This window comes from Petaurus breviceps, unplaced genomic scaffold (genome assembly GCF_028583685.1).
Source record: "Petaurus breviceps papuanus isolate PSGF00001 unplaced genomic scaffold, PetGlider_PUasm1.0 191, whole genome shotgun sequence".
Taxonomy (NCBI): domain Eukaryota; kingdom Metazoa; phylum Chordata; class Mammalia; order Diprotodontia; family Petauridae; genus Petaurus; species Petaurus breviceps.
This window is the reverse complement of record NW_027185811.1, coordinates 2471287-2543375: the sequence shown is the minus strand read 5'-3', so window position 1 is coordinate 2543375 and position 72089 is coordinate 2471287. Positions and strand designations below refer to the sequence as shown.

The following is a 72089-nucleotide window of genomic DNA, read 5'->3' as shown; positions in this document are numbered from 1 at the left end:
GTCACTTAGCCCCAATTGCCCTGCCTTCCCCCCCTCCAAAAAGCCAAAAAAGAAAAAGAGAGAATCTGGGGGGACCCTTGTTCATGGAGAAAGTTTCTATCCTGTCCTAATGTGGAAGTGGATTTCAACATGGGCAGGGGGTGGAGGGAGTTTGAGGGAGGGTAGGAAGTGATCTCCCCTAGAAGATTCTAGCTAGAATAAATCTCTTGGGGTTTGGGCCAGGAAGACAAACTATTTGTGGCACCTTGGGCAAGGTTGTAAAATAGTAGTCCCTCAAGCTTTCACTTATAAAGTGGCTTTATTTGTCACAAAACAAATACTATATGTCATAAAGTGAAATTTTCTGCTATCAAAAAATGGCCATTTATAAATATTAAAAAATATTCCTCCTTGTACCCCCACTGTGCTGTGTTCTTGGTGTCTGCTATATGATCTATCCTTCATTCTAAATCTGTCTCTAACAAAGTGAGCTTCAGGTCCTCACAGGAGATAACCAAGAGGCAGTTGGACAGTCTGGAACGTGGGACAGAAATCAAGGCTGATTGCAAATCTCTCCACCCCTGATCTCACACACAAACACACACACACACACACACACACACACACACACACACTGAACATTTCTACAAATGTTGATCGAGATCGTGAACTGAGGATTAAGTATAGAATCAAATCATACAGAAGACTGGAAATAGTAGGTGCTTCTGGAAACTCGGATGGAATCACTTTTCCTCCTCTCAGAAGAGGAGGAAGACTATGGATAGGGAATGAAACATACAGTGTCAAACATAGTCTATCCACCAGTTTGTTTTGCTTAGCTGTATTTGTTATGAGTTCTTTTGCAAAGTGGAGAACTTGCTGAGAAATGACAAGCAAGAGAAAAAAATTTAATTGCTGGCAAAATAACTTTACTTAAATGGTTATTACTGGGTGTGAATGCAATTATAGTTGGTAATAGAGAGGAGCAGAAGGGAGATAGGACTTCTTAATGCAAATGGGGAGGGAGAGAAGACTCCTCCTCTCTCAGCAAATGGTGGTCTTGACTTCCCTAGGTTCCTGCTCCTTTCTTCACTCCTGACTTTAAGGGGTCTTTCAGAAAGGATTAGTAGACAAATCCATAAACTGTTCTCTAAGGCTCACATCTCATCATTTCTATGGTGCCCATCGCCATGGCACCCTGCAACTGTAACACTGGCAGCCAAATCCTTCACTTGGAAAAGGGTGGGAGAAAATGAGTTACAAAAGGAGTTAAAGAACAGCCCAGGCACCTAGTACATATTTAAAATTGTAATCCTTATCATTACCAGCAGATAGCTCATAGGCTTTTAAGTGTAAATTTGTACACATCCAGAAATTACAGTGAAGTAAACAGTAACCTATCTTTCTCTTAGCAGTTAACAAAATGCTAATTTTCACAGGATTCAAGATTAGAAGATCCAAAAGGATGAATGATTTAACCAAACTCATTCTCTTCCATCTCTACAAATCCCAACCCCCAAAAGGCCAGAGTTTCCCTTCCATTTTACACTGGGAGTGCAGGAAGGGGACACAATGTGCGAACAGCTTCATAGAAGTCACATTTTCAGTGGTAGAGTCCCAGTATCACTTGTTCTTAGCTCAGGATTTTCCTAAGTGGAGCTCCTAGGGGTTGGACCAGAAGAAAAGGGAGGAGGAAGAGGATGGGAAATATGGAGGAGAGAAAAAGATAAGTTTAACTTTGTAGGAGAATCTGGAAGGTAAAAATCAGGCATACAAAAAATTCTTTAAATTTTTTAAAAAACATTTTTATTTAAAGCTTTGAGTTCCAAATTTTATCACTCTCCTTCCCCCTCCCTGAGATACTAAGCAATCAGATATAGGTTATACATGTGCAATTATGTAAAACATTTCCCCATTAGTCATTTTGTATGAGAAGACTCGAACAAAAGAAAAAAAAGAAAGTGAAAATAGTGTACTTCATTCTATACTAAAATAATATCAGGTCTTTCTCTGGAGGTGGATAATATGCTTCATTATTAGTCCTTTGAAATTGTCTTGGATCATTATATTGCTGAGAATAGAAGTCATTCACAGTTCTTCATCAAACAATGTTGCTGTTACTGTGTACAACATTCTCCTGGTTCTGTTCAATTTCACTATACATTAGTTCATGTAAGTCTTTCAAGGTTTTTCTGAAATCATCCTGCTTGTCATTTCTTATAGCACAATTCCATTACAATCATATACCACAACTTAATGCAAAAACATCTTAAAGGTAATTGGGGGTCTTAATTAATTAGTGTGGTAATTAATCCACATGAGGTCAAAATGATAGTTGTGAATTCCATACTGGTGTTTGGAAGAGTGTGGGAGATAACACTTAAACATCATTCACTTTCCTCCAGTTCCCAATGGGATCATTCAAAAGAAGTAATTTTTCCAGTGTTTTTTTTTTCAAAGCTTTCTAATTCCACTAAAAAAAGACAAGAGGTAACAGACAAACTACAACAGGATTTAGGCTAGACTCACTCATCCATTTCACCTGCTATAACTTTTAAGGAAGGATCTGTCATTGAGATAGGTAACCAAAGGTTATGCAGTCTTCTCTGGAGACCAAACTGTCTGCTTGAGCTCTGGGAGCACTATAGGTCTTTTAGGAAGCAGGAGATTGGATGAGATAACTCAAGGTCCCTTCTCATCTTAATGTTCCATAACTACTATTGAAGGAAAAGGACTGATTTAACAAGCATTCCTAGAAAGGTGGTGCCAGGCTCATAGAGGACTAAGCTTCCCAGATGTATAGGTCCTTTGTGTGCACTCCCTCCTTTCATCAGGGGAAGTTTTTAATTAATGGTGTGTAATCTGATATGCCCCCTCTCCCTGCTGAGTGTTGCCTTCAATCAGCAGAGCCATCTGCAATTGCAATTCATAACTCAACTGGTGAGGGGGAGGGAAAGGGATTGGATTTGGAACGGGTGCCATGGTGATTAATACAATTAGTTTTCTATGCTGATGATTTCTGTAGTACAGGCAAATGACTGCAGTTTCAGGGCTGAAAGGGATCACAGAGATCATCTTTCCCAACTCCTTTATTTTACATATGTGAGCAAACTAAGACCCAGAAAAATGAAACAATTTGGTCCACATATGGTTCCAGGCCTCAATTTTTTACCATTGCCAGGCATAGACCCAATTTTAGCCTTCTCTCTCTGGGTATAAAGTGACCGTGACTACAGCACAGAGGACATTAGAAAGGGAAAAATAGTAGATGTAGCCAAGGCCATGGTACTCTTGAAATGATGGGCCTCATCAGAGTCAAGTAAATGAAGCATCAAAGCATCAAAAGTAAGTTTTGCTTACTTTTTTTTTACAGTCATTATTTTATTTTTCCCCAGTCACATATAAAAATAATTTTTAACATGTTTTTAAAACTTTGAGTTCAAATTCTCTCCCTTCCCCCTCTTACTGAGGAGGCAAGCAGTTCGATATAGATTGTACATGTGTATGCATGTGTTTGCATGATTACATGTAAAATATTTCCATAATAGTCATGTTGTGAATGAAAACATAGACCAAAAAAACACAAGAGAAGTAAAGAAAATTTAAAAAGCACACCATCAATTCTTTCTTTGGGGATGGGTAGCATTTTTTCATTATATGTCCTTCGGAGTTGTCTTGGATCATTGTATTGCTGAGAATAGCTAAGTCATTCATAGCTGATCATCTATATTGCTGTTACTTTGTACACAGTACATTTCACTTTGCATCAGCTCATATAAGTCTTTCCAGGTTTTTCTGAGAGCATCCTGTTCATCATTTCTTATACCATTATTATTCGTATATATTCTTATTCCATCATAATCACATACCACAATTGGTTCAGTCATTCCCCAATGGATGGGCATCCCCTTAATTTCTAATTCTTTGCCTCGAGAAAAGAGCTGCTATAAATATTTGTGAACATATAGGTTCTTTTCCTTTTTGCTTTTTATCTCTTTTGGGATACAGAACTAGTGATGGTATTGTTGGGTCAAAGGGTATGCATGGTTTTGTAGCCCTTTGGGCATAGTTCCTAATTGCTCTAGAGAATGGTTTAATCAATTCACAACTCCACCAATGTAGCATTAATGCCTCAGTTTTTCCCATACCCTCTCCAACATTTGTTATTCACCTTTGTTGTCCTATTAGACAACCTAATAGGTATGAGGTAGTACCTCAGAATTGTTTTAAGTTGCATTTCTCTAATCAATAGTGAGTTAGAGTATTTTTTTCATATCTATATCTAAAGCTATCTAGCTTTCATTACTTCATCGGAAAACTTATCACATCTCTTTATCACTTATCAATTGGGAAATGGCTCTTATTTTTATAAATTTGACTCCATTTTTTAAATTTTTGAGAAATGAAGGCTTTATCAGAGAAACTTGCTTTAATTTTTTTTTCGGGGCAGTTACCTTAGAGTTAGGAGGACCTGAGTTCAATCTGACCTCAGACACTCAACATACTTACTAGCTCTGTCACCTTGGACAAGTCACTTAATCCCATTTACCTTGCTTTCCCCCCTCCAAAATTTTTTTTCACAGTTACTATGGCTAGCCTCATTTCCCTCCATCCTATCCCCCCCCCTTTATTCTATTTTCTTTCCTTTCACCCTGTCCCTCCTCAAAAGTATTTTGCTTATGACTGCCCCCTCCCCCAATCTGCCCTCCCTTCTATCACCTCCCCCACATTCTCATTCCCTTTCCCTCCTACTTTCCTGTAGGGTAAAATAGATTTCTATACCCAATTGAGTATGTATATTATTCCCTCTTTGAGCCAATTCTGACAAGAGTTAGGTTCACTCGCTCCCTCTCCCCTCCCACCTCATCCCCTCCACAGTAAAAGCTTTTTCTTACATCTTTTATGAGATAATTTACCCCTTTCTACCTCTTCCTTTCTCTTTCTCCCAGCACACTCCTTTCTCACCCCTTAATTTTATTTTTTAGATATCATCCCTTCTTATTCAACTCACACCTGTCTTCTGTCTAACTGCCCTAAGGATGAGAGAGTTCTTATGAGTTATAAGTATCATCTTCCCATGTAGGAATGTAAACAGTCTAACCTTATTAAGTCCCTTATGATTTCCCTTTCTTATTTACTTCTTATGTTTCTCTTGAGTCTTGTATTTGAAAGTCAAATTTTCTATCCAGCTCTGGTCTTTTCATTATGAATGTTGGAAAGTCCTCTATCTCGTTGAATATCTGTTTTTTTCCCCTCAAGGAAAATACTCAGTTTATTTTATTTTATTTTTTAATTAATGTTTGTTTCCTTTTAGTTTACAGGATTCAATTCCTTGAGTTTCACATTTTGTCCCCCTCCTTACCTTCCCCCCATGGCGGCATATAGTAAAGTATAGGATCTGTAAATACTTTCACATTATACATTAGTCAGGTTATAAAGACGGATTGTATCAGATGGAATGAAAAATGGTAAAGAGGACATAAAACCAAACAAGAAAAGGAAAAAGATCAGGTATTTTGCTTCCATTTGGATATAAACTCAGTTCTTTCTAGTTCTTTCTCTGGATACACACATTTCTCTCCATCATGAGTCTTTTGGGATTGACTTATATCACTGCATTGCTGAGAAGAGTCCAGTCTATCAAAGTTGGTCATCACACATACGTTGTGTCTATAATTGTGTACAAATTTCTCCTGGTTCTACTCTTCTCACTCAGTATCAGTTCGTATAAGCCTTTCCAGGTAAATATGAAGACCGTCTGCTCCTTGTTTCTTATAGCACAATAGTATTCCATAACATGCATGTACCACAACTTGTTCAGCCATTCTGAAAATACTCAGTTTTGCTGGGTAGGTGATTCTTGATTGTAATCCTAGCTCCTTTGTCCTCCAGAATTTCATATTCTAAGCCCTCCCGATCCTTTAATGTAGAAGTTGCTAAAGCTTGTGTTATACTGACTGTGGCTCCACAATAATTGAATTGTTTCTTTCTGGATGCTTGCAATATTTTCTCCTTGACCTTGGAACTCTGGAATTTGGCTATAATATCTGTGGCAGTTTTCATTTTTGGATCTCTTTCAGTTGGTGATTTTTTTTACTTTTAAAATTTTATTTCTATTTTTATTTCTAGAATATCAGGGCAATTTTTCTTGGTGATTTCTTGAGAGATGATGTCTAGGCTCTTTTTTTTTTTAGATTCTTTTTTATCATGGCTTTCAGGTAGTTCAATAATTTTAAAATGATCTTTCCTGAATCTATTTTCCAGGTCTGTTTTTTTTCCAATGAGATATTTCACATTGTCTTCTATTTTTTTTCATTCTTTTGGTTTTGTTTCATTGTTTCTTGATTTCTCATAAATCCATTAGCTTACACTTGCTCTATCCTAATTTTTAAAGGAATTTTTTTCTTCAATGGGTTTTTGAATCTCCTTTTCCATTTGGCCAATTTTTTTTTAAAGGCAATGAGTATTGACTTTCTGGACCGCTTTTGCCATTTGACCTAGTCTGTTTTTTAAGGTGTTATTTTCTTCAGTATTTGTGTGTGTGTGTGTGTGTGTGTGTGTGTGTCTCCTTTACCAAGTTGTTGACTCATTTTTTATGATTTTCTTGCATCACTCTCATTTCTCTTCCCAATTTTTCTTCTAATTCTCTTATTTAATTTTAAAAACCCTTTTAAAGTGCTTCCCTGACCTGAGACCAATTTTTATTTTTATTGGAGGCTTTGGATGTTTTTCCTTTGTTGTCTTCTGAGTGTGTGTTTTGATCTTCATGTAATCATAGTAACTTTCTAAAGTCAGAGGTTTTTTTTCCTGTTTATTTGCTCATCTCCCCAGTCTATTACTTGGCTTTTAACTCTTTATTAAAGTAGGGCTCTGTGAGGAGAATCATTGCTCCAGAATTAGATTGGAGCAAATGGAAGCTAATGACTTTATGAGAAATCAAGATGCTGTTAAACAGATCCAAACAAATGAAAGAATAGAAGGCAATGTGAAATATCTCTTGGGAAAAACCACTGACCTGCAAAATAGATCCAGGAGAGATAATTTAAAAATTATTGGGCTACCTGAAAGCCATGACCAAAGTAAGAACCTAGAAATCATCCTCCAGGAAGTTCTCAAAGAAAACTGCCCTAATGTTTTAGAACCAGAGGGCAAAATAGACATTGAAAGAATCCACCGATCACCTCCTGAAAAAGATCCCCAAAAGAAAACTCCTAGGAATATTATAGCCAGGTTCCGGAATTCCCAGATTAAGGAGAGAATATTACAAGCAGCCAGGAAGAAACAATTTGAATATCGTGGAAACACAATCAGGATAACCCAGGATCTGGCAGCTTCTACACTGAGGGACCAAAGGGCTTGGAATATGATATTCTGGAGGTCAAAGGAGTTAGGATTAAAACCAAGAGTCACCTACCCAGCAAAACTGAGTATCATGTTTCAGGGGAAAATACGGTCATTCAGTGGAATAGAGGACTTTCAAGCATTCTTGCTGAAAAAAACATAGTTGAATAGAAAATTTGACATTCAGATACAAGAAGCAAGAGAAGCATGAGAAGGTAAACAGGGAAAAGAAATCATAAGGAACTTATCAAAGTTGAACTATTAACATTCCTACATGGAAAAAAAATAATTGTAACTTATGAAACTTTTCTCAGTAGTTGAAGGGATTAAAAATATATGTCTATATATGAGGGTATATGGGCATATGAATACATATGTGAATGTGTGTATATATGTTTACAGGTATACATAGATAGAGGGCACAGGACCAATTTAACAGGAAGGGATGATACTTAAAAGGTGAAATTAAGAGGTGACAGGGGAATATAATGACAGGAGATTGGGAGAGACAGATTGGGGTAAACTATCTCATACAGAAGAGGCAAGGGAAAATGTTTACAATGGAGGGGAAGAATAAGAAGGCAAAAGGGAATGGGTCAACCTTATTCCCACTGAATTTGACTTGAGGAGGGAATGACATGCACACTAAATAGGGTATCTCACCCTCCAGGAGAGTAGGAGGGGAAGGAGATGAGAGAGGGGATGATGGAAGGGAGGGCAGGCTGGGGGGGAGGGAAGTTGGAAGCACCCACTTTTGAAAAGGGACAGGATCAAAGTAGAGAATAGAACAAGTGGGAGGTGGGATAGGAGGGAGGGAAATATAGTCAGTCTTTTACAATACATCTACTATGTTATTATTTTGCATTAGCCACACATGTACAACCTATACTGAACTGCTTATCTTCCCAGTAAGGGTGGGTGACAAGGAAGGAAGGGAATGAATCTGGAATTGAAAGCTTTAAAATCAAATATTCAAATATATATATCTATATATCTATACTATTATTAATACTATCTTACATGTAATTTGGAAATAAGATATACAGGCACTGGGGCATAGAGATCCACTAGAAAAGTCGAAAGGGGTATGGATGGGAGAAAATATGGGAGAGAACAGATTGGAGGAGGGGATATCCTGTGGGACTGCTATTTTTGGGGCGGTGGGTAGGGGAAAAATGGGGAGAAAATTTGTAACTCAAAATCTGGTGGAAACGAATGATGTAAATCAGAAGTTAATAAAGCATTAAAAGAAGGAAAAAAAACAAAACAAAGTGGGGCTCTGCTTACAGGGTGGAGGGTACACTCTCCCAAGCTCCAGGGGTTTTTCTGTAGCGATTTCTAGATTCTTCTAGGGACCTGTAACTTTTCAGTTTCTCCAAGGTAGGAGTATCTAAGGAGAGGGGATTACTACTCTCCTGGACTATGTTCTGGTCTGTGACTACAAGTATTCTTTTCTGCCCTCCACTGATGCCACAGGTTTTGCTATGCTGGTGCTGTTCTTCCTCCTGGGACTGCCACCCAGGACTTCGACCTGGACCTGGGTGTGGGCAAAGAAGCAGAGTCCTGCCTCAGAGACCCTTAGACTTATTAAGGGTGAACTGTTTACATTCCTACATGGGAAGATGGTATTTGTAACTCAAGACCTTTCTCATTTTTAGGGTAGTTGGAAGGAATTTTTATACACACACAGATTATATATATTATACATATACATACACATACATATAGACAGAAGCCACAGGGTGAGTTGAATGTGAAGGGATGATTTGTAAAAAATAAAATTAAGGGGTGAGAGGAATGTACTGGAAGGAGAAAGGGAGATGTAGAATGGGGTAAATTATCTCACATAAAAAAGGCAAGAAAAAGCTTTTATAGTGGAGGGGCAGAGGGGGGAGGTGAGAATGAGTGAACCTTACTTTCATCAGATTTGGCTTAAGGAAGGAAAAGCATAAACACTTATTTGGGTATGGAAATCTATCTTACTCTACAGGAAAGTAGGGGGGAAGGGGATAAGAGAGGGGAGGATAGAAGGAAGGGCAGATTGGGGGGGGGCTAATGAGAGGAGGCACAGGGTCAAAGGAGAGAATAGAATAAACGGAGTGCAGGATAAGATGGAGGGAAATGTTGTTTGTCTTTCACAGCATGACTATTATGGAGGTGTTTTGCATGACTACACATGTATAGCCTGTGTTGAAAACCTTCCCAATGGCAGTGGGTGGGGAGGGAGAAATGGAGAGAATTTGGAACTCCAAGTTTTAAAAATTAACGTTGAGGATTGTTTTCACATGTGACTAGGAAACAAGATACACAGGCAATGGGATATAGAAATCTATTTTACCCTACAGGAAAATAGAGGGGGATGGGGATAAGAGAAAGAGGTGGGGGAGATAGAAGGAAGGACAGATTGATGGAAGGAGTAATCAGAACACACACCATCCTAGGGTGTGGGGAGGGGAGAGATGGGGAGAAAATTTGGAACTCAAAATCTTGTAGAAGTGAATATTGAAAAATAAAAATATGTATTTTTTAAGAGGCCTCTGTAATCTCCTTCTGACCAGTTGTTTGACCCCCTTACTGCCTGCTGACTGAAAGCTCCCAAAGCCACTGCTTATTCAGTGGCTCCCAAGACCTGCTCCTAATTTGCTGTGGCTGGGGCTATGTTGGTGTGGCCTGCACTCCTCTCTCACACAGGTGTGACAGACCGTTCCTTGCTGACCTTCCAAGATGTCTTTGGCATCTGTGGGCTGAGACGTCTGGAAACTTCCACTGTACCCTGAGGCCTATTCCAGGTTTGCTGGGGCCCAGTCTATACTGGTTCAACCTGCTCTGGGCAGCACTCCACTCTCACACAGAGGCAACAGACCCTTCTTGATGACCTCCCAAGTTGTCTTGGGCTGGACATTTATTTCACTCCATCTTTTTGTGGGTTCAGCTACTCTAGAATTTGTTTAGAGTAATTTTTTAAAGGTACTTGGAAGGGTGTGAGAGAAAAGCTCAGGTGAGCCCCTGCCTTTACTCCGCCATCTTGGTTCTGCCTCCAGACAGCTTTAGTTTCAAAAGAAAATTGAGATTCAGAATGGCAGTGACAAAAAAGAAGCTAAGGTTTCCTGGAGGAGGTAAATCTGAAGGCAAGGAGATCCACAGTCTTGCTGCTAGAGTAAGCTATAATTCCTTATGATGATAATACAAAAGTGGTCCAGTTATCATTACTTTTTTTCTAATCCTCAATCTGCTTCAGGGCAGAGAAAGAGACAAGACACTCAAGACATATCTAAATAAGTGTATATTAGTTCAGGGATGATGTGACCACACATAGCCAGACAGGGTTTGGGAGAATTTCATTGAAAAGAAGACTGTCAGCAGAATTATGGAGAGAAGGAATGGAGTTGAGTTGGCTGACAAATCAGTGAGGCCTAGAGCCAAAAGAGCTTGACTAAAGCCAAAGACCAGGTTGGGAAAAGCCAAACAAACAAACAAAAACAAAACACACAACAAAAAAACAAACCCCCAAAACCCCAACAGTAGAATGGAGGTTTGGAAAACCGAAATTTCATAATTCATAATATGCTTTAAAATGTAATGTTGTCTGTTTTATTGTTTTTATTTATTTTGTCAAATGTTTTCCAATAACATTTTAATCTGGTTTGAGCTGCACTCAGGAGTGTTTCAGACTGCATATTTGCTACTTCTGTTCTAGAGGACCTTCCATCAACTTACATGATTTTAGGGCTATCAATAGACAACCCTAATTTTGGGAACACCTGGCCTGGCACAGCCAGCACTGGAAAAGAAAAATTAAAACAAAGATTACCACTCTCACCCCTCCCTCCTCGTCCCCAATCAAGCTCTCGGGAATGACAGAATATTGAGGGGACCTAAGACAATGAACCTTCTAAGCTGCAAACCCCTATCAGGAGGGATTCCAGGTCTTTTCGGTAGGTGATGACAACTCTGTTGTTCACAATGAATCTCTGGATGTAAGTCAGTGACTGAGAAGAAGCAGAATCAGGTATACCAGATGTATAACATGAATGACATTTCCTGCAGTCAGTGATCCTTATCACAGGCCAGGGTCATTTGTAGTACGGAGTGACATCATTACCCTCTTGCATTCAGCCTGTTCCCATTGCCAGAGTAGATACTGAGAATTGACCTGTGCCTCCCCTTACCCAAATATTATCCAGTCTACCAGCCAGGGGTCCTTATGGGAATGGGTGCACAGAAAAGGGTAGGATAGCAAATCTTTTCCCCTTTAGAAACCTATGCTGAAGGACTACAAACTACCTTTCTTTTTTTTTCCTTTAATTTATTTGTTTTCAATATTCACTTCCATAAGCTTTTGAGTTTTAAATTTTCTCTGCCTCTTTCCCCTTCCCCAAGATAGAATGCAATCTGATAAAGGCTCTACATATACATTCTTATTAAATGTATTTTCACATTAGTCATGTTGTAAAGAAGAATTAGAATGAATGGGAGAAATCACAAGAAAGAAAAAAAAAGAACAAATAGTTTGCTTCAATCTGCATTCAGGCTCCATAGTTCTTTCTCTGGATGTGGATAGCATTTTCCATCACTAGTCTTTTGGAGTTGTCTTAGATCTTTGCATTGCTGAGAAGTCTATCAAAGCCACACATTGTGGCTGTTACTATGTAATGTTCTTTTGTTTCTGCTCACTTCACTCAGCATCAGTCCCTGTAAGTCTTTTCAGGTTTTTCTGAAGTCTTCCTGCTCATCATTTTTTATACCACAATAGTATTCCATTACCTTCATATACCACAACTTGTTTAACCATTCTCCAAATGATGGACATCCCCTCAATTTCCAATTCTTGGTTACCACTAAAACAGGTGCTATAAATATTTTTGTACATGCCCCACCCCTTTCTTCTGAATGAGCTGGGGAAACAGTTTCATTTTCCATCTCATGTCAGAAAGCAAGCCACCTCCCAACACTGTTGCAGCACCCTTCGGTCCTCCAACCACTCCCTAGGAAGTTATCCAATGACCACACAGTTCACTATACTGGCAGCAATGTAGAAGGACTCCATCAGCTCCAGATTATGTTAAATAAAAGGTTCCATTGGGTCTACCTTTACCCATCCAAGTGCCCATTCCACTGGGTCTCTAATGTTCACTCTACTAGGGCCTTAGCACTTCTCTCCCTCCCCAAAGCTGGGTCAAGCACTGTCGTTACTGGGACCTGAACATAGCCTTCCTAGTCTGCTAAGAGTTAGCCTGACTCCTTCGAGTTTCTGATTCTTTGTAACTAAGCCACCAAGAAGCTATGTCAAGGGCCTGAGCCACAGTCCTCTGAGTCAATTAAGCCTTGAAAGCTGCTTCAATAATTTTTAAGAAAAAAATAACATGACATTCTGCCATAGGTCTCTTTCAGATCTGACAGTCTGACAGACCAGAACAAACAAACAAACAAACCCCTCATGCTGAAACTATTTGACTGAACTATAAAAATGTACCGGGCTGACTGGTCAGAGCTGTAAAGAGTGAGAGGAGGTGGGATTTGGGAGGACATGTTCTAATCCCTCAGATTCCACAGCTAGAGCAACTCTAGAGAGCCGAGGGAGACCAGGCCAAGTGAGTTGACCTCAATGAGCAGAAAGATGAGCTTAGGTTATAGTTCAGTTCTAGATCTTAGTAACAAGAAGGAAAAAGCCAGCGGCTAATCAAGATGAAGCAGTGACTAAGTCATGCTTGCCTTGGGCTGCAGGGGGTCAGCACAGTAGAGGCTTATAATCACTTCTCAGCAAGAGGCATCTGTGTTGAGGTGTAGCCACAGGCATTTATCAAAAGAACTTGGGGGAGGGGAAAGAATGAGGATTGGTAAGAGTGGGGAGTCCAGCAGCTTTAATTAACAGGCTGTAGTTAACAAGCAGAATAGGAAGGTAATGAAAAATCATGTTTTAGAGCTCCAATTGAATCAGGCAATGGGGAGAGAGACACTGGATTGAAGGGAGGGGGGCAAGTAGTTCAAGTCAATGAGCCTATGTCCTTAGTAAGAGGTGGGGGGGTGGGGAGAGCAGGAAGACTGAGCACCTAAATGGATTGACAGACCTGTGACCTAAGGAAAAAGTCTTCCCTTCACTTGTCCATGTCTTCTAAGTAGAAGGGAACAAAGAGCTGAACAGATGGTGACACCAGGCTACATAGAAAATGCCCCTGCTTTCCTATAGAGGCAACTGATTGTCATTGAGATATGAGTCTTTAGGGGTGGCTAGATGGTGCAGTGAATAGAGCACCTGCCCTGAAGTCAAGAGGACCTGAGTTCAAATCCAGCCTCAGACACTTAACACTTGGGCAAGTTGCTTAACCCCAACTGCCCTCCAAAAAAAAAAAAAAAAAAAAAGAGACTGTGTCTTCTCTTTTCTCAAGAGCTGGAGGAAAGGTCTCTTGCCTGGAGTCTTCTAATCAACTAAGGCCCTTGGATCTAACAAAATACAGGACAATGATTTCTTTCAGAAGAAAATAATAGTGGTGACAGTTCATATCAAATGGGCAATTCCCGAAGCTACAGCCAAAGCAGCAAGTGGGATACTTGGCAATTAGGATAGGATAATGCCCTTGATGGCCAGAGCTCCTTCAAAGAGAATAAACTGACATTGAGAAAGGCACCCCAATTGAATAGGACTGAGCATCATAGCTATGGATATGGATAGCTGTGGAAGCACCCCTTTTAATCCATCATCTCCTCCTGGGGAGAACATGACCCCTACATGGGGTCAAATGATTTACTCAGCTTGGTATGCCTAATAGTTATGGCAGAATGTTGATGGAGGGCATGACAATCCATGATACACTGATCTTTATTGCTCATGATTACGTTTTATCTTTATTCTTCTAGATACAATGTTTATTCTCTCAGAATGTGAGTTTTTGATTTGCTGTTCAAGAAAGTACTCCCTTTTACATGCTTTAAAGAGTAACCCCTAATTCTAATATTTAGTGACAAGTTTGAAATTCTAATTCATGCTACCCAGATCCTCCACTGTTTCACACACTTGGAGTTGACAACCTATAGAAAAAGCAATTCAGGAGGGGATTTTCCACAAAATCTATGGGTAAAATTGCAAAGCAAGTGCAGTTTTGGTGGAGAGTTGATTCTGAACTGTGGGAAGTTTTCTCCGGGACTCCTCTTCCTCTCCCCTGATTTCAGTCAATGCCAGAAAAAGCGCCAACAGATTGGTTCTCCACTCCTGGAAGACTGTTATATTCTGTCTGCAAAGCAGGTGCTAATCTGCTTTGATAAAAAAAGCTTCTTCACTTGAATTTCCCTCTACAAAGAAAATCAAAGGTCTGGTCCAAAAAACCCCAAATAGGTTTAAAAAAATCAACTGTAAAAGCACAGGATGTCAGAAGTGGTTTAACAGCAGGTCATTTGAAAAAGACTTTGGGGTTTTAATTGACTACAAACTCATTCAGTATGTCAACATTAATGTTGAAAAAAGGTTAACAATCTTAGGTTTAATATAATGTTCAAAGGTGGGAGGTGAGATTGTCCCATTGTCCTCTGCATTAATCAGAACACACTTGGAACTCACCAAAAATCTGTGCTCAGGTTTTGTGTAAAAGAAGGAACTCAGGGCAGTGGAAGCCAACGAAAACCAATGTTTACATGAAGACTCAATGAAAGAAACTAGGTATGATTAGCCTAGAAAAGGTTTCTTTTTGGAGGGAGGAGAAACATGACTGTTATCATCTAAAAGTATCTAAAAGACTGTCAAATGGAAAAAGGACAGAATTTGCTGTCTCACCACCAAGGGAAAAGCAAGAACCAAAAGGTAGAAGCCACAGTGTGAGATTTAAGCTCAATATAGGAAAGAATTTTCTAATTAAAGCTGTCTAAAAATGGAATGGGCTGCTTTGTCGTTTTAGTGAGTTTTCCCAACAATGGAGCTTTCCAATCAGAATAGACAATCACTTGTCTGGAATGAAAAATAGAAAGAGGGTAGGACAAATAATTAAACTTTAACATAGTTCACTCCAGGTTAGACCATAGGACCAAATCCAAATGGAGGGTGGTCTCTGGGCTCCAGCCTTATTTCTTCTCTAAGGAAATGAACAGAGGGTGCCAGTGTCCCCCAGTTATACAGTCTACTTCTCAGGCACCTCAGCTATCAGAGTTTCCAATTACCTGGGCCATATCTTACTTTGGACAGTTTTCTTTTTCAGCCTTTAGCTGCTGTCTCAGCACACTCTCCTTCCTGATGTGGAATCCATCTGCTGCAGTGCTCTGCTCAGAAGAAACAACAGATAACCCTGCTTTCCAGGACAAAGCTAAGAAAACCAGTCAAGCTAGGGACCACAATTCTCAGGTTCTAGGAAAGTTTTCTCTTTGTGAGAGGGTAAAGGCCTGCCTCTACCCACCCCCTAAGTCATCTTCCAGAGGACCTCCAGTACCGTTGTCAGAAGATGAAAAGATTAGTTATTTCCTCCTAATCGGGTTTAGACAGCTCCGTTAAGCTGCTGGCTGCAGGCAGTGCCTGTTAAAGCAAGCAGCTGGAAAAGGCTTAGCCCTTTAATGCCAGCAGCTGTATTACTACAGTGTAGATGCTCTGCTGAGAGGCTGGACTCTGTCCAGCAGCATCAGGCATTTAGCCCCAGTCAACGTGTATTAACCTGGGAGGAGAGAGCAGCCAGCCCTTTCGGAGAATGGAGAATTTTCATTTACGTCACCTCCACCCCTAGGCTTTGCTTTGGAGTGAGGAAAAATAATCCTAGCTCATTTTTCCCCTCTCCCATCCTTAAATGAGGAAAACTGAGCAAACATCATCCATGTAGGCAGAGATCTCTGTGGTAGGAACTTTCATCTTAAAAATCTGTTTTTTGTCTGTTGTCTATTGACAGATTGGTTTGTTAGAAGCTTACACAGCAAACACAGGCCTTTCACCCACTATCCTAACCTCCTCTATTCACCCTCCCTTCCCTAAGGCTGGTTTCTTCCTTTCCCTTGGTCCCTCAGCCTTCTTCTAAAGACTAAAATATTCCTCTGATTGTCAGAAGCTGGAGAGGGGGAGGGGAATGGCAGGAAAAGACACAGAATAAACAGGCTTTCCTGACCCCCTTCACCTTCTCCTTAATTCAAGCTGCCTCTCTTTAGATAGTACCAATCTCTTAGACTGATAGAGACAGCTCAACAGTCCTCAGAAAGCCCTGGCACAGAGTAAGCTACTGAAGAGAGATCACTCAAAGACTTCTTACTCAAAGCCAGATGGTGAGCATGAGACAGGGTAAGAGCTAATGCCACTCAGAGGGAAAGCCAATAAGCTAATCCACTGACACGTTCTAGAAGCAGCCTGATGGCTTTGGCTTAGAGGCTCATCTGCACTTGGCTCTAGCCTGTGTGGCATACAGGGTACACAAAAGTGACCATAGAATCCTACTGCCAAGAAGGGACCGTTAAACACTCATCTAGTCCATCTCCCTGTCTTCATAAAGGGCCAAACCTAAACCACCCTAGACAGGAAAATTTGTTATTGCTATTTGTTTGTTTAAAGGAGACTACGGTCTCCCTTGGTTCTCAATCCTAATGCCAAATAACCATCACTTATCAGAAAAATTTTAACTGCTCTTTGTAATGAACCCAGCCACTACCTAGAGGAAACAAGTGGTCAAAGGGTTTAAACAGTTTTCATACAAAACCAATTGACAACATAATCAGGAAAATAAAAATTAAAATAACACCTCAGGAATGGTTAAACAAAATTGTAGCACATGAATGTAATGGAGTATCACTGTAGCTACTAGAAACAATGAATATGATGACGTATAAACTTATGCAAAGTGAAGTAAGTACAGCCAAGAAAACAACATACAGAATGACTACAATGTAAATGGAAAGATTAACCACAAAATAATTGAAAGTGAATGTTGCAAATTATAAAGAATAAAAATGGCTTGAAGAGATATGAGATGCTCCCATCCCATCTCTTACAGAGACATAAAGTTCACAAGTGTTGTACATCACACATATTTTCAGATTTTTTTGAGGTATTGATGATTTTCCCCTCCTTTTTCTAAAAAAAAAAAAAAAAAGCCATTATATGAAATGACTCTTTAGGAAAAGCAAGAACTATAATGGGGAAAACTGTGGTGATGTAAAAAAAAAAAAAACAACAAACATTTCTAAAATTAATTTAAAAATAAGAAAAAAATGAATGTTGCAAAATAGCAACCAAGCTTGGTCCCCTCTGCAGAGATGAGGGTCTTTGAGTATAGAACAATGAACATTATATTGGACTTTTTGGATGTGTTGATTGCTTTTGTTGAATTTTTTCCTCTTCTTTTTAAAAAAATTCTGTGTCTTGGATCCTCAGAGAGGAAGAGGGAGAGAGGGATAAAGGGGTAATTATAAGTTGTATAAAGACAAAAGATAACAATAAAAATTTATTTTTTAAAGTAAAAATCAAACACCTCACACCTTTTTAGCAAACATGCTAAAAGCCAGGAAAACTCATTTATGTAAGGGCTGTGGGGCTATTCACTGTTGGTGGAGTTGAGAATTGGTTCAGCCATTTTGGAAAACAACTTGAAATTACACAATAGTCACTAAAAATGACTTAGCTTTTCTCAGCAATACAAAGATCCAAGACAATTCCAAAGGACTTATGATGAAAAATGCTATTCATCTCCAGAGAAACAATTGATGGAGTCTAAATGCAGATAGAAACATACTATTTTTTACTTTCTTCTTTTTTTTTTCATGTTTTGTTCTGTTTTTTGGTCTGTTTTCCTTCACAACATGACTGATGTGGAAATGTTTTGCATGACTGCACATACATACACTATATCAAATTGCTTGCTTTTTCAATGTGGGGTGAGAGGTGGGGGGAGAGAATTTAGAACTCTAAAAAAACTATTAAAATTGTTTTTACATGTTAGATATGTTGAAGTTACAGTTAATTGTGGGGGGTAAGGAACAAGAAATGTCATGAAATATGCATCAGAAATTGGTCAGAGGTGAGGGGGTGGTGAAAAAATTGGAAAAAAAATTTTTTTTAAATAGTCACTAAGGGGCGGTTAGGTGGCACAGTGAATATAGAGCACCGGCCCTGGAGTCAGGAGGACCTGGGTTCGGATCAGACCTCAGACACTTAACACAAAAACTAGCTGTGTGACCTTGGGCAAGTCACTGAATGCCAATTGCCCTCCAAAAAGCAAAAAAAAAAAAAAAGTCACTAAATCATTAATATCATTTGACATACTAATAGATGTATACCCTAATGAGGTCACTGACAGTAAGAAAAGAACCATATATACAAAAACATTCAAGAATAATAGCATTATTTGTGGTAAAAATCTCAAAACATTCCCAAGGGGGAATGATGTGTGGCCTATTAACATAACAATATTACTGAGGCATAAGAAAAGGCAAATAGGAAGAATTCAGAGAAATGTGGTAAGACTTATGAAACGATACAAAGTGAAGAAAGTGCAATGCTTTAGGTGATTGCAACAATGTAAATAAAGCCATGAATGAGGTCATTGAGACTCTGGTCAAATACAACTGATGTTAATCTATGACCAAAATTAAAAGGGACATTTCTGCAGGAGCTATACCACTTAGCTCAGCTGCTATTTAACCTTGTGCCCTACAAAAACCCTCTGCTATGCTGGCTCCTTTCTCATTTGTTCCTTTTGAAACCTCCACATAAGATGTGCCTAGTTTGGTTATGCTTCATTCCCCTCTGGGCTGTGCTTTTAAAGGATCTCACCACCATGCCCCCTTGCCGGGGCCCCTCAATAACTGCTTCCCTTTTTATATGCAGTCTTCCCCTATAAGAATGGTAAGCCTGCAAGAGTAGGCACTATATACATACATATTTTAACCTCTATTTTACCTCTGTTGCTTGGGAGTGTGTGGAATTTAAGCACTTAATAAATGGTTCTTACCTACTTGGCATATGGTAGGCACTTAATATTGCTTAATAATTCCTTTTAATTAACAAAGCTATGAACTTTTCAGGAATGTTGTTTTGTAGGTTGACTTCTTGGGAAATAGGATAAAATCTGTCATATTTCTATATATTGTCTTGCCCTTTAATTGTAGGTAAAACTCCATACAGTCTACAGCAAACTCTGCAGCCTAGTATTTAGGTCCCTTTACAATCTGGCTGCACTTCAGCCTTATTTCACATTAATTCTGCCATGAGTAGTTCCTGTTTGGCCGGCACACAGCTATTCCCTAAACTTGGTATTCCATCTCTTACCTCTGTGCATTGGCATATGCAGTGTCCTATGCCCAGAAAGTACTCCCTCTTCATCTCCTTCAAAAACTGACTCCCCAAAGCTTTTTCCTTTGCCTCTACTCCCCAGCCTTCTTCTAATGACTAAAACATTCCTCTGATTCTCAGGAAGAGGTAGGGGGTTGGGGATGGGTGTGAAGAAGACATTGGATAAAAACTAAACTGGGCCTTCACAAACCACTTTCACCTCCTCAATCCTTTCAAGGTTGAGGTCAGGTACCAGCCCACCTCCCTAATAATCCCCCCCCTCCCTCTCTCCAAGTTTTTTTTTTTTTTAAGCAATCAGGGTTAAGTAACTTGTTCAAGGTTACAAGGCCAGTTATTTCTGGGTGTGGTGCTGAGTGTCTGAGCCCGGGATTCGATCTCCAGGTCGTCCCAACACTGGAGCCGGTGCTCTTACTCGCTGAGCCACCTGGCCACCCCTAAGCAATTGGGGTTAAGTAACTTGCTCAAGGTTACACGGCCAGGTGTTTCTGGGTGGGTGCTAAGTGTCTGAGCCCGGGATTCGATCTCCAGGTCTTCTCAACACTGGAGCCGGTGCTTCTACTCGCTGTGCTACCTGGCCGCCCCTCTCTCCAAGTTGTTAATACTTTTTCCCTCCTAAAATTACTTTTTTAAGGATACCTATCTGATTCTTCCCTCTCTCCCCGTGTCCTCATTGAAAATAAGCTACAAAGATAGGTCTCACTTTTGTCTTTGTGTTCTTACGGAGCAGATCCACAGGAACTATCTTGGATAGTTAGGACAGTTGGACAATGAGCCAAGACCAAGACTGAACAGGAGGGAGAGCTGAATTATCTCTGGGAAATAGCACTGCCTTTTAATCATCCCAGGCTTCTCCCTGAAAGAGATCCTTGAACACTCACCTCCCCACACCGGTCTTCCAGCAAGAAGGAATGAGAAGCCACAAGAACTATACAGTAACAAAAATAACAGCCAGGTTTACTATTTCTTAATAATAGTATTGGCTCACTTTAAATAGTCGATCCTTTTTCTTTCTGCAAAATTATAAATATCTTCTATGGGAAAAACAGGTAGCTCTGGCTATACCATCTATCACTATAAAAGTACTCACTGTATGTATAACACACTATCATCCCTTAATTTGCTGAAGCAACTTCCAAGATTTTAGGAGCAACCATTTCCTAAAAAATGAACATTAAATTCACCGACCCAGATACAGATAAAAGTGTATGCCTTTTACTTGGTCAAAAACTAAAGCACATCACAATGAATTCTTAGAAGTGTAACAATTATCATTTGTTTTTACAGTTAACTGTGGGAGGTAAGGAACAAGAAATGTCATGAAATATGCATCAGAAATTGGTCAGAGGTGAGGCATGGTGAAAAATGTCAAAAAGAAAAAAATTCTCAACGTTGCTGAAAAACCTCCCAGCTCCTTTTAGACTATGTGACTGTATGGAAAGGACAAAACCCTCATAAACTACAAGGTTATTCCAACATCAAGCTTGTATTTTGCTTAGTTAAATGAATAGAAACCATCAACAAATACAGCAATGAGGTATAAATATCTAATAAATTAGACAAAATTAAACTATTCCCATATATTTACAAAACACATCAGCAACAAAGAACAACTTTTTTAAACCCCCACCCCAGTTAAACCAGTGACCAAGTTCTTAAGTGGCTTTTCTATCGGCCCTATTTATACTAAAAATACAGTGAATAATGTTCCCAAAAAGGCTTCTTGTTCAAGTGGCTGGAACATTGAGTCACACACCATTATCATAAAATCACATTTATCAAGGGCCTACTATGTGCACACTTCTAATATGGGCATTAAACTTTGTACCAGCCTAATTTCTCAAACCTGGACTACTACATTCTGAAGTCATGCTCAGACTCTAAGATAAAAGCAGGTTTAAGACTCCTCTCTGTTGCAATTATAGCAATGGGTCCCCCAAAATGCCTATCCAACAGGAAAAAGCACATAAAGGTTGAAAATGGTTTTGCACTTATGAAAAGAAATACAGCAAGTCCACCATCTGCTCATTGTACTCACTCAGCAATGTGAGTTACGTATGCAGCTTGCTTCACACATCCTAACAATTAAAGGACAAAGCCTCTCAGAGGTCTGGGGTTTAGCCTTTGGCCCAAACTGACCCAATCCATGGCAGATTAACCAAACAGTTGTTTGACATCATTGCTCTGAGAACTAAGAGAACAAAACCCCACAGCAATTTCCAGAAGTCCTTTTCCATCTCTTTTTAGCAAAGGGCTTTGGGGACTCTGCTATAAGTAACAGGCCCCAGTGAGTTTAGTTTCTCTAAGAAGCAAAGTAAGTAACAACAAATAACAAAAGCAAGTCCCACCACCGAATCAAAGTACACAATGCCCACTCAGGTAAGTGAACATCAAACTCAGTTGCTTTAAAAGATTGCTACCAGAGTACAGGGGCAACAGAGCAATGCTTTCAAGATTCTATTAACAAGATAGGACAGAAAAACAAACCTGAAATAAAGTTAGGGTAAAAAGGAGGCATTGACATGGTATGGATATTAAAGACAACTTTAAAAAAAGAAAAGACTGGACTTCCCTCATAATGATCTCATAGTAAGAATGCATAATTTTCAGTCAAGTAAGTCCTTAAAAGCCTATCTGTTCCAAATTATGTAAAATTTTTTTATCTTATTTTTATTGCTTTTACATTACACTCATTTTCAAATATATCCCTTCCCTACCACTTTCAGTGAACCCCTCTTTATTACAAAGATTAAAAAGGCAGTTCAGCAAAATTAAATAATACATCAAACAGGCTTGACACTATAGACAATATTCCATACCATCGTCATACCACCTCTGCAACGAGTGGAGGGAGGTGCATTTTCCCAACTCATTTCCAGGGCCAGAGCACATATCCATATTTCTAACTCTTTGCTAATATGCTGAGAAAAAAAAAATATTTTCACAGCTAAAGCTGCTGCCTAACTCAAAAGTTGAGCAACTGGCTGCCAACATTTGACACACAGGTCCATTTCCCTTTTGGTTAATGGGCCATCAGTTTCTAGATGGGGTAGCCTTCCTTCACTAACATTCCACAATCCATTTACTCCTTCTACATTAGTGACTTAAAATGCACCTTGGGGAGATACCACAGAACAGCAACCGTGGACTCTGGCCAAATCTCTTTGCTAGCTAAGACAAAAGGGAAAAAACAGAGTACTTAGGACAAGAGGGGGGAGAGGAACAACTAGCAGAGGTACGTGGGGAAGGAAGCTGGGGGCACGTCTGTTATCAATTCACCAAGGCAGATGCCTCTCATGCTGTGAGAGTTACCACCTCCTGGGAAGAGTCAGAAGGCTGCTTCTTTTCTCTACAGTTCCATATTAAGTCTGCAACTGTTTACGTTCAGTCTCAGATACATTTTGTTCACTGGTCCAGAGTTCCAAGCGCAGGTGCCCTCAGCTAATCATTCCAGTTTACTCCAGAGTCGTTTCTAGCAGGAAAGATGTTCCCAGGCAGCAAGACTGGAGACTTTTTTTGATCTGTACCATTCCAGCCCCTAAAGATTTGCTCAAAGGTTTGTGTTCTTTTTAAAATGAAAGGTGTTCCTCCAAAGAGCAAGGCAAAGCTAAGTTCAATCATGGAACAAATCTAGGGCTCACATTTGAATTAACTGTGGCCAAATAGTGAAGTAAGAAAAATCTAAATGGTAGAGATGGGAGGTGGAAAAGGAGAGGAATAAGACTGGATTTTATTAACAGATTCAGAATATGCAGAGACCTTTTATAGAAAAAGGCTTTTAGAGAGGGGGAAAAAACGGTAACATATAGCAGAAATCAGAGAGGCACTCTTTATGGGGTCAAAAAATTGGAATTAAAGAAGGTACCCAAATGGAGAATGATTAAACAAGTTGTAGTACACAAATGTAATATCGCTGCACTCTAAGAAACAATGAATATGGAGAAATCAGAGAAGCATGAGACTGATATAGAATTAGTGAATTATTGAGTAAATAGAAATACAATGACCACCACAACCTAAGCAGGGAAAAAAACAACACATCAAGAAAAAACATAAAATGAATGCCGTGTAATTATGACCAGTTGGCTCTAAAAAAAAGTGTAGAATACTGTGAACATTTTATGGCATGACTGATATAGTTAATTATGAACAACTTTTTTAAGCTTTAAGGAGCGGCTCGTCGGTGAAGGAGGGGGAAAGAGGGAGGAATATATTTGGAAATGAATGTGATATAAAAATATGAAGCTATTAATAAAAATAAGATTAAAATTGTTAATTGAAAAGGGAGACTGAAAATATTCGCTAGCAAAATAAACAAACTCCTTCATAATGAATAAAAGCAGTTTACTTTTTTCAAAATTATCATTCCAAATATCTGAGTTTGACAGACAAAGTTCAGCACAGTTTCTGAGATATGGATACAAAAGAAACCATTTTTACAAATATTGGGTTAGGTCTTTTGAAGAAAAACCCTGGGGATATATACATGTTCCAGGGGAAAATCTCAGCATCCAAAGTGCAAAAAAACCCCAAAAACCCAACCAGTGTTTACTCCATCATATAAAGCTATGCTAATACTCACTTTAAATTCTACTCTCTTGACTATTAGGTAGGACACCCCAAAAAAAGTTCATCAACCTCCAGAAATGAGGTCCCTCTATACAGGATGATGGTCAAGTGCCAGCAGAAATTCATTTTTAAAAAGAGAATGGCTTTGACCCCAGCTAATGGAAACTTCCAGTCACATACATGACATAAGTATGAGCTTTAGTATAGTATTTAGAAGGTTGTGTCCACATAATATCAAGAGTTAATCAATTCATGTTAGGCCAAGCATACTATATTTCTAACTGGCACACCAAACTATCACGTTCAGAATGGAGTCAGGTATAGCGGTAAAGGAAATTAATGTTTGCTGAAGCTGACATGCTGTAAGTCCTTTATCCCTCCTCTTCCTACCCCTGAATTTAATTTTCCCCCTAAGAGAAGCGAGTCTTGCCAAAGAGATGGGATTCTTGCCACTACCACAAGGAAATACCTCTTAAAAAATCTTTGGAACAGCTGGGTCATTTCATGGGCAGCATTTAAACTTCAAGCCAAAAGGAAGCTTAAAAAAGAAAACAAACAACCTAGTATTTTCTAAAGTATCCATCCAATTCCCACTCCTGTATATATCTTCTCTCACTTAAAAGTTAACAAAAACTACCAATATTAGGTGTTACTACTTCAATTGAAGCTATCTATGTGTGTATACACATATAATACATTTTAATAAAAACTCTGTGCACAATTAAATTTAATAAAAAGCCTAGAGAATGATAAAGTAGTAGCAAGCACAGGAGGTCACAAAACAGAGTGTACAGATGTGGGCTTCCTTGCAGAGTATAAATGCCAGGGAAGAAGCAAAGCCAGAATGACTTCACTTGAGCATGGGAGAGGCAAAAAAGTTGCCTTGACGTCCCAGGGTGGTAGTAGACTTGCTTTTGCTTCCAAACCTAAAACAAAATACAATTACATTAGAGAATACACAACAGAGATTCGTAAAAGGACTGTAACTATATGTGTATTTTTTTCCACTTCTTGATTGTTTTTCATTCATGCTTAAAAAACCCTGGAAAACATCAATATTGTCATACCACAATAAACTCCATTCATCCCCACCATAGCCCTGCCATAGAATCTTCCTTTATGACAAAAGAAAACAGATAAAAACAAAAAGACCTATGGCCACAAAGACTGATTCTAAGTATGTGCAACATTTCATACCTATATATACCCCACTCACTTCTTTGTCAAGAGGAAAATGGGCATCTTCTCCCCCTCCCAGACTGTCTATTGCATTAAATCCCCATTCCATTGCATCTTAGTGCTTTCTTTTACATAATTACAGTCATTGTGTATGCCATTTTCCTCATTTTACCTGGTCCATACCTTTGGTCTCCATACCCTTTAATCAACTGCATGATGGTAAATATGTGGTCTCTACTATGGAATTTCACTTATGAAAGGCTTTTTTGGGGTATAGGGAGAACTTGAATATACTTTTTAAATCAAGAATATCCTAAATGTGTGCATATTATTCTAATAATTGTATATAAAGAAGGACATATAGGTGAGTAGTTGCTGGTGCAAAAGAACTGGTATGGATTTTAATTTTTTTAGCTTTTTTTTGGAGGGCAATTGGGGTTAAATGACTTGCCCAAGGTTACAAGGCCAGTTTTTGTGTTAAGTGTCTGAGGCCGGATCCGAACCCAGGTCCTCCTGACTCCAGAGCTGGTGCTCTATTCACTGCGCCATCTAGCTACTCCCTGGTATGGATTTTTAAATGGATTGTCATGCATATTTTGCTTTACTATTTTTCTATTATTAGTGATTTGGAGCATTTTTCCATGTGGTTATCAATAGTTTCCATTTCTGCTTTTGAAAATTGTTTCCTCCAAAACTCAACTCAAACACTACCTCCTGCATAAGGCCTTTCCTTATATCCCCGGGTATTAGTACTCCCTTCCCAAAATTACCTTGTATATACTATTATAGGGTGTTCAAAAAAATCTTAGCATGGTTTTAAGCTTAAATAGTTCAAAACTGCATTAAAATTTTTGAAACAACCTGTATATCAAGGTAGATAAGTTCCTTGAGGGCAAGAATTGCCAGATTTTTGTCTGTGACCTAAGAAGCCTAAGACTGCAGGTGCTAATAATACTTGTTGGTTGACTGGTTCCTCGGGCACTTTTGAAAACAATTTGGAACTGTGCCAAGAAAACAACTAATATGTCTATATCCTTTACCCCAGAGATTCTACTGCTATGTATATACCCCAAACAAGTCAAAGATTAAGATACCATATATTCCAAAATATCCATATGTAATGTAATGCCAAGCAAATCTCTCATGTCTCTCCAAATCTACATCACCAGCTCCACCCAGTTCAGCACTTTCTTTTCACGTCAACAAGTCCATCCCACAGGTGGGATTAACAAACTCTGGGTTTTAACACAATCAAACCAAAAACCAAGCCAATACAGGGGAATCTTTAAATGCCATTACTATTACACCATAGCAGCACTTCTTGTGGTAGCAAAGAACTGAAAAGAACAGATGCCCATCAACTAAAGAATGGCTAAACAAAATGTATGTGAATATGATGGAATACTATCATATTATAAGAAATGATGAAGATGAAGAATTCAAGGAAATATGAAAGGGCAGACAAAAGGATGCCTGGTGAAGTAAGCTCAGCCAGGAAAGCAATACATACAATGTTTATTAACAATGTAAATAGAAAGAATAATAATTACCACCTGCCCCCCCCCCCAAATCCTGAAAGTTGAGTAATTATAATGACCAGCTTGATACTGGAGTAGAGTACAAAAAATGCACTGCTCTCTTTGTTGCAGAGGTGGGAAACCACGCGTTTTGCATATTGTTCATACTGTCTGTCAGACATGGTCAATGTGCAAGCTGGTGTTGTTTAGTTTTTTTCCTCCTTTTAAAATCTTTGTTACAAAGAATGGCTGGCTAGTATAGTAGAGATAAAAGGGATACATTCAGAAATAAAGGTGTTAGTACAACAAAAAGCATCGGTAAAAATTTTGCAAATAAAAACTGTTTAAGGGGAGGCTAGGTGGCTCAGTGAATAGAGCACCGGCCCTTAAGTCAGGAGGACGTGAGTTCAAATCCAGCCTCAGACACTTAACAAAAACTAGTCGTGTGACCTTGGACAAGTCACTTAACCCCAACTGCCCTCCAAAAATAAAACCTGTTTAAGTTCACATTGACCATGGAGAAATTTTTCTAAATTTTATGAGAGGCAGTCTCAAAGTCAGAAAGAATGAAGTTTAAGTACTGCCTATGATATATGTATGGTATGATGCTGGCCAAGTCACTTAATTTCTCAATGTTCTAAGCAATTAAGACCAGAAGTTGCAAAGAAGGTGACAACCTGCATTTTGGTAAAGGCAGTTTCCTCACCTGGGAGTTCTCTATGTTTATCGTGGATATAGGGCTTATCATATTTTAGAAGTCAAGGTTTTTTTTTTTATTTCATATCTTGATGCTGATTTTGTTTTTGGAAAGTCTTGAATTTTATATAATCAAAATTGTCAGTTTTGTCTTTTGTCATCATCTTGTTATGTCTGAAAAGTTATCTTCCTTCTATTCTTATTTCTAGTCTTACTTCAAAAGTTTTGTTTTAATTAGGAATTAGTCAACATTTTAAACAACCCTGAGAAGTCAGAGCCTACTTACTTGGGAGTATTTTTACTGATAGTAGAGCGAACTCTTTGGGACAGTGAACTGGATGAAGGAGTCTTGATGAGTTGTTGCTCAGGAGTAGTCAGAGGCCCTAATACACTCACTTCAACAACAAAAATGACACATGAAAAGAGACAAAATTCATACATGTAAATTTTCAGTTTAAAAACCCCCATGGGGGATACTATCTAAAGAGCTAAACTCAAAATCCTAGTCAATTCCTAGATAACATATACTATAATCTTAGAAAATGTACATACATCCTTCTGTCCTTATATAGACTTCTGTTAACATAACGGATGGTTTACCATCTCTAGTAACCTTGTAATACCACAGATGTATAATCTGTATTATCTAACTCTCCCACATTTGCTTAAAGGATCTATTGCTCCCTAAAATGTACCGGGCAGTTAAGACAGCTTTAGGTAAAATTGGGGGAAAGCCTATTACCAGAGCTAATGATGGGCCTTAGTCCAGTAAGATACATTTTTTCAAGAGGAAGACTCTGATTTAACAAAGCTCTCCCCACAGCCTCACCTTTAACATCAGGCGTCTGTGGTGTAGAAAAGGCATTCGTTTTTTCAATGCCATGCATTGGGTCAATATTTTCCTGCTCTACCATCATGAACCGGCTCCAGTATTCCACTGGCAGAGAAAGCAGGCGCTCTATCACCTAAAAAACCCAACAACATTATCACACCCAGAGTTCATCTATCATCTCCTAAACACTTCAAAAAGTGACTTTTAAAGTCATAGCATGGCATTATTATCTGTGATGAGGCATCATGACACTCTGTTAGAGAGTCAAGACATTTGAACACTCACATATGATTGTGAATATTCTTCTAATTTGTGGCATACTGTCTTAAAGGCAAAAGCTACCCTACCCACAGCTAGTTCATCATGATATAGATTTTTATGAACATCATGTCTGGCTACCTTGGGCTGCCGTTTGGTATCCTGTAGTATTGTCATAGGGTCAGGATTGGGTACTGCATGAGCAACAATTGTAGGCCCAAAGACTTTGGCCAGATTGGCAACATCCATTTTAGTGCTGGAGCTCTGAGCAACTCTAGACAAGAGAATGTTAAATCAAAAACATGCTATTTCTCTTATAGAAACACCAAAATACAGATCCTGACCGAAAATAAACCATAACTCCCCACACCAGCCAGTCCAGATAATCTTTCCCATTGGTAAATTCTGTAACCTCCAGAAACAGATGTTACCAAAGTCACATTTGTACTGACCTCTGCAAGTGTATCATGAGGAAAGCTAATGTGTCCCTGTTGGCCTGGGGGAGTTCACCAATAGCCTGGTACATGGCAGCTATGCTGTCGGCCTCATCTGTGATTTCTATAAATGAAAAGAAAGCACTCAGAAGCCTAGAGGCTCCTTTCCCCAGACAGCAGGCATCTGGGTTATTGACTACAAAGGCTCATCTATACAGTACAGTTTTGATTAGGTTCATGGCTACATCAGCTTCAAGTTCCATTAACAAACAGGATACTGACCAACAGCTCAATATTAGAAGTCAGAACTTAAAAATCAGCTCTTCTGTTAAGAAAGTACTTAGCTCATGATCTAAGAACACACATATTATTGTAGTGATGCCAATTATGTAGAAGGTACTCAAAAGAACTTCTTAAGAACTAACACTTTTTTCTATCGGTATTAAAGAGAACAATACATTAAACAAAGGTCATCAGAAGGAACATATTTTCCTGAGATCTGTCCTTACCTGCTGCTTCCATAAAGGTCTTATTTAGCCGAAAGGTAAGAAGGGGTTCCCTGAGGTTCCGAAGAAAGTCTTTAAGGAGGCCACATATAGCATGGATGTCATCTACTTTGCTGAGAAGGGGAACAGTTTTTGATCGAAGGAACTTCTCTTTCAACTCTTTGACTGTCCGGTCACAACCTGAGATCCTATAGAGACCTGCCTATAATCAGAAGACCCTTGATTCAAAAAAGTTCTATCTGCAGAATGCAACCACAATTCCAATTCTTGTCTTTTAAATCTTACCTCATTCAACCCTCGTTGTTCAATCTCATTTACACAATGGACAATAATGGAGGGAATCATTGGTGAAGTCAGGGACACAAAGTCTGCCAGAGTTCCCTTAAAAAAAAAAAAAAAGAAACTTATGTTGCTTCACAATATTCAGACCAGCAGGTATAGCCTGAAAACTGCATACTGAGTCATCTCTAGAAGACACTGACTTAAGTTGGATTATTGTGTATCATATCCCCAAAGTATGTATTACCAGGTAAGTATACATGTATCTATATACTGTATCTTATGTGTATGCACGTACATGGATGTGTTTGCATGCTGTGTACATGTATGTATATGTGTGTATGTATATTTCCCAGAGACCTACCCCATATCATTTCAGTGCCATTTATTGGCCAAGAACAGGCAAATGTTTTGTTAACAGTCAACAGGAATATATAGTGCTGAGAAGGGCCAATGCGAAGGAAGAAAGAGTATTCTGGCAAAGAAGGAGCAATTCTACCAAGCACTCCTGACTAGGGAGTTTCTATGTAACAATTAAAACTAATTAAGCTTAATACGATTGCAAAGAACTAATCAACACCAAGGAGCTAAGAAATCTTGTGAATCTATAAATGAGAAGCTCTGACAGATGCACATTTGCTTAGCATCTCTAGAGAAACCCATAGAATCAATAGCTTCAAACCCCAACATGGTCTCGTATCACTCTGAGTCTTTTTTTTTTATTTTAAAGAATGACAATCTTCAAGAGTTGGAAGGGTCCTCTGAGGTCATCGAGTCAAATCTTTACCTGTACAGAATATTCTTTAGAATATCCCCATTCAGTTGTCTTCCAGTCTTTACTTGAAGACCTATAAGGAGGAGTAACCCACTGCTTCCTGTAATAATCCATTTCACTGTTAGGAAGTCATTCCTTATATCCAAACCATTCTACTCCCATTTTCTGAATAAAGAAACCTTACAAAATTGCAAAGGGGTCTCAAAACCAAGAGAGAAAGCTTTTGAAAGGCTCTTCCCCCATTTTTTCCCTTTTCCATAATAAAGACTAGAAAGGATTTTGCTAGAAGTCTTGGGGTCGTAATTAGTACATTTAGAAGACAAATCATATAATTCTATATATAATCATATAATTTTAAATGATTCTGTGAAATCTGCCATTAACTCCTTCAATGACTATACAGGGTTAGTGAATAGCTCCCAAAGCAAGTTGTACCTCTCCAATTCTGACAGGTGTGCCGGTAAGTGTTGGAATGCAAGGAAGGGGACAACGGTCCCGGCATTCTGGATGAGCCACCACTCGACAGTCTCGGCACTTTAGGGACAATTTTCCAAACTTTATCCTCTTTCCACAAGGAACACATGACTCTGGTTTAATAACCTAGGAAAAGAGCAGACATAGAGAGAAGATAATGAAAACAAAGGAAAAACAGTGAAGGTGATATACAAAGCAACAAAAGGAACAGATTGAGAAAAACCTGTGAAGACTTGCATGAACTGATCAAGAGTAAAGTGAGAAGAAGAATTTAAATAATTACACTATTGATAAAAAGCAAACCAACTGGGAGCAGCGAGGTGGCACAGTGAATAGAGTACCGGCCCTGGAGTCAGGAGGGCCTGAGCTCAAATCCGGCCTCAGACACTTAACACAAAAACTAGCCGTGTGACCTTAGGCAAGTTACTTAACACCAACTGCCCTCCAAAAAGCAAAAACAAACAAAAAGCAAACCAACTGCATATAAATAACTTAAGAACTAAGATCAACACAATGACCAATCTTTCCACTTCAAATCAGAGAGGTGGAATACTACAAAAGCAGAATGAGACATACATTTTCAAACATGACCAACATGTTAATATCTTTTCCTCAATTACACTCGTTACAAAGGATGACAGAAAAATGTGGTGCAGACTTCAAGAAAGAACATCAATGAAACATTTCAAAGAGCAAAAAGACCTGGGCTCCCATCCAAGCTACTCTCCTTACTAAACTGTGTGATACTGGGACTTGATCTCTCTGGCCCTCGTTGTATAAAATGGGTTAGCTGTGGTGAAGATTAAATAAGGGGATATATGAAAACACTACACAAAAATAAAGTAAAAATCACAAAAGTACCCAATTGTTCTTGTTTTTATAAAGTTTCTTTTTAGACATTCATGGACTCACCGTCTTAGAAACAAACTCATGCAAGCGCATGCCTCCATTACTTTGTGGAGTACTAGAACCGTCAGTCTCTGGCACGGACTCCGTCTGCCTGCTGGCCAGTGTAGAGTCGCTGTTCCAAGGCTGCAAAGTGCCTAAATATACCAGAGTAAGAAACTCAGATTTCATGCTTTAGTTTATGCTAATTATTCACATGGACCTAAGGAGCATGAAAACCAGGCAAAGTTTAAATGTAATGTGGAAACTAGAATAAAAAGTCCCACTTCAAGGTAAGAACTAATGTAAGTCAAAGATATGAAGCCAATAATAAATATCACAGCTAGTGATCTAAAGTTGAATAGTCAGTATTGTGCTTTATCAATCTAAAAGTTTTTTTATTTTTCTTCATGAATCAGCAAGAAACTTCAATACATCCTGAAGAGTATATTCTATACTCTCCCAAATTTTATCATTTTTCTTACATAGGCACTGTTAGCTATATATCAAAATCACCTGTTTTCCTTCGGCTCCTTGTCCAACAGGGCACAGTTTCAATAGTGGATATTGCTTCAATAGGGCCACCATCATTAGGAACAGTGACTGTAGTTTTTGCAACTATGGATTCATTCCCCTGAAAGAAAGGGAGCAACGAGAGAGGGCAAACATGCTGTAAGAGAAACGGCAGAGAATGAAATTTCCCACAGACAAACCTTTTGGCTCATGACAAACCCTTAAGTTCTTATCAGGGTTTAGGGTACCAGATGGGTTGCTTAAGTTTACAATCTCATACTTTAAAATAGAAAATTTGGTTGTAGTAGCATATACTTAGAATCAAATATATGGATAAAACTCAAATCAGTTTTAAAATGTGGAGTAATCTCATTCATCATGGAAGCAACAGACTATATATTGTATAGAAAAATTTTGCTTCATGCAGCAGATTTCAAAAGATAACACTGCATTACTGACCCCAAGAATTTTCAGTGCTTGAGGCTACAAATTCCTTGGTGTTCATATCCATAACTATCTTAGCTAGGCTTCTCTTACCTGGTCTACTGTAGAACCAATGGAACGAGTTTTCTTCATTGGTCCTGGTGGACCTTCTATAAACTGTCGGCTGTTAGAACGCTAGAGATAAGACAAAGAACAATAATGTCAGGGCAGGTAGAAGACTTTGGAAGTATAAGAGATATATATATTAATAACTAAAGTGGCTAAACTGGCCAACCTATTTATGCCAAGTAAAGCTGGGAGGAGAAAAGTAGAAGACAAAGGGGGAAGGAAGCAAAATATTCCCTTCACATCTCTTACATCTTCATTTCTGTGTTAAACTTGAAAGATATACTCATATAAAATGGCTTTAAGGTCCTGAAATACATGAGAATAAGCTTTGAGAATTTAAACGACAATCTCAGTAAAAAGACTTGTAATGCCATTTAAGGACCCCACAGACTAGAATATCAATTGCCCTAATAGCATCCCCCTCTCCCCAAACACACCACTTGAAGCTTTTCTCAGGGCAGCAAAATATCTCACATAAAAATTAACATGACAACTGAAGGCAGACATATATTATGTTCTATTTTCTTCTAAGAATGGAGGCTGATAAAAATGGAGAATGACTTGGTCACCCACTGACAAACAAGCCACAAAATACTGATGTTTTGTTCCATACTCCTCTCTAGCCTCTTAAGGCTAGGACCAGTGTATTATGTATTTGTAGCTGAATTTCACATAGCAAACTTTTCTACTTCCTTTGGTTAGTAAGGAACCCTACATACCCTCTTTTCTCTCTTCTTCAGCCTTAAGGTCTTCACCATAGAAGAATCCCAATCCTGTTGGAAATTACATTATCCTATTAATTTCTTTCTTTGGTTAGGCTTGCACTGAACCATACCCAAGTTTCTAGAAAACTTTTTGTCCCAACCCAACTTGCTTACAAATTCAATAGGGAACAAACTCCAAATTCAACTCTATAGCTGAATCACACTACATCTTTATTGTTGTTGTTGAGTTGTGTCTGACTCTGTGACCCCATGGAGCATACTGACCATGGTGGGGGTGGTTTGCCATTTCCCTCTCTAGTGGATTAAGGCAAACAAAGAGAGGTTAAGTGACTTGCCCAGGGTCTTCCTAACTCTGGGCCCAGCACTCTAACCCCTAAGCCATCTAGCTGCCTCTATAGCATCTTTATACTATTTCTTAATAACTAAAACTATGTTTGAGTATAATATACATATTATATATGTAATAATGGCTACCAATCAACCTTTCTTTTACTTTAATTCTAATTAATAATTCTTTTTGCCAAGAGTCTAAGAACCTGTGGAAAGCTGTTAGCAAAGTTACTACCTCAACAATGAGACACACCATGCCCATCCTTAGAAGGTATTTCTTTTTTTTTTTTTTTTATCATTTTGCCAATGCTGTTACTTAAGAACTGTCTAGCCTAAGTTACAGGTTACTGAATTAGGTATCTTCCTTATGCTTATAGTTGGTAATTATTAAAGGATGATTTGGATTTAGAATACAAACCTTTCATTAAAAGATGATTCTTATAAAAGTTTCTACTCAGCAGTTACCTTGTTTTCCTGTCAAATTTTGGGTCTTATAAAGACGAGTAATTTGTTTTAGGCTACCCTATTACTACTACTAAGACCATTCCTAAGAATAATACTTTTCAGTCTGGGAAAATCATGCAATAGATAACCTAATAAAATTAAAATTCTACAGCTCATAGTCAGGAAAATTTGGCCACTGGTTGTTTGATTCAGTTTAAGTTACTGTGAATATTGATTATAATGAATCATAGGTCAGTCTATAGCTTTAGAGTTCATAATACCCTGAAATTTTGACAAACACTTCTAGGCTTAATTTTTTCTCATTTCAGAAAAATGACATCCAATTTTTGTTCCTGAAAAGTAAATGATAACTCTTCCTCAGAGAAGTACATTGTATTTGAAGTAGTTCTCCCAATTAATATAACATTTGGAAGTATTTTAGCATTTTGATACCTTAGAAAAACTGACCAAAGAAATCTTTCAATTTCTCTCTCAAACAATGGAATTGGTGGTCCTCTTCTGATCATAAAACATTTTTCACAAATGAATCATACGGTTGTTGCTAATCCTCATGACATTTTAGAACTACTTTTAGTATGTTATTAGTTTCTTTCTCATTGGGATGTATATAAACCACTTTCTCCTTAAGCCCCACACTTGAAAAATAAGGCATTAAGTCTATGCATCCAAAAACACATCTGGGATAGAGGGACAGCAAGAAGACCCCTCACCAGGTGCACCCTCTCTCCACCCTCACCCCAACACATCCAAGCTGTTTAACTGCTTACATGGGTTGGATTAGATGAGTCACCAATTCTATTCCTTCTGGTAACATGGGCCACCAGGTCTTATCATTTGACCTACAGACCCCTCCCTTTCTCCCCCCATACTCCTTACAGTCATCTGACCTACTGATATAATCTAAGGACCCATAGGCCCTGCCATCTGTCCCATGCAGAATCTCTATGACTTTGGGACTTCATCATTTTGTTTACTGTCTTCCCCAGTTAAGAGGATAATCTCCATGAGAATAGGGACAACCAAACCTTTTCTATTTATACAGTAAAGTACTTGGCACAGGGCTTGGGACATAGTAAAAGCTTAATACTCTTTCATTCATTCATTCATTCACCAATTAACAAGGAAGCAGACCATGTTTGGAAAAGAAAATTTTGGTTTTTGTTTCTAAATTTGCTAGCTGAGGCCTTGATCAGTAAGGACATAATCAATTTCAACGCTGAATTCTGAATTTTGCATTCTTCCCGCCCCCCCCCCAAAGAAAGCCTCTTAAAGTGAATAGATGTTTGTGAAAGTGAAAGTGGGAGGCAATAGAAAGATACATTTTTTATTGCTCTGTCAGAATTGATAGTATACTAACCAATGAAACACCAAGAGAGGAAAGAAAGGGTAAATGTGTGCGGGGGGGGGGGGGGGAGGGAAATAAGGGGAGAAGAGAAATAGACTCTCCAGAGCTTTATCAAAACTTCATTACCAGGGATTCATCAGTCTTGTCAAAGCTGATATCTGATAAAATGGAGCCCGACTCATCAATGGTTGACAGTCTAAAAGAGTGAAACAACAGAGTATTAGTCACAGAAGGCAGCAGAAGGTAAATTCTAACACTCAGTGAGTTCCACTGGCCAGGTCACACCATACACAGAGCAGTCTGTTTCATATAGGAACAACTACAAGGGCAAACCCTGGCTGTGATTTTTTTCTTTAAAGGGCCTACAAAGCTAGCTGAGTTGCAGACAAGAGTAAGATGCTCCACCTCCCAAGCTGTGTTTCTATACCACAGGCAACTCAAAATCTGTGGCAAGTGGAAGAATGAAATTTAATTTGATCTAAAATGAAGCTGCGTTCAACATAACACAGATTTACCATACCACTAGTTTTCTAAGAAATTAAGTTCATATGTATTTTTAATTATAACTATCTCTCTGAAAGACAACTGGGCTCTAAAACATAATAGTATCTAAAGCTCTGACCTTTGTCCATTAATTTTACTGGGGTGTTAAATTAAAGCCTGGTTGAGACCATTCAAATAGCAAATAAGCTGAACTAGAATTGCCTGGCCTTGGCTCACAGACAGCTTTCTAAACCAGAAGAGCTACAATGACTCTTTGGAGAATAAACACAAAGGATTCCTGAACTGCCACTTCCACTACAGCCTTCCTAACAATGTGCAGAATTACTTATTGATGTACAATTTAGTCCCAATATCAAAATTTTACTAGTGGCAAGACAAAGTCATACAAAGAGATAAAAAGCCCCCAAGCTTTCCTTTCCCACCCTCTTCTTCTTGGACAGCTTTCCTGCTTTATTCAGCACACAGTCCAGAAGCAAGATATTCACAAGTTTGGAGACTAAGAACTTCGGACAGCTGTGCTGCTCCTGATCAAACAACAACAGATGCTGTTCCCCCACCTTTTGTTCCCAGCATTGCTGTTGGACTGCTGGCCCCTGTTGAGGAAAGCCAGAGCTGATTTTTGTTCCTCGCTTAGTTGAATACTGCCAGATGCATCACACATGAGCAGCTCCCGAATCAGCTGAATCTGTCGTTCCTACAAGCACAGCAGAGTAAAACATCGTAACTAGCCAGGGGAGAAAGCTTCACCTCAGATTTATGGGACAGGCAGAGCAGAAGACATTAAAATACAGCATTATGCAAATAGGCCTTTGGGAAGGCTACTACACCAACAGCATATTAATTCACATCAAGCTTAGATTGTCTCCAGTTCCTGAGTGGTAAAACAAACTCTATTTAGAATAGTAGGGTTTAATGCTGCAAGATTTCTGTATTATACTGCTAATCTAAAAGAAATATAATTTAAAATGAGGGCCCCAAAATAGATTTGTCACAGCAAACATTTTAAGCAGCATCTTACAGGACAATTATTGGCTTCTTCTACAGGTCAAAGCAGGTATCTATCCACCTTTCTAAATGGCAGAGTAAAATGCATTTTATGGATGTGAAGTTATAACATAGTGGAACCAGATAATTTGAACTTACCCAGGCAACTCACCAAGATGGATTAGTGCCTCCCACCAGAGACCTGACATTGCACCATTGTACCAGGACCCATCCTGGTCCATTAAAATGCTAGGGCTCTGTCAGTCACACTGTTCAACTGGTTGAATACTCCTAACCCTCTGTTCTGGAGCAGAGAATAGTGATGCAGAAAGCCTTATAGTACACTCTCTTCTATTACAGTGACCAAGTAACTACAGAGGTAGAAATAACCCTAGGCGGCATTTACAATGTTTGGAGCATATAAAGGGAGAGCCAACATCCATCCCATGCCAGAGTAAATAAATTGGAAATCTCGTTTACAGAAAGCTTGGAGACCTCCCATGCAAAAGGTGACATTTCCAGCCCATAACAAAATGCACTGGGAAGAATCATGTCTTGGTTGCTAGTAAGAGTTCTAGCACAAGAAACAACACACACCAGCTTTTCACAGTCAGCTTCTGCTCGTTGTCTCCGCTTGATCTCCACATCTACCTGATTTCGGGCATGTTTCAGTTTCACATCTAGAGCACTACGTTCTGTTTCTGCTTTCATCAAAAGATCCTTGTATTTTCCCAATTCGTGCTCTGTCCTTTGCCATTTCTTGCGAAAGTCTTCAAAATTCTTTGCCAACTGAATAAATTCTGAAGAAAGGGGAAAACATTAATAATTCAGAGAGAATAAACTCTAATAAACAAGTCCAGTGGTTAGATTTATTTTAAATGAATCATTAAAAGACCAGCTGAACCATGAGCAAACCCAGCTGAAAACAACCTGGTTCCAGCTACAGATTCTGGATTGATACTCTTTGCCCCATCCTCTCCCATATTTCATGGGGAGAAGTTCCTGTTTTGATAGGCCACTTACTTTTGCCGTGGCCAGTGGCATCTGTTATAGAACAAGCTTCTCATTAGTCACCTGGCTCCAGATGTGACACTAAAGCTCCTGAACGGAATGCAATCAAAAGGAAACACCTCTGGGGCATGTGTCATATGCCAGGCCAGTTACAGCTATAAAACAACAGACTCTTTTACAGTCATGCATTGCTGCACCAGGGAGACACTAAACAACAAATTCAAATGTAACTGCTGTAATATGCTCCAGTAAAATATAGATTAATATTATATACGTCTAGACCTGCAATTCCACTTAGCTAGATAATTATACAAATATTGATTCGAAAGTAAAGAGCCAATTTGCTTTAGCTGTTTAACACTGCCCTGAAGGGCATGTAAACCACGTTCACTTGCAAAGTTACAGAAGAAGATTCTACGTGTTTTTGTCAAATCATGGATGGGAGGAGAGGGAGTCCATCTGAAAGCCTGCAAGAAGGAACTACCTCAATTTAACAGACAGGAAGTACCTGTGTGGCCAAAGAACTAATACATTACTTCTGGTTACTTTACAGTTAAAGATTCATCTGTACTTCACTTGAAATATCTGTGTTACAGTTAACCTCAAACCTACCTTTAGATATTACTCCCTGATGAAAATTCAAACATGCAATTCTGGCATTGGTCAACTTGCCAATGTAGCAAGTTTTATGACCGAAATTAAGTTAAATTCATCAACTAAATCAACATGTTCTCAGAAACACTTTAAACTGAACTGAACTTAGAAGCATGGAGCTTATCTATGTAGTAGAAAAAAAGTAGAAAAAGTGGTTACTCAATAATTGGGGAGTGGCTGAGCAGATTGTGGTACATAAATATAATGGACTGTCATGCCATAACAAATGGCAAAAAAATGTAGAAATCAGAGAATCTTGGTAAGACTCATATGAGCTAGTGAGAACATGGCAAACAAAACCAAGAACAAAATAACCACAATAACATGAAGGAAAGCATCAGAACTCTACTCAAGGTAGAAATCAATCTTCAGAGTATTGAAGGTAAAACATATTTCCCTCCTCTCAGCAAGGAGATGGTAGACCATAGGTGTAGAATGAAACCTCTCATTATCAGTGTTTGTCTGGCTTGACTATATATTTCATTGTTATAAGGATTCTAGGGGAATAGCGTTAAGTAAATACCTAGGAAGTGACAGAAATGGAAAAACAGAATTAATAAAACATTTTTTTAAACTTTAGAAACACAAGAAAATTTTAATAGCCCCTTGCTTTAAGAACATCCACTTGAAAATATTTCATAAAATGTCAAACTTTTAAAAAAATGACAAACTAGGATACAAAATTTCCAGAACCCAAAGCTTCAAACACAAGAAGAATCAAGCCAGCATAGCACAGTGGAAGGAGAGCTGACCTTAATGCCAGAAAGGTTGGTCAGTGAGTCAATAAACACTGGTTAAGCATTTACTAGCTGTTAGGTGGCACAGTGGGTAGAATGCTGGGCCTGGAGTCAGAGCTGAATTCAAGTCCGGTCTCAGACTCTTTACTAGCTGTATGACCCTGGGCAAGTCACTTAACCCTGTTTGCCTCAGTTCCTCAACTGTAAAATGAGTCGGAGAAGGAAATGGCAATCCACTCCAGTATTTCTGTCAATAAAACCCCAAATGGGGTCATAAAGAGTCAGGTATGACTGAAACAAATAAACAGCAACAACAACAAGCATTTACTATGTGCCAAACATTGTGCAAAATAAGTACTGGGGGAGTAAAAACAAAACAAAACAAAAAAGTCTTTGTCCTCATAGCTTACATTCTAATGGAGAAGACAAAATGTAACTAACAAGTTACATAAAAGACATATACCATGCAAATGGAAGGTAATCTCAAAGAAAGGGGGTAAGAGTTCAGTTCCTACCTCTGTCACACATTGGCTTTATGACCCTGATCAAATTCATCTTATCTCAGCATGCTAGGCAATTCTCTAAGACTAAACTGCATTCACAAATGGAGAATCCTCATCCCAGAGTTTCCTGTACCAATCAAATCATAGGTTCAGTCCCTAACTCTAAGCAATAAAGGCAGCAAATCAATGGGGAAGTGTGTTATTGTCACTTAGATAGCAAATTCCAGGCATTTGAATGGAATTAAATACCGATACAGATAATTTTTCAGGTTCTAATAAGTTTGTTTTTTTTTATTTTAAGAGTTGGTAATTTAGATATGGGTTAATACCACCCACTACTGCAGATTATAACATCTCAGGTGGCAATTTTTTTCCTTTACTCTGTTTCCTGATATGTCCACAGGATAAAGATCACATGGCTCATCCATAGCACAAGTTCCATTAACTAAACTGGTGAAAGGGGAAGGACTTCTTTCCCTTGGCTCCCTTCCCTCTTTTATTTCCTTGCTCCAAGGTTTTTGTTTCTATTCTGTGTCAATTATACTTTTCAGTTTAAGTGCCAGAGATGTGATCTACACTGAACTGAGAGGCCATGGTGACTTTGGAGCCAGAATAAAACTACTACACTCCTTCTCCAGACACTGAGGTGGCAGAGGAGAGGGAGTAGGTGGGTAGATTATGCATACATGTTGGGAGAATGAAAATGTATATTTGTGATTGCAGCTTTTGGAATAAATATTCCTTTGTAAAAGTTTAAAAACAAAAAGCATCACAGTACCCTAAAATTTCACTCTGGTAGTCCTCTGACAAATACATATGGTGCCATCACTAGGCCTGTATTCTACTGCCTTCCCAATTTAGGAGGTGCTGTCAGAAATCTACTGGCATAGCTCAAGAACCCAGGATACTTACTGTCCATGCCACAATGAGGAGCATTTTAGTGGAAAATATTTTTGTTTGCTTTAAAGGAAAAAATTTGAAAACTGACGACCAGGCTCTTGCAGACATCCATTAAAAAGAATATCTGAATACTAAGTTGTTTAATTTTAGTTTTTTAGTATTTTGGGGGCCGAAAGGGGGGATGTTGAACTGGACCTATGATTTCCTTAGTATAAGGAATTCTTAGTGAAAAATTCTGTCTACCAATACAGACTAGTACGTGTTCTGCAATATAAGGTCACAGAGCAAAGGAATTCTTAACTGGGAGTCCACAAATTCCCAAAGAGTCCATGGATAGCTTTCAGGGAGTCCTATAAACTTGGATGGGGGGGGGGGGGAGGGAATCTTTATTTTCACTAAACTATAAATGAAATCCAGCATTTCTTTCAATTATGAACTTTTTTAAAGGGGGTGGGGGGACTTATAGGTTTCACCAGACTTCCAAAGAGGTCCATGAAAAGTTCAAGATAATTCTCAGTTAGAAAGTTATTTGGGGGCACTGACAAGGATAATAAGTAACTTGCCCAGTTAACACAGTTTTCAGAGGTGAACTTGAACCCAGGTCTTCCTAATTCCAAAGTCAATTCTTTATCAATTATACTACTGCTATAAATGTTCTATTTTAAGAAAAAAAATTATACCAAAATACTTGAACTAAAAAAACAACATTTTCAGTTAAGATAAAGATCTGAAAAGTCAGAGAGAAGTTCATCTCCTATATAAATTCCATCAAATATCTGCAAAGGGACACAAAAAGATGAATGAAAAAGCAATGTTTTCATTTCATTTCATTGGGGGGGAGAGCAGAAATTCCTCCATCCAATCCAAAATGTCACAAAAAGATGTCTGAAGTAGATGCAGATAAAGGGTATCTCGCTGGGGAAGCCAGGGAGGGCGCAGGTAAACAAGGTCTCATAGGCAGTGACGAGTACAGTAAGGGAAGCTATCCTGAAGCCAGCCTGTGTTCTGAGCCAGAGTATGGCAAGCCAATGCCAGTTCCAGTGAACTGATAGAGCTTGATGACAGATCTTGGCCCTGGCCAACAAAAACCAGGAATAGAAAACTGCACAAGGAGAGATGGCCTGGCTTATACCCCTCAGTGAACTTGGAGCCACAGCAGGAGATAGGGCCAATTCAGAACCTGTGCCCTAGCAGTGGGAGAACTATGCAAGGAAGCCTGGGACATCTAAAAAGCAGGGCTGTTAAGGCTAAGACAGATCAGAGCCAACAAACAACCAAGGCTCATGTAAAAAAAAAAAAAAAGACAAAGAGTAGTAAAGGCCAGAATCTGTGGGACTTCCAACAGAAACTAGCAATTGAGGCAGAATGTGTATTCTTAATTCCAGAAAACTCATCCAGGATATACAGAGGGCACAGAACCAAACAAGGCCTACTGAACCCATCTCAAAGAAGTAAAAGGGACTGACTGGATTGAACACAAAACTGCAAATCAAGTACAGACACTGAAAACAAGAGAAAAGATCAACCACAATTAAAAAATGCCAAGAATGGAGAGCAGATTAAGAGGTAAATTCAGAAGAAAGCATACACAATTTAATTCAATAAACATTTGTTAAGCTCCTACAAAGTGCTAGGCACAGGTGCTAAGCCCCAGGACTACAAAAAGGGACAAAAGATAAAGATAGACAATGTGCAAATAAATATATACAAAGCAAGGTACATATAGGATAAATAATTGAATAATAATTGAAAAAGTTAAAGCACTAGAATTAAGAAGGGTTAAGGAAAGCTTCCCGTAGAAGTTAGATTTTAGCCGAGACTAAAGGAGGTCAGCAGACAAGAGTGGAAGGAGAGAGCAGTCCAGGGACAGGTGACCCAACAGCCAAGAAGCCAGTGTCAGTGCACAGAAGAGCACCTGTCTTTAAGTAAGGCGTAAATTAAAGACTGGAAAGGTAGAAAGGGTCTAGGTTATAAAGGTTTTGAATGCAAAACACAGGATTTTGTATTTGCTTCTGGAGATAACAGGAAGTCACTAGAGTTTAAGGAGTAGGGGAGTGACCCTAATTTAAAGAAAATCATGGTTAGTGGCCATGGATTCAGGATTTACTTCACCAGCAAACTAATGCATTAATAATCCAGGTGTGAAGTGATGAGTGCCTGTACTCAAGAACTGTGGCAGTGTCAGAAGAGAGAAGGCACATCTGAGAGATGTTACAAAGGTAAAATCAAAAGGTACTGGCAATAGTTTGAATATAAGAAGTGGGAGACAACAATTATAAGCACAGCTTTGGAGAAAAAAACAAGGTAGTCAAAAGGACTACAAAAATAAGAGATAAAGGAAGAAATGAAATGAGTTTGAGAAGGAAAAATTTAAGGAGAATAAGTAACTGAAGATGGAAAATCTTACCCAAGTATTATCTTCCTAAAATCCAGAAGGGAACAATCAGAACTCAGTAACTCAGTAAGGCAACAAAAAATATTTGAACAAAGTAAAAAAAAAAAAAAATGAAGAGAAAAGATAAAAGAAAATGTATAAAAGAGAACTGACCTGAAAAATATGTCAAAGAGAGGATCATGAAAACATGACCAAATATGAGCACACTTCAAGAAATCATAAAAGAGAACTCAGATCTATTTATAACCAGGGGCAAAATGAAGAGAATACTCTAGTAAATTCCTAAAAGAAATTGCAAAAGGAAAAATTCCTAGAAATGTCACAGCCAAAACCCAGAGCTTTCGATTGTAAGAAAAAATACTTAAAGCAGACAGAAAAAGTTCAAGTACCAAGCAACTATAGTCAAGATAATAAAGACCTGGTGCCTAATGCTATAATAAAAGAGAGGAAATCTTGGAATATATTACAAAATCAAAAGATAAATGCTTACAAACAACACCAAATTCCCTGCAAAACAGTATGTAAATCTTCAAGGGGGAAAAAAATGGACTTCAAGCTGGACATAGTGCCTATACTCCCTGTTACTTGAGAAATCAGAGCTAGTAGACTATTTGAGTTCACTAGCTTTGAGCTACAGTAGGGCTAAATGCAATCAAGTATCCATGCTAAATCTACCAGCAATAAAGTAAGCCTCAGTGAAAACTAAACATACAAATGAATTAGTTAGCATTCAAAGAAAAATGTATTCCAATATTAAATTTTTTTTTGCAAAGAAAAAAGAGAACAGATCCTACCAAACACAAATACGGCACTGATACCTAAACCAGAAAGGGATAAAGCAAAGAAAGAAAACTTAATGGACATCAGTATAAAAATTAATATTTAAATTTATAATTTTTATATTAATATTATTTTATTAATTATTTATATTTTTAATATATTATTTATATTAATATAAATTTGAATTAATAAGGACACTAGCAAAGAGGTCACAAAAACATATTTATAAAATTTTACAGTATGACCAGGTTGGATTTATACCAAGTCAGTATTAGTATGTAAGCAAAACTGTAAACATAATATTTAATAACAAAAATAATAAAAACCACACGATTCTATCAATAAACATGACTTTTTTTCTTTTTTTCATAAAACAGAACACACACTTAACACCTTAAAAACATTAGACAGCATAAAAATAGACCATTTTCATATATCAAGTATCTACTGTCACTATCTTTCCTAGCAATAAAAGAAAAAGAACCTGAGGGAATAAGCATAGACAAAAATATAGATTTTTGCAGATGATATGGTCTACTGACAGAACCCTAAAGATTAACCTAAAAAATTGAGAGGAAAAATTTCTTTTTTTTTTTTTATTAAATTGGTTTGTTTATTTACTTTTAGTTTACAACATTCAGTTCCACAGTCCCGAATTTCAAATTTTATCCCCCTCTCTCTCCTCCCCCCCATCATGGTGGGGTGCACTCAAATACAGGATCTACAAATATCTTCACATTAATCATTAGTCAGGTTGTAAAGAAGGATTGTAACTGATGGAATGATCAGTGGGAAAGAGGAAACAAGCCAAGAAAAAGAAACAAAGCAAGTCGTTTCAGTTTGCATTTCAGACTCCCCATCTCTTTCTCTGGATGTGGATATCTCTTTTGATCATGAGTCTTTTGGAGTTGTCTTATAACCTTACATTGCTTCGAGCAGCCCAGTCTATTGAGGTTAGTTGTCACAACATACATTGTGTCTGTGATTGTGTACAGATTTCTGGTTCTGCTCTTCTCACTCAGCATCAGTTTATATAAGTCTCTCCAGGTTGTTATGAAGTCCATCTGCTCATTTCTTATAGCACAGTAGTTTTCCATTACATTCATATACCACAACTTGTTCAGCCATTCCCCAATTGATGGGCATCCCCTTGATTTCCAATTCTTTGCCACCACAAAAAGAACTGCTATAAATATTTTTGTACATAACGGGTCCTCCTCCCACTTCCCTGATCTCTTTGGGATATCACTCTAGAAGTGGTATTGCTGGGTCAAAGGGTTATTTTTATTACTTATAGCCCTATGGGCATAGTTCCAGATTGCTCTCCAGAATGGCTGGAACAGTTCATAACTCCACCAACAATGCATTAATGTTCCAATTTTTCCACATCCTCTCCAGCATTTATCATTTTCCTGTTTTGTTATCTTGGTCAATCTGGCCAGTGAGATGTGGTACCTCGGAGTTGTTTTGATTTGCATTTCTCTAATCACTGGTGATTTACAACATTTTTTTCACATGCTTATAGATATCTTTAATTTCATCCTCTGAGAACTGCCTGTCAAAGGAACAATTTCAAGAAAATAATGTTATATAAAATAAATTCACAAATCTATCTTTCTATATGTACATTATGAACAAAATCCAACAAAAAGTCAAGTCAGTCATGAAGGATATCAACAAAAATTAAAAAGGATGGAGAAAGTATGGATACATTTTGATATGCATCAATGAAGAAATACCAATACAGCTGGGATCACAGACCTCAGTATTCAGTTCAAATGAAAAAAAAAATATTCAGGCATACACAGACCTTTTGGACCAACATTTATCTTCCACTCCTCAAATGCCCTGATCCACTCAAGCTAGGTTCCTCAGTTTTCCCTAAACGACATATTTACTCACATTTCCAGAACTGTGCTCATATAGTGCTCTCTTCCAACCCTCCACCTATAAAATCCTGAAATGTTATGCCTTACCTTACCTATTCAGTCTCAAATGCTACCTCTTCCACAAAACTTTTTCTCAAGTAAGACTTGGAATCTTCCCACTGTGATGGCTTTCCTAGGCTTCCTAGTTTTCCTCCCAAAATTATATTTACCTACTGGGTATATACCTATGTATGCAAATGTCTCCTCAACAGACTTTTTTTACACTCCTTGAGAGCACTTTCTTTCACTTTTGTAAAGCAACTGGTGACACACTGGATGGAGCACCGGGCCTGGGTCAGGAAGACCTGAGTTCAAATCTGATTTCAGGCACTTACTAGTTGAGTGACCCTGAGTTAGTTACTTAAACTGTTTGTCCAAGTTCCCTCAACTGTAAAATGAGGATAATAAAAAAGTGCTTAGTGCATAAGCACTATATAAATGCTTATTCCCTTCCCATCTTCCTTCCCTTTTTGTCTTTTGTAGTTCCAGCACATATACATACTTAATAAATAAATGTTGACTGACATTTCACTGCACTTCTAGTATGTAACTCATACTTAGGAACTTGCATTAATTTCTAATTGTTTTGTGTGTTTAAGTCTTGCTTTCTTAAGCACATAACCTTCCTAAGGACAGGGAACATGTCCCACACTAATTTTTGTAAGAACTTAATACATGATGAACCAAACTCCTTGTAAATTAACAAATTTGGTTTGTTCCAAAGTTATCCAGTTTAATGCCCTAACTTTAGAGAAACTGAGACCGAGATGACTTGTCAAAGATTAAATAACTGGTAAGCAGTAGATCAGGATTTTAAACCTACATCTCCTGCCTCTTAATTTAACAAATTCATTCTACCAGAGTTTCAGAAATGGTGTAGGAGAATAGAGAAACACTCCTATGTGCTTCCTTGAGGGCAGGGACTGCCTTTTGCCTTTTCTTATTCCCAGCATCTGTAGCAGCAAGCACCCCAGGGTCCCCAGGGTTTGCTGCCACCACAGGTTCTTAGATCTGCTTTGTTAAAGGAAAGCAACTCAAAATGGGTTAACAAGCTTACTTTATCAGTCAGACATATATCGTTTACCTTGTTCAGGGGAAAAAGGTCAGCACCCCAAACTTCAAAGTATACAGGCAGAATTATCAAGACAGAAACTGATCAAGTAGACAGCTTCCCAAACTGTCCAGCCATTACATCCATACCAAATCAACATCTGGGTTTCAACATCTGGGTTTTTCAAAGCCGGGGGGGGGGGCTCTGGACAACGGCTTCCCAGAATCCAGATCAAATCACAGAACACCTCTCAAAGTGAGCCCCAAAACAAAGCTACACATCAGGGCTTATATAGCCTTCTCCTGGCTCAGAGAATGTAACAACCTTCTGGACCCACTGGCCAATCAAGAAGTATCTACTGAAAAACAAGCCTCCCACTCCAGGCTCCAGGTGCACTTTAGCCTAGGGTCAAGGGAAGATCTTTAAAATTTACATTCCCATTACAGCATCTAGAGCTGTGTCTGATCTGTAGCAGGTACTTAATAAATGTTTATTGACTGACAGTACCAAAATGCTAGTTAGGAGAATACTATAAAACACTAAGTAGAAACAACACTGCTAGGTATACTTCAAGTCAATAATTCTTCCCCAAAAATTTAACATTTTAATTCTAGGGATTTTTTTTCCTAGGAGAATACAATTCTAGAACCACAGATTTAGAGCTGGAAGGGACCTTAAGAGCTGCAACAAGTTCATCTGATGAAAGTGAGGTCCAGAGAGGTTTATCAACTTGTTCAAGGTCTCAAAGCTGGTGTCTAAGGGTGGGAACCATGATCTCTCTGAACTCAAGCCAAACACTCTAGCCACTACATAATATTTCAAGATAAAATTTATATGCTTTACAAAAATTCCATTTTATAGCCAACTTTGTTTTACATAATACAAAGGATGCCTCTGAAGACAAACTACTTTGCATTCATTTCCAAAGTGTTTTTAAAACCAGAACCCTAGAAAAGTAAATTAAAGGCCTTTTAGTATTGATTTTACAGACTGGGAAACTGAGAAACAGAAAAGATAGAAAATATACAAGTTGGTATCAACCAAAACTTATACTGGCCAATCTTCACTCATTTCTCCCCTCATCTGCTATATCTAGTAACCAAATACTATTTTTAAAATAAGATATTATTAATTTCTTTTGTTTTTATATTGTCTAAATTTCCCCCTATGTCCCTTCCCTCTCCCACAGAGGCATCCCATTCAAAAAAAAAAGGATATTTTTGGAAAAAGGAGGCAGTTCTAATAACAAAATATACCCACCCACCCCGCCATCTGAAAACATATACGGTATAATGTACTGCACTTGTGGACCTCTCACTTCTGGAAAAAGATAAGGGGGAAGTATCTTTTTTTATCTCTTCTTTGAGGCCATAGTTGTTCTTTGTAATTCTGTAACATTCACTTTTGGTTGTTTTGTGGTGGTGGTTCTTTGCATTTATGTTGCAGGCATTTAAGTTTTCTTTGCTATGCTTACTTCACTCTGAATCAGGTCACACAAATGTTGCCACTCATCTCCACAGGATCGTATTAGTCTCCTGCTCAAAAACCTTCAAAAGCTTCCCAGTGACTGACTAATCTCACTGTTCTCCCTTAACAATACCTAACTCTTGTGAGTGCAGTGGAAGGACCTAGCAGGCTAGAGGGGATAACCTCAAGTCCCACTCCCACAAGAAATGCCAACAAGGTACAACATTTGGGTTTGGATACCTGCAAATGTGGATATATTTGCAGTTTTATATCTGTGTCTCTTTTTCTCTTGAGTAAAATTCCCACCTTCTCAAGGACATATAACAACTGCAGGGAAAACAGAAAAGTGGGTTGGAATGAATGAGAGCTAGACTAGCACCATATGCCTCATATCACAATCAGGTCAAAATGGACAGAAACTGGAGTATTAAAGGTCAACACCTTAAAAAAAGTCAACTAGATCAAATTAAATACCTCTAACTGCTATGGCCAGAGAAGAATTAAAAAAAAAAATACAAAAGATAAAACAGATCATTTGAAGTACATAAAAGCAAAAAGCTTTGGTTTAAACAAATCAACCAGAATAATGGAATCAACTAGGAAGAAAAAAATTCTTTGCATCAAATATCGATTGGGTCTGATACCGTATCTAAGATATAGGTAATTCAAACAAATATATAAGATCAAGAACAATTTCCTAACATATATGTGATTAAAGGATCCAAACAGTTCTCATAAGAACTAGAAACATGGGGTGGCTAGGTGGCGCAGTGAGTAAAGTGCCAGCCCGAAGTCAGGAGGACCTGAGTTCAGTTGCGGCCTCAGACACTTAATACCCACACAAAAAAACAAGCCATGTAACCTTGGGCAAGTTACTTAACCCCAATTGCCCTCCAAAAGGCCAAAAACAAAAACAAAAAAAAGAACTAGAAATATTTAGCCGTCGTATGAAAGACTGCCCCCCATCACCAATAAGAAGGAAAAAGTACAAATCCCATTAGGACACCTTGCAGTGGTGGATACAGAGCCCATCTTGACATCAAGTATTACCCTCTGACACAGCTGCATTGATGGAAGAAGTTTTCTCACCAAGGATTCCCTCATATTAAAGAAATTAAAGGTCCAGACAACTGCATATGCCTATGAAGTGTCAATTCCTACCCAGCAATGACAATGAAAGATGGGAATAATCAATGGGTTAGAAAAAGACAGACACACCAATACACCACTGGTGGAGTTGTGAAGGAGTCTGCCACTCTGGGATACAATCTGAAATCATGCTAAGACAATAACTTAAATATCCTTTTAACCCAGAGATGATACTGCTAAGTATACCCCAAGGAGGTCAAATATAAAAAGAAAAGAAAGGTCCCACATAGAGCAAAATATCCATAGTACTACTTTTTGTAGTTAAAAAAAAAAAAAATGGAAACAAAGTGGATGCTCACTAGAAGGGGATAGCTAAACAAATTAGGCAACATAAATGATGGACTATTACTGTGTTATAAGAACCATGAATATGAAAAAAATCAGGGAAGCATGTAAAGACTTATGTAAACTGATAAAAAGCAAGGTAAGCAGTAGAACCAGAAAAATAATATACAAAAGAACTACAATGTAAACAGAAACAACAACTAAAACCCTAAATACATTTATAATGACCAAGCTTTACTCTGATGAAGAAATGAAAAAATGCTCCCCCTTTTCTTTGCACGAGGTTTGGGGAGGGAAGACTGGGTACAAAACGCTGCATATATGTCATTTTTTGTTGCTTAACTATTTCTCCTTTTTTATTCTTTGTCATAAAGGATGGCTTACTGAGTAGGAAAAGTAAGAAAAAGTCTATTAGGAAATATAGACAATGTTTTTAAAAATTGAAAAATCCCCCCCTTGTCTTGGTTGAACTAAAGGAAGAGATTTGTCTGCACTTAGACCAGAAAAGCTAGATTCAGAGCATACCTCCAGGCCAGGTATGGTTTTCAAAAGACTAGAAAAGAACTTAAGAGATGGAATATTTAAAAGTGTAAATGAGTATACTGTCTTAACTTACACTTGCATGTTGTATGGAACAAAACTATGGGGTGCTTGTGTATATGCCTTTAAAGGACCACTTACAAAACTGGGGACTGTTGGAATAATAAGAGGGAGAGGTAAGATAAGGAATAGTAAAACAGAAAAGATAATGAAAGTATGCCTTATTTAGGGCAATTTTCTTATATTACACTAATGCTACTATGTCTTTATTGCTTTCTTACTGATGTATGTCCTCTCACCTTTTCTCTTAGTACCTCATCTTCCTCTTGTGTCTCCCTAATGACATCTCTAGCCCCTCTACCCAACCTGAAACAAAGGAAATAAGCATCTTTTTTCTCAAGGGCAGAGAAATCCTATCACATTATCTTTTGGAGTAGAAGTATTGCATGGATGAAACATTAGAGACACTACTCTAAACTCTAAGCAGGTAGCACACTTCCTAAAAATTCTATAGGTCTTCCACAGTCCTAACTGTGAATACAGAACTAGCAACTTAAACCAAATTCCTTAGCAGAACTGAACTACCATAAGAAAACCCATTTGGAAGCAAGGGCTGCAAAGAATGAGAAGCTCAGAATAAGAACATTCATGTTAAGCTTTAAACATGGAGGAAAGGGAAAAAAAAATCTAGTTCTTTTAGACTACTCTATTAAAAACTGTTCTAAGACTGGAACACACTTTAGCTCTGTCAAAAAACCAATTCTAAAAATCTGTTTTCCTCTTTACACAGACCAGCTCAGAATGACTTACGGAGTTCATTTCCTTCATTGAGAATCTCCGCCTGGCGTACAATCTGCTCAAACAGATTCCGCAGATTCAGCATCATAGTCTCCATCTTTCTGCCAAGAAACAAAAAATATGTTAGAGGTCTTGCCTCCTTCCCAGACATGAAATTCAGCGGTACTCCTGGATAGCCTCAAGTGACTCAAACATCTAGATGTGCCTAGTGAAACCAATACCACAATAATCCCAGGAACACAACTAGCACTTTATGTGATCCTTCATACATAAGAACAAAACTAGAGGTACTGACAGCAAAGACAGCAAATGTGTCAAAAAAAAAAATCAGCAAAACTCGACTTTCCCTATATAAACTACATCAAAGATCTAAAAAGGGGGCGGCCAGGTGGCTCAGCGAGTAAGAGCACCAGCACCAGTGTTGGGATAACCTGGATCAAATCCGGCCTCAGATACTCAGCACCACACCCAGAAATAACTGGCCATGTAACCTTGAGCAAGTTACTTAACCCCGATTGCTTTAAAAAAAAAATCTAAAAAGGATACTAGATTGAATGATGATCAACAATTCCAAAAAGAAACAATAAAAGCACCTTCATCTAGTCTAAGATTGCAAAAAAGGTCAACCACAAATCTACTTTCAAGTATTCAGAAAGGGATCCCACCAGACAAGCACAAGTAAACAGGCTAAGTCCTCTAACCAGAAGACCTCTAAGGGTGATTGCCGGGGTAAGAACAGTGAGAGAAGACCAGAAGCAGGTAACTCTCTGACAGAGGATGCACCAAGGGAGGTCCTGAAACTGCAATGTTCTAACCCAGGAAATGGAAAGAGGGTTGAAAGATGCCAGCACCAAAAAACTGGAAACTAAGGTTTAGAAACAAAAAGGGTCTAAAGGGTCTGACCATACCATTTGAGAGGGAGGTGGGAGTGAGGAGACTGGGAAAACCTGATCCCAGAAAAAAGCCCTAAATCAGGAACTGAGGTTAGAGAAGTGAATTAAACAGGAGATACCAAACACACTGAATAAATACTATAGGTCAAAAGTAAGTCAGCATTTAAGTGCTCATTAAATGTCAGGCACCCTATTAAGTAAGCAAAGTACTCTTGCAGATGGTGGGCTTTGTGCTGGGTCTTCAGGAAAGCCAGGGAAACTAAGAGGCAGAGGAGAGGGGGAAGAATATTCAAGGTATGGGGGAGAAGGATTAGTCAGCATAAAAGCACTCTTATTCATCCCATATATTCAATACATTCAGTATTATCACTTCAGTATTACCTTTATAACTTCCCCTTCCCTCTATTTACACAGCCACCACCCTGTTAAGGACCTCATCATCTCTTATCTAGATGACAGTAATAGACTGGTCTCCATCCATCATATTTCTTCCCCACTTTACTCTATCTGCCACTCAAATGCCAATGCAATTTTCCTAAAGAGTAGGCACATCTGCTGTCACCCCCTTCCTATAAAGCATTTAAAGTTCTTCATAAACTTGGCCCCTTCCTACCCTTCCAGTCTTCTTAGTACTCTATTCCCACCACTTATTATACAATGAAGTCACACTGGCCTATCACTTGTTCCTTGAATGGAACCCTCGATCTCCTAACTTCCCACGTTTGGAACACTCTCCCTGGCTTTCTATAAGGTTGAGCTCATAGCCAAAATATTATGGAAGGCCCCTTGCTTGTTTGCTAGTACCTTCCCTTCTGAGATTATCTTCCATCTATTCTGTATATATTCTATGTGCACAGTCATTCTCATTTTTTGTCTCCCCCGTTTGAATGTGAGGTTCTTGAGGTCAGCAACTACTCCAGTCTTTCTCTGTCTCCCCAGAGATTAGTATAGTGTCTAGCATTTCCAAACATTTAATAAATGTTTATTGTGTGAATGAGACATTTACCACAAAGAGGTTAAAAAAAGAGGGGAAAGGCCCATGGATGTGTAAAAATATTCAAAACAGCACTTTCGGTTGAAGCAAAGAACTGAAAACTAATCAGGTGCCCATTATTTGTGTAATGGCTGAACATTATCAATGGCTGAGCATTTTCAAATGCTCACTACTACCCTCATCCCTATATCCAATCAGCTGCCAAGTCTTATCGTTTCTACCTTTATAACATCTCTCATAAATGCCCCCTTCTCTCCTCTGACTCTGCCAACACCCAGGTGGTGACGCTCTCAACACTTCTTGCCATAACTATTACAATACTGGTGTGGTTGGTCACCCTGTCTGTCTCAAGTGTCTCCACTCTCCAGTCCATCCTCCAATGAGCTGTCAAACTGATCTTCCTGAAGTGTAGGTCTGACCATGTCACCCTCCTATTAAACTCCAGGGGCTCCCTATTGCCTCTACAATCGAATATGAAATATTCTATTTGGCTTTTACCTTGCTCCTTTATAGTTTTTCTGGCTCTTATTCCTCCTCCACGTATTCTACAACTCAGTGACACTAGCCCTCCTAGCTATTTCTCCCACAAAACACTCCATCTCCTATCACTGACTATTCCTCATTTCTAGAATTCTCTCATTCCTCTACCTCTGCTTCCTTCAAGGCTCAGCTAAAATCCCATCATCTGCAAGAAGTCCTTCCTTTTTCCCATTAATGCTTAGCCTTCCCTCTAAGATCATCTCTAATTTATGCTTTAAGTAGCTCGTTTGAATTTGGTTAACACTATCTTTGTACTTGATTGTTAACATTAGACTATCAACTCCTTGAAAGCAGGCAGTTTTTTGCCTTCTTTGTTGGCACATTCCCAGCACATAGTAGATGATTAAAAAATGCTTGAGTGGATCTATAAAAATGTAACTGACTATAATTATAGTAATATAAGAAACGGCAAAAAGGATATTTAAAATCAAGAAAAACTGGGAAAATTTTCACTGAGACACAATAAGATGAACAAAACCATGAGAATTGTTTATATAAGGACTTCAACATTGTAAAGAAAAACAATGAAAGATTTGACAACTTGATCAATTTAATAACCAACCACACAACTCCAAAAAACTGATGAAGTTTGCATTCTATCTCTTGGTGAAGAGATATGAAATATATATATATACATATATATATATATTTCAGATAAGATCAACTGCATATTTAAATTTATTTGTTTGTTACAAGGAAAGGCTGAGGTTTCTTGGGGTTAGGGTGGGGATCTGAGATATAGGAGCTAATCACAGTAATGTAAAAAAAAAGTGCCAATGAAACATTTAAAAACTACACAGAACACAAAGAAGTTCAGAGGGTGATAAACAGGACAGTTTTGGAACTAATGCGTGAATTTTATTATATACTTTCAAAACTGATTTTAAAATTATCAGAAAGCCCTTTGACAAACAATCATACACCACCTTTCCCCACCAGACCCCTGGAGCTCAGAACATAATTAAAGATACCATACTAGGTGATTAGGTAGCTACCAAATGTGGTTTTAAAAATCAGCTCTAATTTTTTTTTTTACCATTTTATCTTTCTAGACTTTAGAGACCTTTAACATTCTCTGAAAGCTTTATATTTCTTTTTAGTTAGTGCCCCTGTAGTAACCAGCTTTTAAAATGCAGGACATGGTCAGCATATTTCCTACCAACAGTGCCAATGACGTCACAGGAGTGATTAAGTGGGAAATCGCCAGCTCAGCAGCACAAGAATTATTTCTGTAATGCAGGTCTCTCTGCTGGACTGCGTATGGGGACTATGGTTAATAAATTTATACTAAGTATAGGCAAAGGATTATGTTGTACCACATCCTGGCATCAGAGAGACAATACACCACCTTCACAGTGAGAAGGGCAAAGGAAAAATCATTTGCTACTGTGTTCTATATAAAGAATCTCAGGCTTCCTATTTCCCTCAAAGACCTGCTGATACCACATTAAAAACATTGTTCATATAAGTAGTTCTGCTTCAAATAAATCTTAGCCAAGAAGATTTGCAATAAAAAAAAAAGGTCTTCATTTAATAGTCAAACAACAAAGATCTCAACTAGCTACTGTGGAAATTGTCAAACAGCAGAAACAAACCGAAGCCGCATTTTTAACAAATGTACTTACAAGTAACATAAAAGGAAAACAACAATACATAGTTACTCTTGCAGACTTTCTTAAAGTAATGAAAGTTTTAGTGATTTGATAGCTCTTTCCAAGAACCTAGTAAAGGTCAGAGCAGAAAAAGACTGCCAATGGGAAAAAGAGGGAAAACTCCACTAAAGAACAGATATGGTCCAGTAAATGCAATAAAATTATTCACTTGTACTTGCACAATGATTATTCTAGTACCAAAGAAGTGTCTAATTTAAATGTATACTCAGTAATCTCTGAAATTCAGGGTCAGCAACTGAGATTTTCCAAATGGAAAACTACCCATTCCATGCTACATATTCACAACAAGCTGCTAAGCAACCAAGCCAACAGATTATAAAGATATTCGTTGTAAAGAACAAAACTAAAAGTAGAATAAATAGCATTACAAGTGGTAGTTTTGTTAAATCAATAAACAATTCTACAGTCCCCAGTATGACAAGACAGAGCAAGATAATGATAATTTAAAATGTAGAATAAGTATAAAGCTCCGCAGCAAATTCAAATTACAAGATTTCTTTTGGGTCCCAGTAGAAATGGAAGTCATTGCTCAGTAGCTTTGCTGTAAGATATCAAAGTCTATCATCTTGAGTACTTAGGAAAGAAGGCAGTGAGAACCCAATTTGCAAAAAACCAAGAAATTTTATATGAAGGACAAAGGTACTGATTTAACACGCCAATTTTAAATGGGAGAAGCAATTTCCCAATTGGTTTAATCAAATACCAATACTTCTTTCTTAGGATGAATTTCTTAATTGACAATAAAATTACTGGATTCTTCATCATTTTAAGAATGCCCTTCTTGGCTGGAGGAAGACAGGCACATTAACATACTTGGTGGAGTTGTGAATTGGACCAAGCATTCTGGTATGCAATTTGGAATGATGCTAATTAGGGATGCCTACAAATTCCATATTCTTTGACCCAGAGATTGCTCTTGCTAGGCATATATATCCCACAAAGGTCAAAGACAAAAGGTCAGAATATTCACTCCAGCAGTCTTTGAGGAAGCAAAAGATTAGAAACAATTGCCTACTGATTGGGGAAATGATTAAACAAAAGGTGTGGTACTTGAACAGAACCAGGAAAAAATGTAAACAATGACTATTAAATGTAAATGGATGAACAAACAAAAAGATAATGAATGCTGCATAATTATACTAAACTTGCCCTGGAGAAGAGTTGAAAATTAAAATGTACTTCCCTTCACAGCAGAGATGAAGAACTATGGTCCCCTATATGGTCCATCCCCTGCCAGAGGTGGGGTACTATTCTACATTATGGACATCAAATACTGTATATACTATCATATGTGAGATCAATAAGCATTTAAGTGCTTACTATGTGCCTGAAGTGTTGGTTTTGCTGAAATGCATTTTCCTTTCTTTTAAAATCTTTATTCCAAAGAATGGTTCACTAAGTAGGGGAGTGGTACAACGAAAGCCATCAACAAAAATAAAATTTTAAATTCCTCTTCTATCCCGTTGTTCCTTCTTCCTTTCATATTTTCTTGATGTATATCCCTCTTTCCCAGGCATTCTCTCATCCACAAAATGAGACCAAACTACTCAGCCAAAACTGTCCATATTTCTTCTATTATCTAGTGCTACCAGCTCTTATGTGCATTATGCTCTTTCAAAAAAGGACAAAGATGGAACCCCCAGCTTTGTTAAGCCATGATATTCAAATCATTTTTGAAAACAAAGTGTACATAGGTCACAAACATATAATGCTTGAGTTATTGTTCTTTCTTCCTGTTTATACTCCCAAACATCAGATGTTCTCAAAGGCTCAATACACAAGCCTCTGGTTTTAGTCAAGTCAAGTAGTCAAAAACTGGGTTCAAAACCCCATCTCAAATACTTAGTTGTGCCTCTGGGAAAATCATGTAATCTCTTGAACCTCAGTTTCCTAAACTCTAAAATAGGGAATATAGTTTCTACCTTTGAGAAAGTTAAATGAGATAACTATATTTGCAAAGCACTCTCTAAACCTATGCAGATGTGAGCTATAACTAATTATTCTCTCTACTACCTCTATCCCCTTAATGAACTCATTCACTCTTATGTGTTTAGCTGTCATTTCTTTTGCAGATAACTCCAAAGTCTCCATCTCCAGCTCTAGTCTGCTCCCCAAGTTCCAATTCCTAAAGGCCTATCAAGTATTTCCATTTGATGCTCAGCTGTCATCTCCAAGTCAATCTCAGTCTAGTTTGAAACATTACTTCCATGTTCTAAAAAAGTACTCTTTCCTTACTACTCTATTTCTAAGCAGAAATCCTCCCCTACTGACTTCTCCACTTCTACTCAAGGTCATAGAATTAGATTAGAAGTCAGAAGGAATTTTAGATAGATCATCTAGGTGGTGCAGTAGACAGAGGGACTTAGACTCTAAGTCTTGTTATCAAATCCTACCTCAGAAACTTAATAGCTGTGACCCTAGGTAAATCCTTTAATCTTCCTAAGCCTCAGTTACCACATGTGTAAAAACAGGGATACTACTGGCACTTACCTCACAGGGTTGAGAGGATCAAATGAAATAATGTATGTAAAATGCACTGCAAACCTAAAACGATCATATAAATGCTAGCCCTTAAAATCAATGGAACCACAAGTATTCTAGAAAACAGTAGTTATTTTTTGATTCTTCCAAGTCTTGTTGATTTTTTTCAACTATCTTTCATTATCTACTTCTGCTATGTAGCCAAAACCATCCCACCTATAGTCTCTGCCTCTTCTAATCCATCCTATACAGATATCAGATTAATTTTCCTAAAATATCAGCCATTCAATTTTGTATTGTTATTTTACTTTTCTCATTATTTTTACTTAACATTTCTTAGGGAGATTTTATCTAACAATATCTTTAGCCTCTCTAGAAGCTCATAAACTTCATGTTATCTGCCAAAGCAGACACACAAAAATATTTGTTTGCATGTTACCACTGCCAACAGTTTCTAATTTGGCAGTATATTACTTATTGATATGAACTAATGTATTAGTGGTAAGTTACATCCTTCCAAACATTACTTTTATTTTAAACACTGACTCTAAGTCTGCTTTGCTACCCTTTGAGGATGTGTCAAGTTACTAAAAGGGGTATCACAAAATCCTCAAAAATTTCTAAATAAAATTTTAAGTCACTTTAAAAAAGTACTATATACTAATTAAAATGACCAAGCATGGCCCTGGAGAAGAACTGAGAAAAATGTACCTCCATCAGGGGGTGCATCGGGGACCATACAGTACATATTATATGTACTGGTTGATGTTGGTTGGTTTTTATTGAACTACTCCCTACACTTTTTCTGAAATTGTTAAAATGGATAGCTTCTTGGGGGAAGGTAGTGGGGTATGAATATATTCACAAATGAAGGGGATGTAAAAACAAAAGATTTAACATTTATTTTATTGATGGTTTTTGTTTTAATAATATCTCTTTTATTTTTGGATATACCCTACTCCCAACTCAGTGAGTGACCCCCCTTGTTAACAATGAAAAACAGTTAAGCTAACCCATCTTTTACATTCACTTCTGATAGAAAATGAAACCATTTACACCCAGTACCACAACTCTCCAAGTAAAAGAGGGCTTCATCTCTAGGGTAAGACTGGTTATGACACTTAAAAGTGCTGGGCTTCCTTTGGATGTTCCTTTTGTTTATGTTATTGCAATAATTGTGTAATATTGTTTTCCCTGATTTCTGCTTACTTCATTCTATCCCAGTATATACATGTCGCTTAATTCCCACAAAGTATTTTTAGAACGGGAGAAGGAAGTCTACATCAAAAACAGAAGTGTGTTAGACAAGCATTCTAAGACACTACCCCAAAACTACATTGTGCTAGAAGAAGAAAGGAACAGATATTCACATCTGACCTGGCAAGGCTCTCAGAGAAGCTGGCAAAAATAAGACAAGTCTCTGAGAGGAGAGGCATCAGTAAATTTAGCTCTTCATCTCACAAAGGTTTAACGTAATCCCTAAACTATACTAGCAATATTCTCTATTCTTTATTTGTCGAGAAACTATCACCTTTAAAATTAAGATTCTACTGAAGTAACTCAGGAATTATTTATAGATTATTTCCACATCAGCGTTAACCCTGCTATCAAAGCCCACTCAGAAGAACTCAAATTTATCCACCTCCTATAATATCAGTTGAAATGGTCTTAATTCTCCTGTTGGTTATTTTCACTCCAGTCAACAGTATTTCATTTCTCAGCCATCCCCTCCCTCCTCCAATGTACACAGTATTATTTCCAAGATGTTCATGTGAAAGGAAACAAAAAGAAAATCACATTATAGTGCAATATTATATGGCTGTAAAACAAGCCATCCCTTTCACTACAGAGGTGGCTGCCTTTCAGGGTCTACCTTTGTGTAGATAGGAAATCAGTTTGTGAAGCACTTTACACAAAACTGTGCTAGAGAATCTCAGCTCTTATTGATGGGAAGCCCTACCAGTGCAGAAGTCACTATTTCACAGATTCCCAATCTGTGAGTGTCCCTAAGGGAGCAATTTAGCATCAAGATGCAAGAGTTATCAGCTTGATGTGATTGCTTTGAGGCCCCAATTTAATTTCAATCATGAGATTCAAGAGACAGACACCCTCCTTCAGAATAACAGACTATTATAGATCTAACTGCAGGGTATACTAGATAAGGTTTCTATCCTCCACCTTCTCAATCCCTAACCTCCTCCAGCCCCAACATTATTAATAGGCTCATAAATCAGGTTTTTTTTTTAAATATTCACAAGAGTGTCATATTACTAGTTATACCAATGCTTGTTTGGTTGGTGAGGGACAGAAAATTTATAAATGAAAACACTTGTCATAAAAAGAAATATGAAAAATCCCTAGAAAAATTTCTAAAAACCACTGACAGAACTCCTTGTTGCCAAGGGGGGCAGTAGATTCACACCATCTCTAGCCAGAAAATTTATTTCACTACAAAAGTACTGTTCTTTCAAAACTTTCTGCACCAAAACATTTCAAAATATAATTTCTCCCCACAAAATTCACATTCTTCACTTCATCCCACCATAACCATTCCCACCCAATATATGATGTTATCAGCTGCATAGATATGCAAGAGGAAAATTACTAGCTTCTATTAAAGGATGAAGTGAAAAAAAGAATGAATTACAAAAAACTTACTGGCCTTCTATAAGCAAAGCTCCTCCTATTCTCCTATATCTTAATGTTTCAAGTGTCACTTTCTCCGTGAAACTTAGTCTCACCAGTATAGATTGCCTTGTATTATTTATCTTCTCATGCTCTTTCCCAAAAATCTTGGTGACACCCAGAATCACAAAGGAAATAAATAAATTGCAGTCAGGATTTGAGCTTGTGTCCTCTAGATTCAAATTCAACTTTCTTCAGAAATAAGCTCAAGTATTTGACTGAGTGAACACCTGGGAAATTAAAGTTGCTTCATCCTAAGCATCCCCCAAATATTCTTTCAGTAACTCAGTTCAAAGAGAAAAACATCCTTTAAAAGCCCTGACAGAACCCTACGTGCTACAGTCATCACCTAACCCTCCCTACAAAGAGAACACTGCCATCCCAAAAGAACATTGGGCTAGGAGCCTACTGCACCTACTATGAACCTAATTCCCGGGGTGGTTGTGAGAACCACATTCTTAAAACGTTTTGCAAACCTTAGAGTGTTAGTATCACTATCACTACCAAGTTATGAGGTGTAAGAAAGTAGCAATCGGGGCGGCCGGGTAGCACAGCGAGTAAGAGCACCGGCTCCAGTGTTGAGAGAAAACCTGGAGTTCGAATCCAAGCTCAGACACTCAGCACCCACCCAGAAACACCTGGCCGTGTAACCTTGAGCAAGTTACTTAACCCCAGTTGCTTAAAAAAAAAAAAAAAAAAGAAAGCAATGGCATAGCAGAAGGAACCCTGCCAGTTATGACATTTATAGGGCTGTGTACACCCTCATATAAGCCTCTGAACTTCTCAGGGCCTCAGTTCCTCCCATCTGCGAAATGGGGCCAAGACTACTTGAAAACATGACTAAATTTGCTCCACAGCACGCAGCAGCCCCCTGCCCACCTTGCCTCACGCATGCGCGTTCACCTCTAAAGCTAGGCAGTGGGGGGAAGGGGGTGCGTGGGCAGGGAATGGGGTACCACTATTTTTGACAACTCTGTGTACTCCAGACGCCCCCAAACACACCCCTTACTCCTCACCTCCCGCGTGGCCCGCCCCACCCCACGTCGTCCCCCCTGCATTCCGCCCTGTGACCCCTTTACCCCCGGCCCAACCACGTTACCTCCGCCCCCGCTTCTCAGGGAAGGGTCTCCCAGAGAGAGGGTTATCAGGCCCCTCGGACGGCAGCCTTCACACACACACCGCCTCTTATCACAAAGCCCACGAGGAGCGGCCCTTTCGGCCAACCACGAAACCTGCCTGAACGGAGACAGCCGGGTGGTCTGCGGGACCCCGAGTCTCTGCTCCCTTCCCAACGGCGCCTCACCCAACTACAGCAGGACTCCGCAGCACCCGCTCGGATTTGAAATCCTCCAACGGCCAATCAGAGAGCGTCATATTCCTCCCACACCCTGTGATTATTGCGCACTACGTATGCACGCACGCCGCGTAGGACCTGCGCACAATTCTCCGACGAAGCCAGAAAGGCAGCCATTTTGGCTAAGGTCTTGCCTAATAAAACCGTTAGGGACGCCATGCTGATTAAGGGCAAGGGCTACTGAGCTTAGACCTGCAGTGACTTTACAAGCCACTGCTTCTCGTTTTACCCGTCAGCAAACAGAAGCCCAGAGTGATTAAGTGGTTTACTCAGGGTCACCCAGCTACCATCTGAAGTAGGATTCGAACACGTTAGACTGCTCCATCTGTAAAATGGGGAAAATACGAGTATCGTCCCAGTGGCTTTCATTCACAAATTGGCGCTCCCTGAACTATTTCCTCTGCCCAGAACCAACCTCTGGGCTACTTTGCCTTGATTCAGTCGTCTCAGCACCCCGCTGTTACCTTCCCCCTCCCTCCCCAAACACCCCAGTGGCTTTCTTCACCAGGAGTGGCAATGCCCATTTCCCAGAGCACCTTCGCCAGCATTGCTACCTTTATCCCCGTCTCCCTTTCCTTGCCAGTCAAAACCCTCTATACGCATTCTCCGGCAGAGTGTCCCTCTTTATCATCCCCACTCTAACTTAATCTTCACTCTCCTCCTGTCCACTGGCTGCTTCCCTGCTGCCTACAAGCGTGCCCATGTCTTCCCATGCCCTGATCATTTCATCCCTGCTGTCATCCCGTATCCTTTCGTGGCTAAACAGAAGGCTCCCCTTTCCTCTCCCCCTCTTCCTAACTCTACAGTCTGGCTTGTTCATCTGAAACTGTTCTCTCCAAAGTTACTTTACTGTTGAGCTGCTTTTCATTCCAGACAGACTTTTCATGGCCTCATTTGATGTTTTCTTGGCAAAGATACTGGAGTGGTTTACCACTTCCTTCTCCAGTTCATTTGACAGACAAGGAAACTGGGGCAGACTTAAGTGATTTGCCCAAGGTCGTACAGCTAGTAAGTGTTCCAGGCTGAATTTGAAGTGTGGTCTTACCTGAGTTCAAGCCTGGAGTTCTATCCACTTAACTGCTCCCCAAAGTTACTAATAATCTTAATTGCCTCACCTAATAACCTTTTACCAATCCTTATCTTTTCTGACCTCTCTGCAGTCTTTGACACTAGTGATCACCCTCTTCTCCTTGATATTCTGTTGTCCGTAGGTTCTTGAGACATGACTCTTTCCTGGTTCTCCTATCTAAACACTTCTCAGTCTTCTTTCCTAGATCTTCATCCAGGTTACTCCCACCACTCATGGTTGTCCCATCAGGTTCTGTTGTGGGTCCTCTTCTCCATCTATACTATTTCACATAGGGACTTCACCAGCTCCCATGGATTAAACTATCATCTCTGTCTCTGTCTGTCTGTCTGTCTGTCTCTCTTTTTGGAGGGGGGAAGGCAAGGCAATTGGGGTTAAGTGACTTGCCAAAGTCACGTAGCTAGTAAGTGTGTCAAGTGTCTGAGGCTGGATTTGAACTCAGGTCCTCCTGACTCCAGGGCCAGTGCTCTATTCACTGCACAACCTAGCTGTCTCCAAATTATCATCTCTTTTCAGGTGATTCTGAGATCTCTTTAACCTTTTCTTCACATTTCTCCTGAGCTCCAGTTTCATATCACCAATTGCTTATTGGACTTCTCAAACTGGCTTATCCCATAGATGTCTTAAACTCAACATGACCAAGACTGAACTCATTATCTTTTTCCCCAAAGCTCTCCCTACTTTCTAACTTCCCTATTATTGTCAAGAATACCACCAATCTTTAAGCCACCCAGCCTCACAATGTAGGTGTTATCTTCAGCTCCTCTTTTTCTTATTCCTCATTTCCAATCTATCACCAAGGTCTGTCGATTTCACCTTTTTAACATCTCTCATAACATTAAATTCTCTGACACTGGCACCACCTGGCTGCCAGTCCTTATCAACTCACTCTTGGACTATTGCAAACACTTGCTGGTTGGTCTCCCTGACACAAGTCTTTCCCCAATCCAGTTCACCTGCTGGTGACAAAGTGCAGCTGACAAAGTGATCTTTGTAAAGTATAGTTCTGACCATGTCATACTCCTACAGTGGCTCCTATCATCTCCAGGATCAAATATAAAATTGTCAGTTTGGTGTTCAAAGGCCTTCATAAACTACCCTCCCCCTCTTCAACATACACACACCTTTTTAGCTTTCCTGTGCTTTGCCTTCCTTCTCCCCTCTATCATTCCCCCTCATCCACCTCCTACTCTGTAATCCACTGACACTATCTTCCTTGATATTCCTCACTTAAAATACTCCATCTCCCAACTCCAGGAATTTTCCCTGGCTGTTGACCTCCCTCTTCATCTCCACTTCCCTAGCTTCCTTAAAGTCCCAGCTATCTACAGGAAGACTTTCCTGATTTTCCTTAATTCTAGTGCCTCCCTTCAACTTTCTTTATATAACTTGTCTGAACATTGTTGTTTGCACCTTATCTGAGTTCCTTGAGAGTAGGGACTATCCTTTGTCCTTCTTTGTATTCCCAGAGTTTAGCACAGTACCTAGTCCAGGGGTGAGGAACCTGCAGCCTTGAGCCCACTTATAGGTCTTTGGGTACAGCCTTTGGACTGAGTCCAAGTTTTACAGAGCAAATCCATTTATTAAGGGGATTTGTTCTGTGAAATGTGGATTCAGTCAAAAGGTGCACTTGAGGGCCTAGAGGGCTACATAAGGCCTCAAGGCCACAGGTTCCTCACCCCTGGCCTATTCTATAGTAGGCACTTAATAAATGCTTAACTTGAAAAAGATATAACAGGTATGTTCATCATACTCATGAATGACACAGAGCTGTGAGAAATAGCTAATAAGAATCAAGATTCAAGAATCTAACAGGCCAGAACTCTTGGGCTAAAACTAACAAAATGAAACTAAGAAAAAAAAATCCTGCTTCTAGTTTCAAAGAACCAACAGTGCATGTTTAAAAAAGAGGGAGAGACAAGAGACTTAGTTAACTACAAACTCAGTTATGCATCAACATTATAATACTGTTGCTAAAAAAAACAAAACCGAACCCTTATATAATCTAATCTTGTATTAAAAGAAGCATGGGGTCCAGAGCAAGGAATATAGTAGTGCCCCCTGACTGCCCAGTTCATACTTTGGAGAGATCAATTTACCTCCCTGGGTCAGTATTCTTATATAGAAAATAAGGAAGGGGCAGCCAGGTGGTCTGGAAGATGAGTTCAAAGCTAGCCTCATATACTTTTTTTTTTTTAAGCAATCAGGGTTAAGTAATTTGCTCAAGGTTACACGGCCAGTTATTTCGGGGTGTGGTGCTGAGTGTCTGAGCCCGGGATTCGATTTCCAGGTCATCCCAACACTGGAGCCGGTGCTCTTACTCGCTGTGCTACCTGGCCACCCGTAGCCTCATATACTTTTACTAACTGTGTGACCCTAAGCAAGTCACTTAACCCAATTTGCTTCAGTTTCTTCATCTATAAAATGAACCAGAGAAGGAAATGACCAACCACTCCATTATCTTTGCCAGGAAAACCCCAAATAGGATACAAAGAGTCAGACATAACTGAAACAGCCAAATAACTAGTTCTAACTATTCTATGGTTTAATGATTGTCTAGAGCAAAATTTACTCCTTAGCACAGTTATTCAGTCCCCATTTCCGACCAACCTCTGGAGAGTCCTATCCCAGAATTCAAAGGGCCTTCTGACCTAGGGATTATACCCAGTCTACTGGAGGAGATAAAAGAAGCACTAATATTGACAATGAAATACAAGAAGCAAAAATCAGAAACACAAGTTCTAAATGGACAGAAGTAATGGAGGAAAGGGTTGGGGAGAAAGAAGTAGAGAGGAATGGAAGTTACTGTAATAAAAGATTAATGGAATAACCAGAAACCCTCTAATAATGGGTTTCCTGGAAGGGGTGAGTCTTAGGTAAAATGTTGGGTGCTGGTAAAGAGATAATTTGATGGAAAGTAGTGGAGTGTCAGTGAATTAGGGATGAAGTGGGTGAATAATGACCTGTATGAATGGGTAGAGCTTAGAAATGGCAACTTAATAATAAATCCAATGAGAAATCTACCACTGTCACCCTACACACCTGAAAAAACAAACAACAACAAAAAAACCCCAACAACACTTTCTTTTGGAACAAATTGTGGAAAGAGGAAAGGAAAATCTCTTGATAAATTTAACTACTGCATGGACATATCTAAGGTCATCTTTATCCCAGGCACACCCCATTTAACTTTTTATACCAACCATTCAGCCTTCGAAGGAAAGAAAGAGTAAAAGCAAGGGTGGGAGGTTTCTGACATCTTTTCCTTCAAACCTCTGAATTGATGGGATGGGATCCAGAGGTACGAACCACCCAACATTTCCAGGAGGAGCTTGGCAGGATGAGGGAAGAAAACCTTGGATGCTGGCCTCCGTCCCGTTATTGTAGTCATCATTTGTCGGGTTTGTGCCCCCACCCATCTCCTCCCCCTCACCCAGACTCTGAGCTTCTGCCAGGAAACTGCTAATGGGATTTATGCTAATGGAGCCGATGCAGGTGATTGCCTGAGTGTGCCAGTGGCTGCCGCTCCGCCTGACTGCTCCCTGGGCCTCCTAGACCTTTAGTCCACTGGGCTTTCCAGGTTGCCAGCAGCCTCAGGCTTCACCTTGTGACATGAAGTGACAAATTTGATCTACCCCTTCCTTGGAGGAAAGGATGCCAGTTAGCACCCATAGATTTCCTGGCCCAGACTGGGGTCAAAATCTCATTTCACCTGCTCCTCCTCTGTCTTCCATTTTCTTTCTTGCTTACTGGCTTTTGCTGTTATTTTCCTTTCTCTGCTTTGTTGCTGTTTTTCTGGCTTCTTACTGTCTTTCTCCCTCCTTCCCTCATTTTACAGGGTTATAGCATCATAAATTGAGATCTGGATGGGGCTTTACTGGCCATCAAGTCTAACCCTTTCATTGTACAGACGACTAAACAGGTTCATTGCCCAGGATCAAACAACTAGTGTCTGAGGCAGGTTTTGAATCCAAAGATTCCTGTCTTCAAGTGTAATGCTCTATTCAATACAGCATTCGATATTCAGCCTCAGATACCAGTTCTTCCTGAGTTCTTAGTCGCCCTGTCTTAGCATAGATTCTCTGTGAATCTCCTGGAAATACCTTTAATGGGAGAGCCAAACTAATAGAGTCTAAGTTTGTATTTCATAAGTACTAGGACATGGAACAGTAGACACTCCTATGCTCATCCAGAAAATGTTTGTTGATTGAGTATTCAGAAGAAATTCCTTTAAAGCTATCCTTGAGGTCCATCTTAGCCAAATGACTCCTGAATAAAAAGGTTATACTCTATGTATGATGATTTACCACCATCCTGCACCAGCCTAGGAATGGCCCCTCCTTTTGTCTTTCATCCCCTTCTCTCCCATGGGCCAAAGTGGAAAAAGCACCAGTTTGGGCATCAGGGGGCCTGGGTTTACATCCCAGCTCTCCTACTTATCACCTGTATGAACTGCTTGAGCCATAGTATCCTCATCTGTAAAATGAGGGGGTTGAACCGGATAATCTCATACAGCTCTAAATCCTATGATTCTATGAATTTCCACTCTCTTTAAGCCCTTGAAAATCCAGTGAGACTGAGAGTGAAACAACATTTTTGGCAGAGCTTTCATCCCCACCCCAGCTTGCAAAGTAAACTGGAAACAAATCTTACTTCGCCAAAGGATTGTAGGAGGATCCTAAAACTCAGGAGAGGGTGTTAACCTGGGTGGCATAGAGTATAACATTCCAGCTTTGCTGTCTCCTTTTTAAATAATGGAATTTTAAAGCTAGAAAATATTTTTTAGAGATGATCTGGTCCAATATCTTCATTATGCAGTTGAGGAACTGAGACCCAGGAAAGATAAGTGACCTGCTCAAACTCACACAGATAGTAATGCCTAGTGGAGTCAGAGGTAAAGCTATATTATCACTGTCAAAAACAAACATGAATTAAGTGCCTACTTTGTGTATGGCAGAGTGTACAAGAGACAAAGAAGTATAAAATATAGGTCATGGCCCCGTCCTAAAGGAACTTACAGCTCCAGCTGGGAGAGACAAGGCAGATACATAAAGAGATAAATAGCAAGGAAAGGTAGAGTAGGCTAATTACTACATGAAAACAGATAAGTTCAAGGGAAATGAAAAACAAGGAATCTATTTAGTGTTCTAATGGTGTGGACTAGGCTTCAATATGACTATGCAGATAGCTCCCAAAGTCTTGTATTTCCAACTAGATGGCAGACAGGTATATTAGGATGTCCTACCAGCTCTTCAAATTTATCATGTCAAAAACTGGTTCATTGTCCTCCCCTCACAACCTGCCTTTCTCCAACCTCTATTTCTCAGTCTCTCAAATCTTCAGCTTCTTATCTATTGGTTCCTGCTTTGCTGTCTTCAAACATATCTAAATCTCCCCCATCCTTAATTAAAGATCTTTCATTACCATCCCCTCAGACTATTGTCCTATGTCTTTTCTCCCTTAACCAAACTCCTCCAAAAAGCCTTCTGTATTGCTATTACTTCCTCTTATTTCTCAACTCTTTGAAATTTGGTTTCTTGGCTTTATTCATTACTCAACTGAAACTGCTCTCTCCACAGTCACTAATGATCTCTTAATTGCCAAGTCCAATAAATTTTTCTCAGATCTCATCCTCACCCTGTCTTTGGAGGTCGATCACTCCCTCCTCCTGGTTACTCTCTCCTCTCTAGGTTTTCATGACACTACTCTTTCTTGGTTTTCTTCCTACCCATTTCAACAATTTTTCTGACTCCTTTGTTGGCTCATCATTCAGATCACAACCTCTAACTGTTTGTGCTACCCAAGATTCTATGCTAGGTCCTTTTTCTTTCCTGTCTCCTCTTCTCTCTTGTCTCCTCTCCTCTCCTGTCTCCTCTCCTCTCCACTCCCCTCTGTTCCCCTTCTCTCTCTCTCTTTCTCTGTTGTTGTTCATTCTTCATTCTTAAAGGGGACCAATGACAGCAGAAGGGTGATGTCTTATCCAAATGAACTGGATTTAAATGAGGCAAAGCTGTGCAAAGTCATCATCCTCACTCTCTCCTCCATAGTCATCAGAGTCCAGTGACATGACATAAGTCAAGATGACTGGTGATGGCCTCAACTATCTCTAGTGCAGATGATTCACAAATACATAAATATCCAACCCCATTCTCTGTCCTGAACTTCAGTCCTATATCACCAATTGCCTAAGGGACATTTCAAAGTGGATATCTCAAAGATAAAGTAAACTTATTATTTCCAAAATTAAACTCAGTATCTTTCCCCCACTTCTCCAAACCTTCCCATCTTCCAAGCTGCCCTGTTTCTATTGAAAGTACCACTGTCCTTCCAGAGTCTCCAGGTCATAACCTCAGCATTTTCCTCCACTCTTTATTCTCCCTCACCCCACATATGCAATCATTTCAGTAAATTTTTTCATTTCTCCCTCCACAACATCTCTCACATCTGACCTCAGCACCTCTCCCCTAGATTATGGCAACAGCCTCCTAACTGAACTCCCAACCTCAAGACTTTCTAATCTTTCTAATCACTGATGCCAAAGTAATTTTCCTTAAGCGCAAAATATGACCATGTGATTCCTCACTCGATCAACTCCAGTGGCTTCCTATTGCCACTGCAAACTCCTCTGTTTAGCTTTAAAAGCCCTTTATGACCTGGCCCCAACCAATCTCTCCAGCCTCACAGGATATTCCCCACCTTTTCTCTACCATCAGCCTTGCTTTGCATACAGCAAAACTGTGCTCATTTCTCTCTATTTTTCACACAGGCACTCTATCTCCTGCCTACATACTTTTGCACTGACTATTCCGCATTCCTAGAATGTACTACCTCCTTGGGGGCAGCTAGGTGGCTCAGTGCTAGGCCTATAGTCAGGAAAACCTGAGTTCAAATCTGGCCTCAGACACTTAACTAACTGTGTGTGTGACCTGGGTAAGTCACTTGACCTCTGTTTGCCTTAATCCACTGGAAAAGGAAATGACAAACCACTCCAGTATCTTTACCAAGAAAACCCCATGGAAAGCATTGGCATGTTATGGTCATGGGACATGAAAAGTCAGACATGCCTGAAAAAAAACATCCCACATTCCTAGAATGAACCACCTCCTTACTTCTACCTCATTGAATCCTTCTGCATGAAGACTTTCCTGAATTTCCTCAACTGCTAGTGCTGTTTCTCCCAAACTGCCATAGAATACTTTCTATTTATTTGTGTGTATTCAATTTAGATTTATTCTGTACATATTCTAATATGTACTAATTGTCTCCCTCATTAGAATGTAAGCTGTAGGGATTGTTTCATTTCTTTGTTTTGTATCCCCAGTGCCTAACACAATACCTGTTGAGGCTTAATAAATGTTCTTTTGATTGATTGTCTGTTAATGGTATCACTGTTCTTCTCAAGTCCCCCAAAGTTGTCACTTTAGAATCGATTCTTTCCCTCTTCCTACATATTGCACAATCATTTGTCATGTCTTAGTATTTCTTTCTTAGACCCATCCTCTCCTCTCTCTCTATTCCCACTATAACCATCCTAGTTTAGTCCCTCATTTTTTTAAATATAGATTATTGTATTAGGCTTCTAATAAACCTTCCTGCCTTTGCTTCTCTCCTCTAATTCATCCTTTACACTGCTACCTGGGTAATTTTTCCTAATAAACTGCTATGTTCATATCACCACTGTACCCAGAAACCTTTAGAGGCTGCCCATCATCTACCAACTATAGTATAAACCAGTGTTTTAAGGCCCTTCACATTCTGACTGACATACTTGACCAACCTTATTTACTTGCTTTCTTGTGCTTCACAGAGATTGTGGGGGGGTTTTAATTTGTTTTTTTTTTTTAATGGATTGAAGGTTTGTGGCAACACTACATCAAGCAAGTCTCCTCTGATTCTTATGTAGTGCCTTTCTGAATCCTGATGATCCTGAGTGCTTAATTTGGGCAGAGCTAAAGGCCCCCACTAAACAATAGGCTCCCAGATTAATAGAGCAACTTTTAGAACAAGGGGTTGGAGTGGGTGTCCTCTGGGAGGTATTGATGATGGCTAATAGTAGATCCATAGATCTAAGGTCAGGCAGACATACCATAGGAAAAATAATTATTAGTTCTCTTATATTCTGTGATTTTTTCAGCACTGCAACTCTGCTTCACTGAGGTAATTTGCTGTCTCCATTGTCTATTATTTCCTTTGTCACATTATCCCTCAAGTACTTCCCTATTTTTGTCCTATGCTATACTTCCTCTTCCTCAACTCCTATCCTTGACTTTTCCTGCTTATGAACCTATAAAGCCTCATCTTAGAAGCCTTCCTCAACTGAACACACCCAGCTTCACTTCCTTCAGCCCTCACCCTGCCTACCCCATCACCCAAACACACAGTACTGATGAGAGAGTGGGGCAAGGATCACTGTGTCTGTCCAGTTACCCCTAGGTCTGGCCTTCTTCCTTTGTGTCTATATAAAGGGCATATTGTTCTACCTTCCCACTTAGACTTTTAGTTCCCCAAGAACAGGAAACCGTATCTATTCCTCCCTCAGGGTCATCACCCCAAGGGAATAACCAGCCTTAATAAGTGTGGCTGCCAGAGGAAACAGAGAATCTGTCCCCTGGTTTTTTGCTACCTAGAGACAGGGGCAGAACCATACATGAAAATGCAGGCATCCTAATTCCTCCCAAACACCACCCTCTATGAGATACAGTGTTCCTCTTTTTAGGCTTCCATTCTCTGCAGGACTATGTTTCTTTCCTCTAGCTTAATTTTAATCTCTCCAAACCCTTCAACTCCCTCCTCTTTCCCCC

At 39.0% G+C, this 72089-nt stretch overlaps 2 protein-coding genes and 1 long non-coding RNA gene across 7 annotated transcripts in view; 1 reads left to right on the top strand and 2 right to left on the bottom strand.

Moving 5' to 3' along the window:
- Positions 1-373, top strand: part of AQP6 (aquaporin 6) — a 5649-nt gene extending 5276 nt beyond the window's left edge. Inside the window, exon 4 of the mRNA XM_069092589.1 lies at positions 1-373. This exon is cut by the window's left edge and continues 1686 nt beyond it. The gene's annotated coding sequence lies outside the window, so the exon portion shown is untranslated.
- A 23515-nt stretch (positions 374-23888) lies between these two features.
- RACGAP1 (Rac GTPase activating protein 1) lies at positions 23889-62220 on the bottom strand. Of its 5 annotated transcripts, none has more exons than XM_069092586.1 (17): positions 62084-62220; positions 51594-51678; positions 37981-38183; positions 36957-37093; positions 36022-36091; positions 33750-33803; positions 33016-33096; positions 32482-32599; positions 31993-32123; positions 31042-31206; positions 29838-29933; positions 29556-29754; positions 29065-29170; positions 28754-28886; positions 28352-28487; positions 27809-27917; positions 23889-25056 (listed from the first exon to the last, which is right to left on the bottom strand). In XM_069092586.1, exons 2-17 carry the CDS (start codon positions 51676-51678, stop codon positions 24981-24983), a joined length of 1899 nt encoding a protein of 632 aa, XP_068948687.1. In that variant the 5' UTR covers positions 62084-62220; the 3' UTR covers positions 23889-24980. The 5 variants fall into 5 exon arrangements, with proteins under 5 accessions (XP_068948687.1, XP_068948686.1, XP_068948684.1 ...); XM_069092585.1 differs by having other exon boundaries at positions 62080-62218; XM_069092583.1 differs by having other exon boundaries at positions 51594-51682; positions 61947-62217.
- On the bottom strand, positions 45764-51587 carry LOC138164652 (uncharacterized). The gene is made up of 2 exons (XR_011169145.1): positions 49050-51587; positions 45764-45918 (listed from the first exon to the last, which is right to left on the bottom strand). It is a non-coding gene; the product is annotated as an uncharacterized lncRNA (long non-coding RNA).
- Positions 62221-72089: the final 9869 nt, after the last annotated feature.

Bases quoted from the DNA above. Each gene is read 5' to 3' on its own strand.
- RACGAP1 (XM_069092586.1), bottom strand. From the start codon at position 51,678: ATGGAGACTATGATGCTGAATCTGCGGAATCTGTTTGAGCAGATTGTA. The intron at 32,600-33,015 runs GTAAGAGAAGCC...CCTTTCTTTCAG, and splicing joins TTGGTTCTACAGTAGACCAG to GGGAATGAATCCATAGTTGC. The intron at 29,755-29,837 runs GTAAGATTTAAA...TTCTGATTATAG, and splicing joins AACAACGAGGGTTGAATGAG to GCAGGTCTCTATAGGATCTC.